Source organism: Pangasianodon hypophthalmus, chromosome 25, assembly GCF_027358585.1.
Source record: "Pangasianodon hypophthalmus isolate fPanHyp1 chromosome 25, fPanHyp1.pri, whole genome shotgun sequence".
Lineage (NCBI taxonomy): Eukaryota > Metazoa > Chordata > Actinopteri > Siluriformes > Pangasiidae > Pangasianodon > Pangasianodon hypophthalmus.
Genome location: NC_069734.1, coordinates 13,860,261 through 13,932,349, shown reverse-complemented (window position 1 = coordinate 13,932,349; position 72,089 = coordinate 13,860,261). Strand labels below are relative to the sequence as shown.

The window sequence follows — 72,089 nt, the reverse complement described above, 5'->3', positions numbered from 1 at the left end:
GTGCTAGTTACTGCTCATCACTGGTGTCACCATTATCCTTATAGTCAGAGTATACATTTCCCCTAGCATTAATGCTAAGGAGGCACTCTGTGAACTGTATGCTCCACCATCGTCCTTGTGCCGAAGAAGTCCTCAGTGTCCTGCCTCAACTACTACTGTCCCATCGCACTCACACTCATCATCATGAAGTACTTTGAGAGGCTCGTCAAGAGGAACTGCAAGACCCTGCTACTCCCCTCACTGGACCCCGTGCAGTTTGCATATCGTTCCGACAAATGATGCTGTCGCCACCACCCTCCATCTGGCCCTCACCCACCTGGACAAAAAGGACACTTCCGTTTGGATCCTGTTCATAGACTTCAGTTCAGCATTCACATTTCTCAATTCAGCATACAATCATTCCTCAGCATTTGACAGGAAAGCTATGCCTGCTGGGACTGAACACTGCGGTCTGCAACTGGATTCTAGACTTCCTGACTGGGAGACCTCAGTCGGCCCGGATCGAGAGTAGCATCTCCAGCACCACCGCACTGAGCACTGCTCAGTCCACTGCAGTTCATTCTGGTGACTCACGACTGTGCAGCAATGCACAGCTCGAATCACATCTTCAAGTTCGCCAATGACATGACGGTGGTAGGTCTCATCAGCAAGAACGACAAATCAGCATGCAGAGAGGAGGTGCAACAACCTGTCCCTGAACGTGGACCAAAAAAAGGGTTGGTGACTTCAGGAGAGCATGGAGCAACCACTCTCTGCTAAACATTGATGACTTCTCCATGGAGATTGTCAAGAGCACCAAATTCCTGACTGAGAACCTCACCTGGTCCCTCAATACCAGCTCCACAGCCAAGAAAGCCAAGCATCGTCTCTACTTCAGGTCGCAAGACCCTGCAAAGGGTAGTGAGGACAGCTGAGAAGATCATCGGGGTCTCTTTTCCCTCCATCACAGACATTTACACCACACGCTACATCCACAAAGCCACCAGCATTGTGGATGACCCCACACACCCCTCACACAAACTATTGACACTCCTGCCATCTGGCAAAAGGTACCCAAGCATTCGGGCCCTTACGGCCAGACTGTTTCTTCTCTCAAGCCATCAGACTCCTCAATATCCAGAGACTGGACTTACACCAACCCAGGCACATACACACGCGCACACACACACACACACACACACACTCAACACCATTGCTAGTAGTTTTTTATACCTTAATGTTGTTTTTAACGTAAATGTTTGCGTTAATGTTGAAACAGTACAACAATCTATAGATTACAATATAAACGCATTTATCAATAACCTGTTTTTTAAATGTGGACTACCTGCTTAAAGCTGTTGCTCTGCCTGACTGCCATCAATCTCACTGCCTGACCTGTCTAAAATAAACAAAAGGAATGGAAACAAATCAATAGTACTTGATTACAAAATGAAGAAACATAAATGGACAACTTTTCTTTTAATTGCATAAAAGCTATTTGTCTAAACATGACAGTTTGGCTGTTCTCATAATATTGTTGCGCATTTCCATAAATGAGCAAGATTGTAACCATTTAGGCTAAGCCTTTAACAGCGTAGTTGTATAGACGTTTAATTCTGGCCTGGTTGCCAATGTTTAGCATGGCCTATTACAAGGACATCAACTTATTTCTTTTAATAAGGCTGAAATGATACAATGTCCTAAATATGTGAAAACGCATATGTAAATGCATTTACATGTGAAAAAGCAAAATTTATAGATTTACACACGAAAAGGTGGAATAAGCACTACTACGTTTTTTTGGGGGGGACGGGGCCCTCTGGAAATAAATGGATAATAACGTAAAGCTGGAGTTATGCATGACATAACTATAATTTTCTTGAACTGCTTGTAATCTATCCCTAGCTTGCATATAAAGTGCAGATTACTGCCCCATTAATTCCATACAATAATTTCAACACATTACGTTTCACACAAAAATTACATATGATGGGTAATCATGGCTAATTACAATGAATGTAAGCTGTTGACCAGAAATGATAAACTTGAATTTTACAAATACTGCCTAGATAGCACTACCTATTCTACAATTACTTATCATACTAGCTAGAAATGCAATTCTATCAGTCTAAAATACAAGCTATAGCTGATGTGAAATCATATAGCACCAGTACACTGGTGCTGTGGGGACAAAGTTTTGACAATTAGAATGAAAACAGGTCAAAATAGCACAATATAGCACAATAAGATGGTATGAGAGCACTTCTTACCACCTCACGTGCACAACAAATCTGTTTTACAATGCCAAATCTGAAGCCACAGAGTTAAAAATTTGATCAATTGAATAAACAAAGTCTATGAACTGGGGATTCGATTAAATTTAAATGAACGATTGAAATAATGAGCTCTGTGGCAAGTGTCATTTTAAAATAAATAGGGCTCTACAGTTGGCTAAAGTGCCCAAATGCTGTGGCCTCTTTCTTGGACATCATAGAGCATGTAGCTGATTTCGTTTGAAAGCTACTGAAGGGCTCTTTTTAACGTGCATGGCATGTTTTGGTTGTTGGCACGTGGAGCTATCAGGATACTTCACAAGTGCAGATGATTCCCTTTTTGGTAATGGCGCATGCTCTCAGAACCTGTTCATGTGACCAGTGCACCCTCTATATCTTGTAACTGTATGTCTGATGTCTGAAGTAATGTAACACATGACCAGGGAGAGCTTGGGGGGCTTAAGCCCCTGATGTTTTGCGTCAAGCCCCTGTTTTTTGTGAATATTATTTATGTTAATATTATCTTGATCTGTTATTTAAAATGCCTTTCTTTCCAAGGCAGCTAATAACCTTTTAACCGTCATATTTTTTGTTGCTGTTAGTGAGACCTCAATTAACGGTGCACCCCAGGAACAATGCACTGGTCACTTCGTCACATTCTTTCATGCACCTTTACCAAAACTGGAATCATCTGCACTTGTCGTGACCAATAGCTCTGGATTGCTATGACTGAAACATGCTACAATATAATGGCCTATAAGAGCCTTTCAGCAGGTTTCAAATGACACCAGCCCATGCCTCTGTGTTCTGTGCTGCCTGAGAAAGAGCTCACGGAAATCTGTCATTTTAGCCGATGTTGGAGCTCTATTTCTGGTTTAAAACGACACATCTGGTGCTGCTACAAAGCCCACTATGTTTCAGTGGCAATTTAATGAAATGTTTAACTCTTGTTTAACTATGGCTTAAGATCAGAAAGGCAGAGCAAATTTGTTGTGCACATTGAGGTGGTGAGGAGTGCTCTCATACTGTCTTATGAGAATGTTGTTTTTTTTTTATCTCTGTTTTCATTCTAATTGTCAAAATGCTGTCCTCACTACACCACTTTACAGTTGCTGTATGATTTCACGTCAGTTAAATGCGACAGTAAATAGCTTGTATTTTAGACTAATATGGTTGCCTATCTAGCTAGTATGGTAGGTAGCTGAAAAGTAGGTAGTGCTAGCTAGCTGGCATTTGTAAAATTCATATTGTTTCTGTTCAACAGCTTACATTCATTGTAATTAGCCATGATTAGCAATCATATATACAAAATTTGTGTTATATGGAAGCTAGAGATAGACGATAAGCAAATAAGCAATTCAAGAAACTTGTAGTTACATCATGCATGAAGAAACTCCACCTTTAAGTTATTGAAACTTATACAATTATATAATTTACATTATATAAAACTTTCAGCAATGTTTAGATAAAATATGAATAAAGATGTACAACCCTCAATGAAATGTAGGTTACCTATATAAACAAATAAAACCTTCCTTAAAACATACAGTCCCCTCTGAAAGTATTGCAACAGCAAGGCCAATTCTTTTTTCACTGAAGACATTTTGGTTTGAGATCAAAAGATGACTGTAAGACAATAGATCAGAATTTCAGCTTTCATTTCCTGATATTTACATGTAGATGTGTTAAACAACTTACAACGTAGCACCTTCAGTTGCAGAGCACTCAATTTTTAGGTGAGCAAAAGTATAGGAACACATAATCTTAAAGTAAATAATACTTAATATTTGGCTGCATATCCCTTATTGGAATAACTGCATTAATTCAGCAACCAACTGACATCACCAAACTGTTGAATTCTTCTTTTGTGATGCTTTTCCAGTCTTGTACCACAACATTTTTCAGTTGTTGTTTGGTTTTGGGGAGTTTCTCCCTTCAGTCTCCTCTTCAGGAGGTGAAATGCATGCTCAGTTGGATTAAGGGTCTGGTGATTTAGTTGGCCAGTCTAAAAACTTCCACTTTCCACTTCTCATGATGAAGTCCTTTGTTTTGTTGGCAGTATGTTTTGGGGCATTGTCTTGCTGCATGATGAAGTTCCTCTCAATTAGAAGGCAGACAGAATGTTTCCGTAGACTTCTTGATTCATTCTGCTGCTAGCATCTTAAGTTACATCATCAAGAAAGATTAGTGAGCCCATTCCTGAAGCAGCTATACTAGCCCAAGACATGATACTACCTCCACTGTGCTTGACCAGTGAGCTCATATGTTTTGGATCAGGAGCAGATCCTATCTTTCTCTACACTTTGGCCTTTCCCTTACTTTGGTAGAGGTTACACTTGGTTCCAGAACTGTCGTGGCTCATCTCTGTGTTTCTTTGTGAATTTCAATCTGGCCTTCCAATTCTTACTGCTGATGAGTGTTTTGCATTTTGTGGTATGGCCTCATTGTTTCTGCTCTTAAAGTCTTCTTCAAAAAATGGTTTGTGATACTTTCACATGTGCCCTGTGGAGGTTGTTTGTGATGTCACTGATTGTTGTTTTGGGGTTTTCTTCACAGCTCTCACAATGTTTCTGTCATCAGCTGCTGTTGTTTTGCTTGGCGGACTGTTTTGATGTCTGGTTCTTAGTACATCAGTGGTTTCTTTCTTTTTCAGAACATTCCAAATTGTTGTATTGGCTATACCCAATACAATGTTGTGCAATGTTTCTGATGGATTTTCCCTCTTTTCCCAGCTTCAAAATGGCTTGCTCTTTTCTCATAGACAGCTCTCTGGTCGTAATGTTGATTTATCCTTTTTAACAACAAATGCAGTCTTCACAGGCAAATCCTGGGGCTCAAACCAAGCGTGGACATTCTGAGCTATTAATTGTTCAAACACCAATCTATTAGGGCACACCTGGGCAACAAGTAACCCCTTTCAGTTATATGTTCCAATATTTTTGATCACTTGAAAAATGGGTGGGTTCAAACAAAAGGGTTAGGGTTAGGTGTTAATATCAGGAAATGAAAGCTAAAATTCTGATCTATCGTCTCATATTCGTCTTTTCATCTCAAATCCAAATGTTTTCAGTGTATAGAAAAAAAAGATTTGGCCTTGCCATTCCAGTACTTCCAGAGGGGACTGTGTGTATTTGTATCTTAGGTCTTTCTTTTTGTTGCTCATTTTAGACAGGTCGAGCAGTAAAGCTGACAGCAGTTAGGCAAGACAGCAGCTTTCCACAGGTACTGTAGTCTGCATTTAAAACCAGGTTATTAGTAAATATGTTTATGTGGCCTGTGGAAGGAAAAACAAGAATATGTCATCTAATATGCAGTCAATTGTATAGTTTCAGCCTTATTAAAGGAAATAAATTGATTAATGTCCTTGTAATCATGCTAAACATAGGCGACCAGCTTTTAATGGCTTAAATGGTTACAGTCTCGCCCATTTATGGAAGCGTGCCAAAATATGCACTTCCATAAGAGAATAGCAAAGTATCATGTTTAGACAACATAGCTTTTATGTACTCAAAACAAGAGCTGGCCATTTATGTTTCCTCATTTTGTAATGAAGTATTATTGATTTGTCTTTCCATTCCTTTTGTTTATTTTAGACAGGTTGGAACCTTCAAGGAACTCTAGAAACAAGAATCTTGATCTGCTGAAGTTTCTCCCGATTAGACTAGATGTATTTCTCTATAAATTGGCAGACAGAATGCATGATGAAGTTCCTCTCAATTAGAAGGCAGACAGAATGTTTTCGTAGACTCCTGAATTCATTCTGCTGCTACCGTCATAAATTACATCATCAGGAAGGATTTGTGGGCCCATTCCTGAAGCAGCAATGCAAGCCCAAGACAAAAAGTGAATTATGATACTTTCACCCCTGCCCTGTGGATGTTGTTAGTGATGTCACTGACTGTTGCTTTTGGGGGTTTCCTCATAGCTCTCACAAAGTTTCTGTCATCAACTGCAGTTGTTTTCCTTGGTAAATTGAATAGAAATATTTTACATAATAGAGGTAAACAGAGGTTGGGAAATTCAACTAAGCTTACAGCTCTCAGACCATTGCCAAAACTCCCCCGCCAGAAAAGACCATCTTCACTGCGTAACTGAGGGAATACAGGGAAAGACTCATAGAGAATAACAGAGTTTCCCTGTAGGTCAATTTATTCTTTTGTGAATATTTGCAACAAGACGAAAAAGGGGGTTTTGGGTAAGCATAGCTCTCAGAAGCACTTATGCGCATACAACGAATATGTCACTGCGGCATGCAATCCTACATGCGTCAAGTAAACACAGATTGGTTGAGCAGGGGAGCATATGGGTTGATGACATGACACATTTTCTGCCTAATGAGGTTTTTTTAAAAAAATATTTTTGTACATGATAAGACATAATACATATCTGGTAAGGCAGCATGATGGTGCATCAGGTAAAGTTTCTGCCTCACAGATCCAGTGTCCTGAGTTCTACCCTGAGCTCAGAATACCCTTAAACTCAGGGTAGAACTTAGGTTACTGTCTGTGTGTTTAATGTGTTGGGTTACCCCAGGTTCTCCGGTTTCTGCCCAGTGTCAGAAAACATGCAGGTAGGCGGATTGGCTATGCTAAATTGTCCCTAGGTGTGAATTAGTGCGTGAAAGTGTTTTGCGTGGTGCGCTATGATGGACTGGCTGCCAATCTGGGTTGAATTTTCCTGTCTTGCGCCTACTGTTGCCGGGATAGCCTCTGGATTCCCTGTGGTCCTAACCAGGATTAAGGTATGGAAGTATTGCGATTGCATTTGAATTTTGGCAGGCTGCATACGCGACGCCAAGGAAGTGAAATGGCAAATGGGGTAATTGCTGCTGCTATTTCAATATGACCGGGTCATAACTCATAAGACATGGGAAATGCAATTGCAAATGGACTTTGCGTTTCTATTTGAACTTTGGCAGACATTGTACGTTTGTGTAAACAAAATGCAAACGGTAATACGTGATTTGCATTTGAATTATGTCACAATTTACGCGTGCACAAATAGAAAATGCAACTGCAAAAGTGCAGTTACTAAAACAGGTACAACTTTGGTACTGTCAGATCTAGTATCTTGGCTTTGTATTTGTATAAATTCATATATTGTCAATATAGTCTTACGACCACAAGTCGACCAATATTGTTGGACACAAGACTCTAATCTGGGTGGTAAGGCTGTGATAAGGCAGGGCAAGGACATGTATTTTTCATTTAATCCTTTTACTTTTCTCGTGTATTTATTGTAATGTCTATTATCCAAGCTAATACACATGAAATAGCAAAATAGGCACATTACATATTCTTTAAATTAAATTAATTATTAAAATAAATTAATTTATTTTTAATGTACATTTTAATGTTTTTATTAGAGTTTACATTAGTCATTTGTACATATTGAACCCGTCTTTTCCATTCAATTAATATACAGAGCAATGGTTGGATTAACAAAAATAAATAACACATAATTGTTTCCCAGCAGTTTATCAATGTCTTGCCCCAAGTCTTTCTGTCATTATCTGTCTTTGATAGTCTTTGTGAGAATTTCCCTCCAAACAGTTTCTGTTGGGGTTTGAGTATTCTTTAGGACAAAATTTCACACTTGGAGAAGAAGTGAAGATGTCACATTTGCTTTTCCTCAGTTTGACAAAGTAGCTTCAATGTAGTTAGCTGCTTTTTCTTATTGTAGCTACCAGCTGTCAGAAGGGAAGTTCGGCTGTAGCTTAGCTACTTAAAACATGAGAATCTAGAGAAACCACTACTCCCTTTATAATATTTTCACTGGATAGTCATGTTATGTTTAACAGCCTTCTGAACTTGCCTTTTATAAATCTTTTTGCTCTGGTTTAATTAACATTGGATTTAGAGGTTCCATCCTCAGAGTTGAAATCTAGGCTAGGATCTTTGCTTTCACATTTATAAGTGAGAATGGTCTATATGATGCAGGGGCTTTTCATAGTCTTTCTTCTTTTTTAACATTAAGCAAATCCATGTAGCTTGACAAGTTATAAATGCGACACTTCTAAGGAGTATATTAATCTTAAGCACCCTAATTCTCCCTAGCCATGTGATGGGCAACTCTTCTTTAATGTTTAATAAAATTGGAATGAGGTTCCGTTCTATCATTTTTCAAAGAGAGAACTTGATTTTCATCCTAAATGAACATTATTTCCTTCAGGGGCCAATGAAATGGAAAACATCGGGTGAAACACAGTTTGCTAGAGCTCCTGTGGGCATTGCTGCAGTTTTAGATAGAGATGTTTTAAAACTTGATGTGTGACCAATTTGTTGTAGGCATTCAAGTAAGTTTGATAATCTGTTGATTAATTTAGTTAGATAAAGTAACACATCTACATAGAGTGAAATTTTGTGTTCTGTACCTTTAATGTTAATGCCTTTTATTGCTGGAATTATAAGCTCAATTAAAGGTACAAAAGCCAGTGGAAAAATAAGTGGGCTTAAAGGGCAGCCCAGGTGTGTGTTCTCTTCCAACAGGAAGAATGATGAACAGTTGGAGATTGTAATAACAATTCCTTTAGGGGATGAATACTATGAATGCCTACTCAGTGAAAGTTTTGCCCACTTTAAAATTTCAAGAGTATATAAGATGAGGAGTGGGTAATGACCCACCGTTACATTAAAGTACATATCTTTATGCTATTTTAGGCATTTTCAAATTTACTTATTTACAAATATACAAATATAAACACTGTGTTCTCTATTGTTGTGAATTCTGAAATCATGTTGTCTGCTACCAATTCCCTGTTGCATGTGGTTCTTTGCCAGTCTGTCATAGCAAAAACAAAGCATTTCCTTAACAGTTGTAATAAAGAACACCACCTATAGGACTGAATGAATTACTTGACTGAAACCCTGCTTTCATAATTATTTTTGGTGACTGAACTTTCTCTAATCATATTCTTCTCCCCATATCTTTAGGTCGTTTATTTACTCTTAAGGGAAAGATGGCTGTATGACAGCAATAGTGCATCATTCAGCACTTTGTTGTAAGGTCTCAACATGCATGCACATGCACATGCACACAAGAAGGCTCTAGCTGTTAGGAGTGGTGTAGGCCCAAAGCGTTTCTGTAGATCAGTGCATGCTCACAATCAAGTTCACGTTATGTGATGGTTTTTCTAGTAGGCCTGGGCAATATAATGTTGCTATTGTGATAACACCATGATACTTTTTTAAAGTTGTGTGTCTTTTGCTTTTATAACTCTTTACGCACTGTAAAAGTAAATGATTGGACATTAAAATGATTTTTGTACCATTTGTTCTTTTTTGGGGGGGGTACCTTATTTTAATATTAAAGGATTTCTGCCTTTGGTGAAATTTCCGTAGGTGCCAATAATCAAACCCATGATATTTATGTGTATTTCTTTCTGCTTCTTCTACCACAGACCTTCCAAGCTTCTCAGATCCCCTCATCCCTCCAGTCGCAAAGGAGATTATGCAGCGAATGATTCAAAAGCTTGCCACGGAATATACCTCAAAAACCAGTTCAGCTCAGGATATACCCCCTTCCCAATCAGTACTTAACAGCACCAAGTACCAAAGCCTGCCACAAGCACCCTTGCTAGACCCAGCTGCCAACACACCCAACTGCCTCTTTGGTTACACAGATTCTGCCACCATTATTGCTGCCTCATCACAGAACCCTGTCCTCTGCAAACTTTTCATGGATGACCAGGATTCTCCACTGGACCTCACTGTTAAGAAGACTGGTGTTGAATCCAGTAACCAAGGTAAATTATTTAATTAAGAGCTAAAATTAAATATAAATGTTAAGCAGTTCCATTAAAACATTGAATTATTAATTGAAAGTATAATAATAACAACACTAAAGAGGTACTAGATGAACATACCGTTCATCTATGAACTGAACTGAAGTGCACTCATGATATTACACTCTTATTTCACTGCTTCACATTTGTGAATACTCTTGTGTGCGGACAGTTCATGACACCTTGCGCTCGTTTTAATTGACTTATTTCTGAATAGTTTGGCTTCTTGCAATATCAGCTTAATATTCAAGACAAGGCAAAAAAAAAGGCAATAAAAACAGATTTATTGAAATACAGTGAAAAGAAGAAAAACACCAATCAGCTACTTAACTAAGAACTCCTAAGGTATAGGAACAGATCAAAGGGATGGTGTGTGTGTGTGTATATGTGTGTGCATGTGCACACGTGCGTGCATGAGAAAGAAAGAGAGATCATGTGAGCATCTGTGTGTGGACACGCTCTTTGCCCTAGAGCTCACGCCTCGAGCATTTTAAGCAATGCAGTGTCTAGATGCTAGTTGCAGTTTGCAGATTGCTTCATTGTGGATGTTCTGAATTAGCATTTTAAAGAGCTTCATGGAAGATGGTGTTGGAAAATAATACCAAGAACATTCCTTTGGAAGATATCAGGGAATGTGGAAAAGATAACTACATGCTTGTGGGTATGTAAAATTACATGTGCCTAAAGTGCGCAACAAGTTTTCATAGAAAAAGTGTACTATAACGCTGCGAATGCCCTCTCATGCAAATCTGCGGACACATGCATGTGCTTTTATAACGTGATACCCTCGTGCAGGTAATCGGCCTAGAGATGCTGCACCTGGCTGCACCTCTTCATAAGCCCTCCAAATGCCTCGCTTAGTGTTTCAGCCAGCGTGCATTTCCTCGTCTGCCCTACCCTAAACCATATAATTTGTCCTTTTAGACAAACGGGCCCTGTACTGTGCTTCAGAACACAGGAAGCGCTGAGCCCCATACCAGAGCAACACTAGTGCAGTGTGTCAGCATAATGAAAAATACTAAAATAACCCTTTCCCTTTTTTATTTAAACGTGTCTAAATGTGTCTCCCAGTAACATTTCAAAATAGCACGAAAATCCATCTTTGATGTTTCTAATATTAATTTGTAAAATAAATAAACGAAACAAAAGAGGAGTTTGTGATATATACTCTCACTACCCCATTTGTAAATTAAGCAATGCTGTATGGAGTCGTGGCTACAAACATGACCAGTGTTGAAACTATTTGTGGGCACAGCCTCTAACTCTCTTACCTGGTGGTGATATAGATGTTTTGTATGTAAACAGGTGCATTACACTTTTATTGTAAATTATATAGTTTGATATCACTCTGGTATCATAAAAGCCAAGTACTATTATTTCTATATTACTCATTATTGCTACTAGTACTACTACAGTACTCGTTAAATCAGTTTCATTTGGTAATCAGTGTAGGTACGTATTAATTAACAATGGCTGTTCGTTTCTTTAAGTAGTCAGTCTCATAAAATTACTTGGATATTAATATTCAAGACTTTGGTTATTAGTAAAATAATTAATGATAATTAAATTATTATTAAATAATTATATTTAATCTATTTATCTAATTAATTTTACCAATATCAGCTGCCATGAATCAATTATTATAACTTAATTATTAGTTAAGGATAATAACAGTGATTTATAGTTATCCGAGTTCTTTTTTAGTAGCTTGGCTTCGGTTTTGATCTAAGAGACAGCAAACACACAGTTGGGTCAATAGAATAACATTTATTGAACACAAATCAGCAAACACAAATTACAACCAAACAGAAATGGTAGTGGAAGCTTTGAATAAGTGGATGTTTCAGTCTGCGTGCATGTGTGTCACGCACGAACAAAGGGCACACTCAAGCTTGGCTTGACAACAAAGGGAGTGTTCTGATGCCTGGGTGTCCACATACAAAGGAGCTATATCTCCAATTAATGACTCCCAGTTTTTGAATGAGTGGATTAAGAGGGAGAATAAGAGTGATGTGATGCACTTACTCTGTTATCCACCAGATAACTACAGAATCAAAATAACGCTGTTCAGGGATGAATGTTATCGGCTCTGAATGTGATAAACTAGGTTTAATGTGGAGATCGAGCAGAGATGTCTCTGAAGGTTTTACAAATGGCTTTTGCACTTCGATGACCGCCACATGGCTCATCATGGGCAAGCTGGTTGGTTGGAACGGCCCACCGTGGTGGCTCATCCGGTGGGTATAGATGTCAAGAAAATCCTATACAGAAACAGCTGATCTTTATTTGGGGTTAATCAATTCTAAGAGTGTGGGTACAGTTATGCCAGGTTATTCTAAGTATTTCTTTTTTTTCCCCAAAACTTTACTTTATTAGGGCCCAAGCACTGAAATCATATATGTATGAAACTCAGTACACGCATTGTTCTCATTGACCCGAACAACTTTCGCCCTGACAATCATTAGCTCTGCCCAACAGGAAGTCGGCCATTTTGGATTTTGTGAAAAGTGCATGCTGTGAACTTTTAAATACTCCTCCTAGGGGATTCACGTGATTGTCACAAAACTTGTTCAACATTATGCCAAGACAATGAAGATGATGTGAGGTGAGGTGTTGCCATGGTAACGCATCAAACTTTAATACTCATTTTGGATGTTTTTGAGGCTCTCAGCATGCTTAAAATTTCATGAAATTCTGCACACACGTCAGAGTTGTCGACCGTTAGGTGTAGGCAAAAGCTAAGACATGGGCGTGGAGGGGAGCTCTGTAGCGCCTCGTTTTGACTAAAGTGGTGGGGTGAGTTTTACCTACAGTCACCAAACTCAGTACATATATTGTTCTCATCAAGCAGGACTTTTTTCAAATGACAGTCGTCAGCTCCGCCCAACAGGAAGTAGGTCATTTTGGATTTTTTTTAAAAGACATCTACTATATAGCTATAATTACACATTACACAAGGCACATAAACAGAGCTATGTTGCACCCCCTTAAATGCATGTGCCCACTACACATTACTTCACTACAACTAATTAATGACTAATAAGGATAACAGCATATATGTCTTATATTCTTCATGCATTATATCACCAAATATGAGCTGTATGTTTGGACATGGAAGCTGTTGTAAAGCCTTAGACCTGGGCTTAACCTAACACATCAGCACAAAACAAGTTACAATACAGCACTCGCTTCACTATGCATTGTTTTCATACACCCACCGGGTGGCAATGGTGCCGTAGTGCTTGGGCCCATCATCGCTGCTTGCAGCTATATTTTCACTTGAATCTTAATGTCTATATCAAATGAAAGTTGGACAAAGAAGACACGATTTATCTTGGTTTCATTTTTTACATCATAAAACCTGCAATTTTAACATGGTTGTGTGGACTTTTTATATCCACTGTTTACAGTCACTGGTATGAACACACTGAGCTGGTACTGTGTAAGATGTGTGGCTGTGCCTCCTGATGTGTGGAACAGGAGAACAATCAGAAGAAAAAATATGGTTGGGACTTTAAACACACCACATGTGGTAGATGGCCAGAGATAGAACTATAAAAATAGTCTTGATGACAGAATAAGTTCCAAAGTACAGTAACATTAATGGGAATAATGCTACAGGGTTTGGGGCTTATTTTTCCTCAACAAAAAATGGAGGTTATTGACTGAGTCACCACATTGATTAGCAGAGTAAAATTGCATGCAAGATAAGAGAGACAGATCAGAGAGAGAAAGGGGAGATTCGCAGCACTGCACGCAGTTTCCTTCATTTAATTGCAGATTGTAAAGTCGCATGAGAGGAATGCAGCTCAAGGCTTTAACGAGCTTACTGAAGATGAATGATGAATGAATGATGTCTGTTGAGCTTATATTTAGAAATATGTAGGATTCTGATGATGCCACAGCCATTTGTGGCTGGGAGTCCCAGAGAGCAAAACTGTTCATTCTCTGTGGGTTATATACTCTCTCTCCTATCAATTACAGTGACAAAAAAAATGCAGCAGTTTGCTGCATCTCTACAAATATTGCTAGCTGAATGTTTGAAAACTGCTACAAAGCCATTTCGGCCCACCAGCTTGATAGCTAACTCACCATCCCCATATGGAATCCCATACAACTGGTACGGGATATTCATCAAAAGATAAAAATAATTTGCAGTCTTATGCATGTGCAAGCTTTGTCTGTCTAAAAGATAAGAAGTTATTTATAGGATGAATTTGAAATCACTGAATTTATTTTAAATCTTAAAAATATACATCCACAGTGATTCACTTAAAATTTAACAAGCACCATGGGATTACTTCACAGATGGTGTCCTGGATCTCTCAACCAAGAAAAAACAAAGCAGAATCTCTCTCATGCCCTCTCATGACATCTCTGCCATACCTGTAGTCAAAAGGTGAGCACAGCAATCTGTATGAAGTTGTGTTTTCTGTTTTTATATCCACCCTTTGAATTCTTTTGTGTTTCCTGTTTACTGCCTAATTTTTCTTCTGGTATTTCTGATGTCATATTCATTCAGGTAATAAGTCAATTTACTGTTAACATGATGATTACTGTTAAAATGATGGATTGTGTTTTTCTTCAGCAACTACTATGTATTACTCCCTATTGACCATAATTTTTTTTTGTTATAATTGTTTATTTAATATGCAGTATACTATAAATTGAAAGTTACTAATAAACCCAGATTAGTTCCTAATGTGTTAAAGAAGTGGTGTCCATAAAATTTATAAAAGTGACAATGAGTGTTTATGGCAAATTCACAAATAGGAATGCAACCTACTGGATGTAAAGCAGATTTAATTGGTTGGGCAATAATGGGAAAGATGACTTACTTTAATTATATTCCTAAATCTAATTAGTAGTGTAGTAAAATAATTTTTTGAGCTATTGATTAAGTACAATTGCACTGCCATACTGCCTGTTATTTTTTTCTAAATGGATTGTAAGGTAATGGATAACTGGTGAATTTTACTTAAATTACTATTTTACTTTACTAACATGCAAAATTACATATTTTTCAGTTATGTAATGAATGTAATGAATTTTATTTTTGTGAAAACCTCATCCTTATTATAAAATGTTAACAATGCATTATGCATTCTGATTACTTTACTAATTTAGAGTTAGCATCTAGGTTCCTTATTGATTTGGCAATTTGCATGATATACACTATATTGCCAGAAGTATGTGCACGCCTGACCAATCACACCCATATGTGTATGTTGAACATCCCATTCCAGATTTACTCTCGTCTTTGCTGTTATAATAACCTCAACTCTTCTGGGAAGGCTTTCCGCTACATTTTGATGTGTGGCTGTGGGGAATTGCCCATTCAACCACAAGAGCATTAGTGAGGTCAGACACCGAGAGGCCTGGCATGCAATCAGCGTTCCAATTCTTCCCAAAGGCGTTTAATGGGTTTGAGGTCAGCATTAATTGAGGTCAGACCACTAGACTTCTTCCGAACCAACCATGGCAAACCATATCTTCATGGGCCGTGCTTTGTGCACAGGGGCATTGTCATACTGGAAAAGGTTTGGGCCCCTTAGTTCCAGTGAAGGGAAAACTTAATGCTAGAGCATACAAAGACATTCTAGACAATTTTGTGCTTCCAAATTTGTGGCAACAGTTTTGGGAAGGCCCACATATGGGTGTGACAGTCAGGTGTCCACATACTTTTGGCCATATAGTGTATTTTTATGGTGTAATGAATTTATTTGTTTTCCTCAAAATACTATGGTTTTTTTTGGTATGTGCATATGTTGATCTAGAGGCAGTTCAATGTACTGTAATTTTATTCCAAAAGCTAAGCATGGAGACCTTTTCCAAATTAAAAAAACTTTAGGAACCATAGTAAGATGTTTGTATATTTTTTGTCTTAATTAGGCAACCCATGATAACTGATCAAAACTACCAAGAAATTGATGATAAGGATGGATTGCCACAACAAGGTTTGCAAGATGGCATTTGGGAGAACCATACTTGCTCTACCCCTTTTAAGCCTCTACTTGCCAAATCACTTCTTGTAAAGGAGGAACTCCAGAGTCAGAAGCATTGCTTTCTTGGACAACCGTCACCTCTTTCTTTGGCCAGCTTAGAGACGGCAGGTTTTCTCAATTCCAGTCAAACACACCCTCTCCTGTCTTCTGATGGCTTCTGGGAGAAACCGCAACTAGATGTACTGGAGTGTAAACCAGCCAGCAGCCATCTTAGTGATCTAAAGAACCTTTCACTTGTCTTAGAAAATCATGGAACCTTCACCAAAGGTACCAGTGCCTGCCATAGCAAGTCCCTTGATATCTTTGCCTTTACAGCAAAGAAAGATGCAAGAAACTCCCCTCCAGTTGACTTGAAGATTCCACAAGTAAAGGGTATGGATCTCTCCTGGAACTCCAATGGCAACATTTCTGATATCTACAATTACAGCTCCGTTACTACGGGCAGTGTGCAGACAGATAATTCTCTCAGCAGGAGGCTTAGGGCCATTTTGCCCAAACAGAGTAGTAGAGCTGGTTTGGGAAGCCTCTTTGATGGAGGTGGGGTGAGTGAGTATTTAGGCACTGATGGCGACCAGTCGACATCTGGACCTCAGTATCCAACCTCAGATCCAGAAGCAGATCCAACAGTCTCCAAGCAGCCACGCAAAAAAAGGGGCCGGTATCGCCAGTATAACAGTGAGATCCTTGAGGAGGCTATTGGTGTGGTGATGAGTGGGAAAATGAGTGTTTCAAAGGCACAGAACATTTATGGTATTCCTCATAGTACCCTGGAGTACAAGGTGAAAGAGAGGATGGGCACACTGAAGAACCCACCAAAAAAGAAGCTTAAAATGATTATGAGGATAGATAGACAAGACTCTGCAATTACTGCAGAAACCGAATCTACATCAGCACCAACTGCCACATCTAGCACAGTGCAAGAGGATGTATTATAGGTGCTGAGAAAAACAAAAAGATTAGTAAATACACCATGTTCGAAAAAAATCAAATGTTATTGGCAGAAGGACAGGGCTTTAACTGTGCCAATTTACTTTGCAGTATCTGGGTGAGCACAACTATCCAATACAATAGATGAAGAACAATATTACAGTGGTCACTCCAAAGCAGTTCTTAGGTTGTATTTTTTTAATCTCACAAAAAGTAACATTACTAAAGCCATGAGGGAGGCAAAAACAGATATTTTGTATAAGAAAATAAGGAATATTATGTTTAACCCCCTACTTGCTCTATCTCCTATGTTCAGCTACATGCAATTTAAAAAAAAAAAAAAACATTTTTGGAGGCAGTAAAAATGGGTTACATTTACAGTAGCAAGTCAAAGGAATGACACAAGCCCCTTCAAGAATGAATCTTTTTCCCTCTTGTCCCACAATTCCCTTTCTCATGCTACAGGTTTATAATATTCTTTGGTAATTAAACTTTTAAGTCTGCAGTGATTATTATCGGGTATCTGATGCTAGTGTGTCTGTCTGTCTGTATGTCTATTTATATAACTGTCTATTTTCCATTTATAGTCTGTTAGATTAAAAAAAATGTTAGCCATGTTATTTTAGAACATGTTGCTTTAGGAAAATAGTAATTCAGGGATGAATGATTTGAATATTTAAAATGGTTAATTAATTAATTAATTTATTTTATTTATTTTTTTCTTTCTTTTGCACTGTACTTTCAGTCTGGGACTTACCAGATACTGGTTATTCTGGCGATAATGTGGTGACCTGATTACCTCAGCGTTATTTGCATTATGCACAGTCTGTGTGGCTCACTTCATGATACTAAAGAAGTGTCCTCCAATGAGAGCCTCATATTTTATTATTATTTTTTTTTTTCATCATTTTAAAGACCAATGCTGGCATTAATCGCTCTAAACGGGTATGAACAGTCCCCTCCGAAAATATTGGAATGGCAAGGCCAATTCTGTTGTTTTTTTTCCATACACTGAAGACATTTGGGTTTGAGATCAAAAGATGAATATGAGATGATAGATCAGAATATCAGCTTTCATATCATATCCTGATATCAACATTTATAGTTCTATGAAAAAATATTTGCCCCAATCCTGATTTCTTCTGTTTTGTGTACATCTCATACTAAATAGTTTTAGATCTTCAAATTAAATACAACATAAAACAAAGGCAACTTGAGTTAACACAGAAATTATTTATTTTTTTATTGAAGCAAAAAAGTTATCCAACACCTATTACCCATGTGAAAAACTAATAACAATCTTTCACAGAACTGTGGTGGACTTTTGGCCCACTCTTCTTTGCAGAACTGCTTTAGTTCAGCCACACTGGATGGTTTTTGAGCATGAACTGCCCGTTTAAGGTCCTGCCACAGCATCTCAATTGGGTTCAAGTCAGTACTTTGACTAGGCCACTCCAAAACTTTAATTTTCCTTTTTTTGAGCCATTCAGAGGTGGACTTACTCCAATGCTTTGGATCATTGTCTGGCTTCATAATCCAGTTGCGCTTGAGTTTCAGCTTACAGACTGAAGACCAGACATTTTCTTTTAGGATTTTCTGGTAGAGAGCAGAATTCATGTTTTCCTCAATTATTCCAAGTTGCCCAGGCCCTGAAGCAGCAAAGAATCCCCACTCCATCACACCACCACCACCATGCTTGACCGTAGGTATGATGTTCTTTTTGTGGAATTCGATGCTTGGTTTACACCAGATGGTAACGTAACGGTACCCCTGTCTTCTAAACAGTTCCACTTTTGACTCATCAGTCCACAGAACATTCTCCCGAAAGGTTTGAGGATCATCAAGGTGTGTTTTGTCAAAATTAAAACAAGCCTTAATGTTCTTCTGGATTAGCAGTGGTTTTCACTTCGCCACTCTTCCATGGATGCCATTTTTGCCCAGTATCTTTCTGATACTGGAGTCATGAACAGTGACCTTTATTGATACAAGGGACGCATGTAGTTCCTTCAGTGTTGTCCTTGGCTCTTTTGTAAGTTCCTGCATGAGCTGTGCTCTTGGTAGAATTTTGGAAGGTCAGCCACTTCAAGCAAGGTTCACTGCTGTGCCGAGTTTTTTTTCATTTAGAGATAATGGCTCTCACTGTGACTCTTCTTTGGAGTCTCAGAGCCTTTGAAATAGCTTTATAACCCTTCCCAGACTGATGTATTACAATCACCTTCTTCGTCATTTCTGGAATTTCTTTCAACTTTGGTACAGTGTTTTACTGGGTAAGACTTTTTAACCAACTTCATGATGTTGAAGAAGTTCTATTTAAGTGTTGATTTGATTGAACAGGGCTGGCAGTAATCAGGCGTGGTTGCGTCTAATCCAGCTGAACCCCATTATGAATGCAGTTTCATAGATTTGGGGAACTAGTAACTATGGGGGCAAATACATTTTCACAGAGGCCCAGTTGGAATTGGATAACTTTTTTTGCTTCAATAAATAACGTTAGCATTTAAAAAATGTATTTTGTGTTTAGTCAGGTTGCCTTAGTTTTATGTTAGATTTTGTTTTAATTTCTGAAACAAGTATGTTGAGCCCCAGGTTTCACCTGTGAAGACTACATTTGTTGTTAAAAATGATAAACCATAACGGCCAGAGAGCTGTCTATGGGAGAAAAGCAAGCCATTCTGAAGCTGAGAAAAGAGGGATAATAATCAGTCAGCATTGGGAGTAGCCAATATAACAATTTGGAATGTTCTGAAAAAGAAAGAAACCACTGATGTATTAAGAACCAGACACTGAACAGGTTGGCCAAGGAAATAGCAGCTGATGACAGAAACATTGTGAGAGCTGTGAAGAAAAACCCAAAAACAACAGTCAATGACATCATCAACAACCTCCACAGGGCACGGGTGTAAGTATCACAATCCACTGTTCGAAGAAGACTTTGAGACCCGAAATATAGAGGCCATACCACAAGATGCAAACCACTCATCAGCAGTAAGAATCGGAAGGCAAGAATAATATTCACAGAGAAATACAGAGATGAGCTACAAATCTGGAACCAAGATTAACCTCTAACAAAGCAATGGAAAGACAAAGTGATGGAAAGTGTGGAGAAAAAAGGATCTGCTCTTGATCCAAAACATACAAGCTCATCGGTCAAGGACAGTGGAGGTTGTATCACGGCTTGGGCTTGCATGGCTGCTTCTGGAATGGGCTCACTAATCTTTATTGATGGTGTAACTCATAATTGTAGCAGCAGAATGAATTTAGAAGTCTACAGAAACTTTCTGTCGGAGAAATGCATCCTCCCCTAATAGGGAAGAACTTGATCATGCAACAAGACAATGACCCAAAACATACTGCCAATACAACAAAGGACTTTATCAGGGGAAACCTGATAACCTGATAACCCAACTGAGCATATATTTCACCTCCTGAAGAGGAGACTAAATAGAGAAACCCCCAAAATAAACAACTGAAAGAAGCTGCAGTACTAGCTTGGAAGAGCATCATCAAAGAAGAATACAACAGTTTGGTGATGTCAGTGGGTTGCCGGCTCGATGCAGTTATTGCAAGCAAGTGATAAGCAACCAAATATTAAGTGTTATTTACTTTAAGACTGTTTGTTCCTATACTTTTGCTCACCTAAAAATTGTGGTCTGCCACCAAAGGTGCCATGTTTTAAGCTTTTTAACACATCTAGATGTAAATATCACGAAATGAAAGTTGAAATTCTGATTCTACTCTCAACCAAGAGTAGACATTTAGAGCTATTAATTGTTTAAACAATAAAAGGGAACAACTGCGCAAAATAAACAAACAAACAAATAACTAACTAACTAACTAACACCTATCAGTTATATGTTCCAATATTTTCAATACTTGAAAAATGGGTGGGTTCAAACAAAAGGTGTCCTGATCTAAGTTGTTTAAAACATTTAGATGTTAATATCAGGAAATGAAAGCTGAGATTCTAATTTATTGTCTCATATTCATCTTTTGGTCTCAAACCCAAAAGTCTTCAGTGTACAGCAAAAACAAAAGAATTGGCCTTGCCATTCAAAATACTTTCGAAGGGGACTGTAGTTGTTACTGACATTTTCATTGAGATTGGCATTGCTTCTAAGGGTGTGCAGTGTGGAGTAAGGGTGTGCCCAGTAAGGAGTAAGTTTAATTTAAGTTTAAATTATTCTAATTATAATAAGAAGAAGCCCGTGTCTGTACACTATTTTTCACTGAATCTCAGGGTAACTGAGACAAATATATATCAATATAATCGAAATATTGATTATATAGTTAAAATAGGACTGTATGTAAGGTGTCTATCAGGTCTAGCTAAGCTATTAATGATATAAACTGGCATAGGGAAATAGATCTTCAAAGGATTAGTTGAAAGTTTGGCAGGAAACCTCTGAGAATAGCACTTTTTGTAAATAACATTTGGAAGCATGTGATGATAGTATCGGTTGCAGTAGCAGGTTACATAATGGTATGTGAAGTCAGAGGGTGGAACATTAGTGTCTTAAAATAACCAAAATACTGCAGCTCTGACCCAAACATATTTACCTTTTTAATGTACACTGGTTGACAACTTGAATTGTGTGTAATGTATTTGTAGACTTAGTTTTCTGGATTCTTTCTATATATATATATATATGACAGCGCAGATTAATGCGTGTGTGTGTGTGTGTATATATATATATATATATATATATATATATATATATATATATATATATATATATATATATATTAATCTGCACTGTCTGTTATTTATTTATCAAAAGTTTGTGTTCTACTTTTGCATTTGTCCTGGTGCTCACCTAGTCTGAAGATTTTTTTCAGAAAATCACTTTGTTAAATTTGTTTTTATGTATTACTCACTGTTATTTATTTAGTCAATTTCATTCTGTAATCAAATGGCATGAACCCAATGTTAAAATATAAAATTAACCTAATTTTAGCTGTCAATCTGCATGTTGGTGCATGCCATTTAGATGTTTTTTATTTTTTATTTTATGTTTTTAACCATTATGTTAATGAATCCTCCTGTCCAAAACAACCTCCTCTGAGAGTCTTCATGCTTTCCTATATTACATGCATATGAATGTAACAGAGCCTTAAAATGGTTTGTAAAAGATGACACCATTTAGGTTGAAAAATCTTTTACTGTTGCATTTTGCTTATTCTTAACACAATACAACTGTAGCCTTCAACATTGTTTATCTCAGGATAAATGGAACTAAAGGGGCTGCAATATTTTCAGTCATAGGACAACAGACTTCTCTGTATTAGTAGTGTGTAGATATACAGGCATAGTCATATGGCTGTCTTTGTGCAACTCCTATACCTCAGCCTTGGAAAACACATTCATGTGTGTGGCTCTTTCACATTCAGCATTGCCTGAAGATTTGAGTCTTTGAATTGTATGACAGATCAGTACTTGCATCCAATTTATTCATCTATTATTTATTAAAGAGACTTTTACATAAATACTATGTAATGGATATTTAGGTATAATACTGTGTTAGAATAGACACATCAGGGTTTTGGTTTTGTTTTTACCAAAATATGAACCATGGTTTAACCATTACATTTTATTTATTGCCTACAATTCAGGACAGAAGTTCAAAATGAAAACTGGAAATGTTAACCTTCGGTTGTATATAGTGTACAGTATATGTTTATATGGTTGATTCAGTGATTGTTTTTGCATATCACACTGGATAACTACAAAAAAATGCTCTGCTCTTACCTCACTTTCTATAGCATATACCATTCATTTTTGCTGTAAACATCTCAGATTGTCATTTTTCTGAGTTTTCCTCTGTGCTGCATATCTAGTTACCTCAGGTCAGACCTCTCCAGAGCTGCTAACTGTACAAATCAGGACTTTACATTACTGTATATTGTGTTTCTGAAACAGTTGTGTTGTATTTCTAATACAAACCTGAATACTGTTTTATGGAAATGTTTTATAAATGTTTTTTTGTCATGTTCATTTAGTGTAGTGTAGAATGTCTTTTAATACCTACTTGACTAAACCCAGGTCTTTTAATGCAACTTTAATGTACTGCATTAGCACACACAGTCACACATTACCATATGGAGGTATAATTCATACTGTACCTTAGGGTTGCATAGATTGGTTGACTAATAAATTCACTAGTTGCCGCAGTGGGGATGTCAACTAGTCGGGTGATTGAAAATACAGTGACAGATGATAAAGAAAGCAGGCTAAGTGACTTTGTTAGTGTACATGAGTGCATTTTATGAATTGGCAGATTCTTAAATAGTGTAATATGATACACAGATTTATTATTTTTATTTTGCACATTTTTGCACCAATTTATTTACTTGTGTAGTGTAGCCTGAAAACTTTGAAGCTGGAAATTTACTTTGTAGCCTGTATGTCTTTGTTAATTGAAGTGCAGTTTGACACACTATTTGCTGCACAAATTAAACAGCCTAATATAGTCGACTAGGACTGGTTGACTAATAACAATTTGTATTGGTCCAACCCCTACTGTACATACATCCTTAAAGACGGATAAAAGCACATATGAACACTACCTGTAGGAAAGTTGCTTATCACAGAGCAATTATTATTGTTATACAAATTTCCACTTTGATATACTTTCAAGACTGTCACTGTTAATCCCTTGAGTTTGTTCACCTTTCAAAAGTATAAATTATTTTACAATTAACAATATTATTCAAGATGGCAAAAAGATCTGAAAAAAGGATATGCACATACTTAAGCTATGATGATAAGTAGAAACTCTTTGCATTTTTTCATATTGGTTATGCTTACAGGGTAGATGCCAGATCACACTGAAAGTATTTTCAGTTGGGGTAGCAATGCACTTAGGAGAATAGTACAGTTATTTACTTTTTGACTTTTGAATTTTGTTTACAATAAAACCTTTATGGTCAAATGGTTCAGAATTTGCTAGATTTTACTAAACCTGTAGGATACACTACAGTTTGGAATTGCTTACATTCTCAGTTAATAAGAACACAGGCTAATTAGACGGAGTCTGTGGTGAATAAAATTCACTTGTTTATCAGCTGTTCAAGGCACTCGGATAATACTTATTAATACATCTAAGTTTACTCTAATTTCAAGTAAGGTCTCAGAATCTAGATAAATTCAACAAACAAACAAAAAAAAAAAAAACTATCTTGGGCTGAAAATCTTATCTTCCACTAGTTCATCATAAACCTATCTTCAGGCAATTAACAATGCAATTATTTGCTTATTGATATGAACTTGCATATTAATAATGTCACAGAATGGTTAGAGATGGATGCAAGTGTGGAGTATTTTATTTAAAATAAAACACTCAAGAACAAAGACTAAGACCATGTAACAAACAAACTAGACAAGCATGAAGTACAAAAGATCATGGCTTGGATACAGCAACATATAATGATGCTACTCACAATAGACACTAGACATAGGGTGTTCTGGCTTCGATATCTCTTGGGAGGCCGCCTGGTCGGCCTTCGGCATGAACGTCCCATGGGAGGCCACCTGGTTGGCCTCTGGCGTTGGCTGAGCTGGTGAGGCCACCCTGTCAGCCTCAGGCATTGGCTGGGATAGTGAGGCGACCCCTTCGGCCTCTAGCATCAGCTGCATTGGGGAGGCCAATTCCTCAGCCTCTGGTATGAGCCCCGCTGTCACCCCGCTGCTTGTGTTTGGCCAACTAGGCTTGGCCAATACATGGGTTGTAGCCTTCCCCCAAAAATTTCTTTGTGGGAGTCTAGCCTGGAGCTGGTCGAGCTGCCATTGGTTCTCCTGGATCTGCTTGCCCTGTTCAGCATTACGTCATGGAATGGTTGGAGACAGATGCAAGTGCACTTTATTTAATATTGCACTTTATTTAAAGAGTACTTTATTTAAAGTGAAACACATGTGAACATAGACTAGGACTGCGTAACATGAAGACAAACAAACTGTAACAAGCATGAAATACACAAGAGCATCGCATGGATACAACAACATGTAATGACACTAGTCACAACAGATGCTAGACAAAGAGTGGTATACAAACGTGACAAATACTACTGCTCATTAACCCAAAATGTGAATCAGATGCAAACAGTCATGTGACATGAGTGTTGTGATCACGTGAGATGCAGTTGCTAATGGGAATCATAGCCCTGCACCGTATTCGGCGCAATCATGACAGACGGGAGGGTCTGCAGCAACTGCATCTCACCTGATCACAACACTGTTTGCATCTGACTTTAAAGCTCAGCTCCTGATGCGTCCAGCTGGACTGACAGGCAAGGTATCCATCGTCTGATGGGCTCCCTTCACGTGAAACACACGTGAACAAAGACTAGGACTATGTAAAATGTGAATCAGGCACAATCATGTGACATGAGTGTTGTGATCAGGTGAGATGCGGTGGCTGATGGCAATCGTAGTCATGCGCCATATTTGTCACAACTATGACAAATAAATAAATAAAAAAGAAGCTTTTTGCCCTTAGTGAAAGCGGGTACAAAAGCAGCCATTTATTTTACAACAAATTTTTATAATTTTCTCTTCTCTTAAGAAGAATTCATCTTAAATACTTATGTTTATGGATAAGTCAAGATACATAAATGATTGATAGTTTTCATTTAATAAACTGCAGAGTACAAGAAAACAGTTGTAAGATGTAAATAAGTCTGTAAAAATCTGATAAAATACTGCCTCGTTTAGAGTGCATAAGCATCAGAGCATTGCAGTGTTATTCCAAGGAAAAAGACAATTAAGACAATTAATCCATATACAATTAAGTATTTTCTGTAGCAAATAGTATCTAACATAAGTAAGGCGGTCAGTTATATCATTACTGTTCTTACAAATGACATGCTTACAAACATGTATAAACTCAAGGGAATGGCAGTTGACAGTGAAAAACAAAGCTTTCTTCATCTAACCTTACTTGCAAAATAGTACTGAGCAGTCCTCTTTGACCACCTATCATTATATATATATATATATATATATATATATATATATATATATATATATATATAATTATTCTCTGCTACCTCAGCTTTGCAGTGGTTTTATTGGTCAAAAGATCAGTGTCCACAATTTGTCAGTTGTTTGTGAAGGAAAATTCATTGCTTTGGCAAATGGATCACTTTGTTTATTGACTGGAAACTGTAGCACATACAGACAGGACATTAAGGACACACCTAGTCACAGACATTAAAAAATAGGTTTGTGAGGCAGAAACGCAGACTCATTTATTATGAGTGTCACTTTGGGGTTGACAGCCTTAACTGAAACTGGACAGGGGAATATTGGAAAAAAAAACAAAATACAAAACCGGTGATAATTTTCCAATATTCCAATGTAGCCTCAGATTCTGGTTCTTGGCTGACAGGAGTGGAACCCAGTGTGGTCTTCTGCACCTTAAGGTTTGACTTGCTGTGCATTTTGTGATTCTTTTCTGCTCTCCGTAGTTGTAAAGTGCGTGAAAATTCCAGATCAGCAGTTACTTAAATCCTCAAACCGGCCTATCTGGCACCCACAACCATGCAACGGTCAAAGTCATATCACGTTTTTTCCCCCCATTCTGTATCTGCATGATTTTATGCATTACGCTGCTACCACATGATTGGCTGATTAGATAATTGCAAAAATAAGCAGGTGTACAGGTGTTTCTAATAAAATGGTCAGTGAGTATGCTGTCCACAAGTCCAGTTTCCATAAACATAGGCAATGGCAAACAGGGAAAGGTTAAGTACAGGCAGTGTGTGTATACAATGTACAGAACAATTTCTGGTTTAAGATTTACTGCAAAGACTGGGAGAGGGAAAGGGGGTTCATGGATTTATGGGTATAGGTGTTAATATCCATGTATTGCATATACTGAAAAATCAGCAGTAGTTTCAAGTCTTCTTCTGTGGTTTTTGAGTTTTGGGGTGGGATTTTTGCTGAGATCTGGCAACCATGCCTGCCAGTCTCTCTCAACTTTTTGGTTTCATTCTGCAGGATTCCAGACCTGTACACACCTAGTCTCATTGTGAGGCTTTCTAGCAAGCTTTCTTTTTATTTAAAAAAAAAAAAAAAAGACAATGAGTAGTGCAGCTCGTATTCGTATCTCTATTTGTATTCATTTAGAACATTAAACACATAATATAATCATATCTGGCTACATTCCTGGTAAGTGATGCTTATCATGTTCATGATGTATTTTTCACAATACAGGTTTTAAGAGGCCATGTAGCATATGATGGTTATCATTTTAGAGCATGGTAGACCATTCTTGCATGCATTCTTATCCTCAATTCTATTATTAAACTACCAAAACTGTGGGTTGTAAAGGGATTATACTGTGGGCAATTAGGGCATGCACTTGTGGGTTTATTTAATTTATTTTCTTTGCATCATTGAAAATCAGTAAGTCTCACAGAATAAAATATGCACATATAAATAATAAAAAAAAGATTGGGGTGTTAATGGATCCCATCATACCACTCTTGGTGGTGTGTGCTATTCAATTATTTCATATTCAGTGTTAGCAAAACTTCATGTAACAAAACGTACATAAAAACCTACATATTTTACAAAAGTAATAGATTATATTAACATGTTCACAAATGTATTTGCTTATTACATTGACTACTATATAATGAATATTCTTGCACATCATCTTCAGGAAAGGGATGCATCTCTTTCTTATTTGATTCAGGGAATAAAGGTTTTAACACAGTATATATAGTCAGAACTCATTTTGCCCCAATATTTTGTATTAAAGTCAGTTTCAGTTTAAAGAAAACAGTTAAAGCCCCTATAAAGACTGCCAGCAGCAAACAGTGGAGTTTAGTACATAATCTTTATAACAATATAAATATATATGGAGTGAAATGCCTAACTGTTTGCATGTAAATAGCACCACATGTATGTTTTCTGTCTGCTTAAAAAACAAACAAACAAAAAAAACCCTATCAACCCCCCTTAAAAAAAAAAAAAAAAAAAAAAAAAATCAGGGTTACAGTGTAATACATATTTGCAGATAGTACTTCTTTTGTAACCATGGATAAGTACTTTTTAATTACTATTATTGCTAGTATTTTGCATGGTACATAAGTGTACACCTTTTAATAATTGAAGAGTCTGATGGGTGCAACAGTTGTAAAATATTGCTATAAGACAAATGTCCTAAATCTTGTTTACACCAACACAGGTGTACCGAAGGTGTCACCTTCTACATTTATTACATATATCTAAACATTTAATTAAAACAGCTTTATACTTTCTGTTGTGGACATGGTTGTGTAATTTTGTATATAAAATTTTAATTTAACAAAATCATGACCGTCAACCCCTCAGGGACTAACATCAAAGTGATATAGCCTGGCAGTCAATATTATTTATCAAATAAACAAATATCTGTAAAAAAAAAAAAAAAAATGGTAAGTTAGACCTTTTTCAAAACAGTGTTTTTGCCATTCATTCAGCTGCCTCTATAAAGTCCTCTGTAAACACTGTGCCTCATAAGCTATACTAATACAATAGAAGGTAACTAAGTGATCCATATCCTCCTGGCACTGATTTTAAATGTACACCATAATAGTGCAAGTGTAGTTTTTGCTTACAGCCAGCTATCATTCACATTGGATCACTGTTCTGTTCGTGTAAGTATTTCAGCTTAGGAAACTGCCTGAAACTTTATAAAATAATAAAAAAAAAGCTTGTAACTATTGTAACAATTTCTGGACAATTTTTCAATAATTAATTGGTCAATATGATTGTCTGTTATTTACTTCGGAATTTTAGCAGATGAAGGGCATTGTAGCAACATTTATTTTTACTGTTAAAAAAAGTTAACATGTATAGGTATGTTTGCATTTTAGTGTTGTTTGCCATATACCTCAGAATCTTTTATTATTATTTCTTATCTATCTATCTATCTATCTTCCTACCTACCTACCTAAATATATAGTTATGTTATGACACTAGTTACACTGTCAACCCAAGCCTCAGACATGAATTTTATGACCAGAATGGACCTCATTTCTAGATTTACTGTTTACAGTTTCACAAAGTATGTAAATTGTATCTTTAAATTTGGTTTTTTTCCCCCTGTAATTTTATTTATGTACATTAATTTTGTTATTTTTTGTTTTGTGGAAGTTTTATTTCTAATGTCTGTTTTCTGGGCACTTGAAAGTATTACAATAATTGCATTGGTTTGATTGCACTATTTGTTTTTCTGTTTGAATGCAGATTGACTACAACTGCTGACTACAAATATTCTAATATGATTTAGAAAAAACAAAAAAACAAAAAAAAAACACCTTTTGTTTTTGTCTGTCATTTGGCATATGTGGTGCTGTGAGTTTTAGAGAGTTTTATTCAGTTCAGATTTTTATTAATTTGCATCATTTAGCATTCCCTGGAAACTTCTTTTCAAAACCACTGTTCTTGTAATAAATTCTGTTGTGCAAACAATTGATGAGCCTTATGTATTAGTTTGCTTTTTATACATCATTGCAGAATTACCTTTTTCCAAAGGTTCACATAGTACAAGTTTCATAAATATGGTTTCCCTGCAATTATTTTTATGGGAATTCTGAATATGTGCATAAAAGCACTGAAAAGTAGCCTGAAATGGCTGAGGTGGAAAAACTAGCATATCTATAAAGAATCATTTAGCAGCTTGGCCATGCCATCTGTATGGAACACTGCATCAAAGTTTACATGCTATCTCAGTCTGAGGTGGAAAGGCCTACGGGGCAGGTTAAATGCTGTTAGTACTTTTATTATGTATAGTAGATTATGTACATATAGTATATTATGTACAGTAGATATAAAAGGTCTACACATCCCTATTAAAATTGTAGGTTTTTGTAATGTAACAATAACCTGGTTGCATAATTCAGTTCAATTTTATTTAAATAGTGCTTTTAACAATAGACAGAACTCTAGATATAAATTTTAAATTTATCCCTAATGAGCAATCCAGAGGTGATGGTGGCTCAGAGATGACATGAAGAAACCTTGAGAGGAACCAGACTCAAAAGGGAACCCATCGTCATCTGCATAAGTGTGCAACCCTTTTGTAAAGGGGCATGTGACTGTACTCTGAATCAATTACATTCAAACTAATTCAGATATCATACATCTGTCATCAATGAAGTCATTCTGATTAAAGATCAAATCAAGATCTCATTGTCGATAGGTATCCATCAGCAGAGGGGTTCAAACCAATTTCCAAAACATTAGTTGTGCCATGGAACACTATGACGGCCACCATTTACAAGTGAAGAAAATGGGGCACCACAGTGACATTACCAAGAACAGGACGTCCCTCCAAAATTGAGGAAAGGACATGACAAAAAAAAAGGCTGCCAAGAGAACTATGGCAAAAAAAAAGCAGCTGCAAGAATATCTGGCAAATACTGGTCACTCCCTGCATATGACAATGTCTGCACATCATCAATATTCTTCACCTACTTTGGTGAACTAGTCTTAAGTTTTTTGGCCTCTCTTTACAAATTTGGTGCCAAACTACTCAGCAGAGTGTGAAACTGTGGAGACATTTGTAAACAGTATGACCACCACAGGACAATCAATTTTATTGAGGTGGAGCCTAATTTACTCCAACAGCTAACTCATGATTGCTTGAATGGATTAGCACAAGACTTGAAAGGCTTAAAGAGGACAAGATTTGGAGGTCACAAGCAAAGTTTGGGGTGTGGTCATTCATAGGGGTGGTGCTATGGTGAGATAATGCTTTCTTGGGAACTATAAATCACATCAAGCTGAAATTTGGTATCCTGCGTCTATGTGTAAGTGGATTTTTGATGATAACAGGGCATTTGACAGGGTCAACACTGAGTTATCATCACAAAACTTGAATGGTAGGTTTGGGTAGGGACCCACTACTACCTGATGCAATCTCACTCAAATTGGTCACTCGGGGGCACTATTCATATTTGCACATAAAACCAAACATATCTCTGGGAAAATAAAGTGTAAAGTGAAAATTTCATAAAGTGATAATTTGCATAATATGCGAAACTTACTTTTACAAAATTTGTCCTAGGATTTTTGGCCAACTTTCACAATCTTGATGTCAAAATATGTAGGTGAGTGTGAACCTCAGTAATGATCAAAAATGTTGCAATCTTGCAAGCTATAGAAATGAACATGCATATCAAATACTTTAAATGTCCATTATTATTTTGTTTCAATTGTTTGTAGTTTCTTTGTTCAGGTGTTTCTCAGATTATGTTTGGGAGTCTAAAAATTTATTGCTTAAACAAAAACCTTTTAGTTCTTCATACCATTGACAATGAATACATTTGTTTAGAAGACCAGTGTTTAAAAATAAAGTGTTTAGTGAATGTAGATTAACAATTTTTACACATTTTTCTAAAGTTAAATGAAAACTCCACTCTGAAACACATTAAATATGTTGAAATATTTGTGAAGTGATTTGCAACTCTGGTGCTAATTTGCCTTTTAGTGCTGTATTGTCATTATTTCTGTAAGAGGTTAGCAGTTGTCTGCCATGCTGACATCACAGGTGAACACTGGTAGTGCAGTTATAGTGGCATTTAATGGGAGAAAAAAAAAACTTCAGAATAACGGCCAAGTTAGCTCAGAAAATCAAAACAGCTTAAGCTTATTTTCTCATATTAATAAGAAATATTATAGAAGTAGAAGTAGTGGAGACAGCAAATGTTGGACTCAACATTTCAGAATGCAGTTCAGATAGATGTGCAAATAAATTAAACTTATTTATGGCAGAGGCTAGGCTAGATGACGGGTCTATGAGATGACAGGCATGATGGTGTTGGTGGTATTTGGATGTTTGAGCAGGCTGTACAGAAGGGGCAAGAGAGCTGGACAAACAAAAGGACATAAGTGCTACTGCATTGGCCTCTTAGAGATGAAGCAATGCCTATTTCACACTGGCACCACTGTCAGCCAGCAGTTGAGTGGTTGTGTGGGCAAGGCATTAACCAAAGTGAAAATAGACCAAAATGTTGATGAAGTAAGTAAGTAAGACCAAAAAGTCATATTAGGCCAGAAAATAATCATTCAGTCATCATGTATGTCTGTAGCCAGCATAATCTGAGTACTTGAAAATCACTGACCAACCCAGGGGGCTGTACCTTCTCAATGTGAATGCACAGATCGACAATCTGTTGCCCAGCGAACTGTTTTTGATAAACTCAGAAAAGCCAACCTGTAGGACCTGCTCCTGCTGCAAACCACAACTATGCAGCTGTTCCTTCTCCAGGTAATTGAGCTTGCTATATAGGTTTGCCCCACACACACTGTTGGTTTTTCTGAGTTTGTCAAAAACATTTCGCCAAACAAAGGTGTTTGATCTGTCCACTCAAATCGAGAGGGTGTAACCCATATTTTGATGTGTTTTTTGCACAAGAGACCTGCAGAGAATACACCCACTGACACAGGTTCATTTTCTCTCATTCTCATCATCTAATAACACCCTTTATTAAAGACAAATGTCACTTTGATGTCCTTTGTCACAAATGTCACAAAGGACATCAGGTAAATTGGGAGTTAAACTTAGTAGCATTTAATTTCTCACCTAAGTGAAAGTTAAAACCTATGTTACTAGGACCTTGCAGTGAAAGAAAGAAATCCTTTATTTGTCACATGTACATTACAGTACAATTCCTTTCTTTGCATATCCCAGCTTCTTAGGAAGTTGGGGTCAGCAGGCAGTGTAAGCCGTAATACAGCGCCCCTGGAGCCTGCCAACAGTAGCAGCTTGGCAGTGCTGTAGCTTGAACCTCTGACCCGCTTGACCCCAAAAATCCCAAGCTAGGAAAAATGACATTCAAGCATTGGCTAGTTTTTGTCATAAGATTATAAAATTGACTGATATATTACACATATTTATGATGCATATATACATATACTCTACAAATATGGTTAAATTATGCATTGTCATCCTCACATGCAAGAGAACAAGGTTGACTGGGAGATATAGAATGTTACTTAGGACTACCACTGAGTGTACCATTTTTACTTAGTGTAGTGTGTACATATTTTAAATATTGATTATTATTATTATTATTTTTTTTGGAAGTCCTGTTATGCTGCTACTGCAATAAATAAATTGCAAAATATTACGTATTAGTGGTGGTTTGTACAGTAATTATTACTTAATCTGTTCAAGTTGAATTTCAAAAAAGATGGATCTGGATATGAATTTGGAAAAAGTGGATTTGAAGAACATTGATTTTCTAAACCATGTTATTTGACACTGTTGTAAATGATGAATTACAGAATGTTACTCAGACCAACATCTTAATATGTAGTCAATTTTACTTAGTCTGCTGTGTTCATACAATATTAGAATATGTTGTTGATGAATTTTGAGAATTTTTCAAGTCCTGTTTTGAATTCCTGAATTGTCCAAGTCCTGAATTTGATTGATTGCTGTCATAAATAATTGTGCTACAAATAAATAATTGTATCCACAATCAGTATCCACAATCCAAAATCATAAATAATAAACATGACGGGGTCAAACGCAGATAAATCTCAGAGCAGACTAGTACAAAGGGCAATTCCGAAAGAGTCAGTGGGCCAGGCAAAGATCAGTACACAGCTCAGAACATAGCCATATTACTAAAAGCAAGAGGGAGAACCAAACAGGAAAAAACCAAGACAAGATGCAAGGGTCATACACAAAGATCAAGACAGAATACAACAGCTCAAAAGTTACACGAGTAATAACAAAGGTTTCCACTCTGCATGTGTGTGCATCCACATTCTATGAGGACAGGAAATGAGCATGACAACCAAAGAAGTTTTCTTAGAATTCAGAGAAAAGTGCCCTCTGTTGGCATGGGGGTGGAATGTTCCAAAACGGGAGTGGAAATGTGAAGCCAAAATGTTTGAGGCCCTCTAGTGGCTGGCCGCAGAACATTGTTTAAACCCCACCCATTCCCATACAAGTGAACGGAACACAAGCCGAACAATTTAAGTTACATCTCTACAAATTATTTGTGGGAATGGCGTTCTGTCGTTTTTACAAGTTCAGTTGACTTTGATATCTCCCTCAATATTTTTTCTTACAATAAATTCATTTTATAGGAGTTACACTATATGGCCAAAAGTATGTGGGCACCCGAGTATGTGGGCACCCATTCCAATTCCATGGGCGTTCATATTGAGTTCTTTGCCCTTTGATGCTGTAACAGCAGCTATAACTTTCTGGGAAGGCTAGAATTTGGTAAATGGCTGTGAGGATTTGTGCTCATTCAGCCATAAGAGAGTAAAAAGGTCGGGCACTGTTGTCGGGCAAGAAGGCCTGGTGCACAGCCATCATTCCAATTCATCCCAAAGGTGTTCAGTGGGGTTGAGGTCAGGGCTCTGTGCAGCCCACTCAAGTGCAGTGAACAGTTTGATAACTTCAACAAAATAGACTTCATGTGAAAACTATAATGAATTTCCTTGTTACACTGGTTTCCTGGTTAATTGCACTTTTGACCATGTAGTACGCAGTTATAGAAGGGAATTATTATAGTTGCACTATCCATTGTCACCCAGATGAGAATGGGTTCCCTTTTGAGTCTGGTTCCTCTCAAAGTTTCTTCCTCATATCACCTCAGGGAGTATTTCCTTGCCACAGTCACCTCTGGCTTGCTCATTAGGGATAAATTTATATATTTAAAATGTTTGTCCTGAATTTATATATTTCTGTAAAGCTGCTTTGTGACAATGTCCAATGTTAAAAGCGCTATACAAATTGAATTGAAAACAAAAATTGAATTGAATGTGTGTGAACATATTGTTACATACATACATATACACCTCACCTTCACCTCCGAGCACCCATTCAAAGCCTCATCTTGAATCAGGCTTTGGTGGATCAAGGTCTGCACACTGCCCAATTCCACCAAGGTCTGATGTATACCCCCCCTTGAGTACCCCCCTGAATGTCGAGTGCACGGCCCGGGGACGCTTCTGCTCCCAGCATTGAAATTTGGCACCCCTACCGACACTGGTAGAGGGGAAGGCATATAATTCTATATTAAGCTCACTAAATCCTTCAGAATAACAGAGGAAAGAAATGCATACTCTACAAACAGAATTAGATGCATTATTTATTGAGAAAAACAAAGATGCATTCATAAAATCCCAAGCCAAATGGTTTGAGCTAGAAGAACTTGACTTAGTATATCTCAACCCTGTGCTAGGTTGTCAAATTCTGAGTTGTTATCAGCCTTGTCATCATTATTAGCTCATTTGTCAGAGGAGCAGAAAGAAGACATTTCTAGATTATTAAAGGATTTTCCGAACTTGTGTGGTGATGTTCTCTCAGAGCTGTGATGAGAAGTAGATTATTCGTTGGAACATGGCTTAGCAAAAAAGTCCTTGGAGTTCACCATGTTTACTTGTTCCAAAAACCTGATTCTACCTATAGATTCGGTACAGACAGGTGATTAATGACAGTTTGTGACCAAATTAGACTTCCTTAAGGGCTATTTGCAAGCTCCATTAACTCCCTGTGCTTCAGAAATCTCATTGGCTTGAAAAATGCCCTAGGTACGTTTCAAAGGTTGATCAGCATAATTTTGGCTGATGTGTCTAATTGTAGTGCATATCTAGATGATTTGGTGGTTTATTCCTTGGACTGGCCCAGTCACGTAGAGTCCTTACGCACAGTCTTTGAGAGACTGATGAAAGCCTCTTTGACTGTAAACCTGGCAAAATGTGAGTTCGCTAAAGCCACAATAACCTACCTAGGAAAAACAAGTAGCTCAGGGACAAGTGTGTCCTGTGAAAAAAAAGCTCCAGGCCATTAAAAGCTTCCCAATTCCTTCCACTAGGCAGGAGCTGAGACATTTTCCTGGTGTGGCAGGGTACTACCACAGTTTTTGTATAAACGTTTTGGCAGTGGTGGCTCCTCTTACATCTCTTCTCATTTCTTCTGTTTCTTTTGTGTGGTCTCAGTCTTGCCAGCATGCCTTCGATAGTGTTAAGACTTTGCTTTGTAATGCACCTATCCTTGGAGCCCCAGACTTTTTAAAACCCTTTAAGCTGGAGGTGGATGTTAGTGCCCTTGGTGCAGGGGCTGTGTTGATTCAAGAGGATAACATGGGAATTGATCATCCAGTATATTATTTCTCCTATAAGTTCAATAAACAGTAGTACTCGACAATTGAGAAAGAAGCCTTAGCTTTGTTGTTAGCCTTACATCAATTTGAAGTTTATGTTGGTTCTAGTACCCTATCTGACCACTGACCATAACCCTTTAGTGTTTTTGTCTCACATGTATAACCAGAACCAAAGACTTATGAGGTGGTCCCGCATAGTGCAGAATTATAATTTAGAAATTCAGCATAAAAAGGGGTCTGAACACAGGCAACACAGGCCTGTCAAAAATAACAATGAATGCATTGCCATAACAGATGGGATTTTCTATTCTTCAGCAAAACCATAAAAAGTACAAATAGTATCCATGTTAGAATCCTTCATCTTTAGTTTCAAATTGACTGGATAAACTGATAAATTAACTTACAGGATATGTATTTAACCTTGTTTCTTTTAAGATATTTATATAGTAGAGCACAAGGCTTATTGTAAGAAACCACCTCCATTAAGACATTAATATATTCAATTCAATTTTATTTGTATAGCACTTTTAACAATGGCCATTGTCACAAAGCAGCTTTACAGAAATATATAAATTCGGGATATAAATTTTAAACTTATAAATGTATCCCTAATGAGCAAGCAAAAGGCCATGGTGGCAAGGAAAAACTCCCTGAGACAATATGAGGTAGAAACCTTGAGAGGAACGAGACTCAAAAGGGAACCCATCCTCATCTGGGTGATAACAAATAGTGTAATTATAAATCATCGGAGAGCAGAAAGGGACGGGCTTACTGGTATATATACTAATCTACTAATAATCTACTAACATATACTAATATATACTAATCTACTAATATATTAAGCTTCATCCATTTCTAACACAGAGTTTGGATGAGAATGAGAAACAAATTTACCCAACTACTATATTTATGGATGTGCAACAGCAAGGAGAGGAATTATGACTTAATAGATCCCTTTAAAATTATATTAACTCTGATAGGAACAGCATAAATAACCACAGCAAATCATATTTTATTAACAAGATTTTTTTTATTTATTGATATGAAGATACATTTTCTAAACGAAAATAAAACATTTGTTTATGGAAATTGGATAGCTTAATTAAAATTTTTATATGCCGTAATTACATTAAAAAAGATTGGAGACCGCCCAGTTTGAATATAAAACCGTATTATTTAAAGGTGCACTCATACTAGGAGATATGTACCGTGCCTGAGTAGCCTAAGTAATAAATCTATTTAGCAATCTATTAGGCATGTGAGAGAACCGTGTTTCACCGCGCCACAAATGACTCCAAATAAGCCACAAATTAAGTAACGTTACAATGATTTAGTCAATTGTGTTGTGCGAGAGCGCTTTTCTTCCTGTTTTCTTCAAAACAAAAAGTCGCATCGTAATAACGTAAGTGTGCTCAGGTCCGGAACGTTAAGTGCAGTGTGAGTGCAGGCCACGTAAAGTACTCTTACATTTTCAAATATGCCTGTTAAATTGCCTGGGTTGAAGATTGGCGAAGTGTATATTGGTCATAAAAAAATGCAACAACAAAGTAATTGGAAATGTTTTAAAATACACGTTATTTTCTTATTTTAATATACAGTACTATCAAAAGTTAAAATTTTTAATAATGAAATGATGTTAAATAAATACTGGAATTATTTCACCAAAAATGAAGGACATGTAGTTTAGAATCATGTTTTTTTTTTTTTTTTACAGCTGGTTAAACACTGGGACTTGCAATCCTATGTTTGATTTATTTCAGGTTTTGATTTATTTGAATAGTCTCTCAAGAAAGATGGTAAACTTAATCATTATTATGGGCAAATGGCATAACAATAAACCCTCCTTAAATGATTGTACAATCATTTTTTTGTTTAAAAAAATTATCCATGATTGTAAAAATTATCATCCATACAAAAATCTATCCAGGGATGGTCATTCTCTTCATGAATTATATGAAGTCATGTCTAAGTCCCCTTCCTTTCAAGTTATAGTACATGCTATTCATTTTTTTTTGAGTTTGTATTGTATTATGTCAACCCCCCTTAAATATTTAAGAATTTAAATGGTTGAATGTTGTTTGGTTTATTGCTTCTTTTATACCGATTTTTCTACAAGGAGCTTATGAGTCTGAGTAATCATAGGTTCACTAACTATAGATATATGACTTGATATATGATATTGATGTGTATATGTGTATATTTCCTAGTGTATATGTTTTCATATGCAAGTTACTGTTCCCTACTTGAGTTTGTAAATTGAAACTGTTAAATTAAAACGCACAGAAGTTACTTTTAAATATCAAAAAAACCGAATTAAAAGATTTAAACACTGTCAAAAAGGAAGGGGGACAATCGCGCTTGGGCACGGTACAAGGCAGCCGGGCCTAGTGTGAGTACGCCCGAAGTTTCATAACCTATAACGTTTTTGCGCATGCGCGGCGGACTGACTCACGCCGTAAACCGTTAATACATGCACGGTAAAAAAAAAACGTGCAGCAGCATCGTCACAGTACCTAACCCGCGTCCGCTGCCTAATTTACACCGCGTATGCGTGTTGCGCATCGGCCGAGGCTGGCTTTTAATGCAAATCTGGCAAGGTACGCGGACTGGGCAACCACAAGCACAACCCCTATATATAGTTGCTGTACTGTATATTTTACAGCAGGTGCCTGGCTACAGGGTTTTGTTGATCCAGGAGATGGCAGTAACGCTCTTAGGGAATGAGCTCTTATTAACAAGAAGAAGAGGAAGAGGAAGAGGAAGAAAAGAAGACTTAGCAATGGGACAGGGTTGCCATGTCCGCGGTTTTCCGCGGTATTGTGTCACTTTATTCTTGCCGGAGTTTGACTTTTTAGTCTACGGGTTGGAGTAGCGTAATGCTGCAGCTGTGGAGACGCCTCCTGAGAGCGTGGCGTCTCCAGCTGTAACCGATAGTCAACGAGGCTGCAGTTGGAGTTTGTTGTCCGAGACATGTGAAGCCAGCTTTTCAAACAGCTGCTCATGCTGCGGCGCAGTGCAGCTGAACACTCGGAGGAAAGTGCAGTGCAATTTTTAACCCCGCTAAAAACGCATGTTAGCCATTTTTAGTTAGACCAGAATTGGCCATTCAATTTACACGTCCATTTTTTTTCATTCACAACGGTAGATGTGTTTTAGACGTTATTGGATGATATCTATAAGCGCGTGTCTGAATAGGTGCGTGACACGTATGACTTGAGTTGACTGACAGCTAAAATATCTCTAACCTTCTGCACGACACTTTACATCACTTGACAGGTATACAGCAGCACATCTATATGGTCCAGGGGGTCCAATCTTATTCGGAAAGGGCCTGTGTGGGTGCAGTCTTTTCATTCCAACCAACTCCCCTGCTATATGATCTATAGAGTGGACGGTTTGCATACATTAAAATATTATCATTGCAAGCTAAATAGATGTCAGTTAGTAAATGCTACGATGTATTTTTTTTACGGAGTTCAATATAGGGTTGGGTGGTGGTACCATATTTGGAGTACTACTGAAATTTTAGGATTGTTCCTGCATTGTTGCGCATTCCTGGCAACCCTGAGCAGAGCCTTGTCCATTGGTTTATAAACCAGGCTTGGGTCTTCACATCATCGGACTCAGGGCAGTAGCTAAGAAATACTACTTATCTCTGGTTGTATATCTTTCTTCTCACGTCTTCTGTATACTTTCAGGAGGCCGCCTATATTGCATGTAAGCTGCGCCTGTGATTACAAACATGAAATCGTGTATTTTTATCATCTTTTCGTTGTTTGTCTTCGGATATTCGGTTGGAGAATGTAAGCTTAGATTGGTCATAATGGTGAGTATGATTCAGCTTAACCCGTGTTACATAGCTATCTGCTTTATAATTACCCAGTGTTGTTTTATAACGCTTAACGAGAAAAAATGCTTAACGTGGCTTAATGTAGCTAACAAATCGGCGACAAAGCAGCACCACATCTCCCTCCTTCATTTTTGGAAATACGAACTTACCACTAACTAAAGGTTTCGTATTTAACTGGCTGGCTTACTTGCTACTTGACAATGAATCGAACATTTAAAAAATAAAAACCTACCAGCTCATTTACTTAGTAATAGGGCGAAAAGTGCTGATGAGATTGTTTGTGTAATCACAAGATCTCACGTGTTAATGCTACAGTATCGACCTGCGGTTTCGCCGTCAGACACTCGGAGTTTCGTGGTCTCGCTGTCAGTCGACGAAATGTACTCTAGGCGGAGCAGAGCGTGTGGAAAGCCAAAAAGGTCATACACCCAAAACGCTTTTTTTTTTTTTTTTTTTTTTTTTTTTTTTTTTTTTTTTTTTTTTTTTTTTTTGTGAAATGAAGACGCGTGCAATCTAACTGATTACTTTATTAATTGAACTTTGATATGCATTACTCATAATTATAGAGTGCATTCATGCATACTGTAGGAATTATTCATTAAATATTCTCTTACACTGAAAAACTGTAGTCAGTGTAATAAAGCTGCTGTCTGATAGTGTCTGGGTTTGTGTATTATTTTTGAAAAATTATGTGGTATAGAAAGTTTAGCAGTGTGAACACATTTTTATTATTCTTTTTTGGTTCACTGGGCCAAATATGAGACTAATATAATGCGCAACTATTTCAGAATTACATGATAAAACTTTCCAGCATATAGCTGCAGGCTCAATAACTTTCTGTACTTTAGAGGTGTAATTAGAACAGTATGATACAGCATATCCAGTCCTGTTCCCAAACTCGATTCAGAACATTTTGTCATCAATATTAGATGTCATCAACATAATATAGTAAAGGATGTCCCAGAGTGAGACCATACTAAATCTGAGGCCGTTTTACTGTCAAGTTTGGGAGAAAACTCACCAAAAAAGTTGCTATATTGTTACATAGTAGACATCAATCACAGGTATTTGGGTGGCTCTAATTACAAATCATTCCATAGTTCATAGATGCAATTAGCGCACTGTAGTTGAGCACCTCTCAGACTGTGACCATACTAAATTTGAGCCGATTTTGCGGTCAATTTTCTTTTTTTTGAGAAAACCCACCTTAAATTTAGCCTTTGTGGTTATATTATAGACATCAATATCTGGTTTTCGTGTGGTTCTAATTATGAAATATTCCATAGTTCACAGATGCAATCAGTAAAGGACTGTCCCTAGTGCGATCTGTACTACATTATAGCCCATATTGCTGTCAATTTTTGGAGAACATTCACCTAAAACTTTGCCTATATTGCTATATTCTAGGTATCTGACATTAAGGTGGCTCTAATTATGAACTGTTCCGTAGTTCACAGATGCAATCAGCGTAATATTGTAGAGAACCCCTCAGGGTTTGTATATATATTACAGACACAATAATCAGTTTAATTAAACAGAAACAAAGTTAACAGAGAAGGGCTATGTGAAATTTGAGTTTATTGAGTTATTCTCAATAATGTAATATTTTTAAACATGTTAAATATTATAAAATATTTTTCTCAGGAATGTGAGGGAATATAACAAATTAATGTTTAACCCTGTGTTTGTCTAAATGTAACATTATATTAAATGTAGGGGAAAAATAATGGAATCAGAACCACTAAGCTGTCAGTATGAACCAAGAGTATTCATATTGGTGCATCACTAGTTGTGTTTAAAAAGCCTCATATATTAAGTAAATAAACTAATTTTAAAGAGCAAATGGATGAACAATAAAACATTAAATTGAGTACAGCAGAAGTGATCTTTGGTTATATGAAAAGATGAATATGAGACTATAGATTAGAATTTCAGTTTCATTATGTGGGATTTACATTTAGATGTGTTAAACAAGTTAGAACATGGTGCCTTTTGTTTGAGTGCACCAAAAAATATTAGAACATGTGACTGACAGGTTTTTCTTGTTGCCCAGGTGTATTCTGTTAGACTGATTGCTTAAACAATTAATAGCTCTGAATGTCTATTCTTGGTATGAGCCCTGAGTGAAAGCTGCATTTGTTGTTAAAAAGAATAAACCAACATGAAGACCAGAGAGCTGTCTATGGGAGAAAAGCCAGCCATTTTGAAGCTGAGAAAGAGGGAAAATCGATCATTTCCCAAACCTTTGGCATAGCCACCAATATAACCATTTGGAATGTCTTGAAAAAGAAAGCAACCACTGATGTACTAACAACCGGACAACTCAAAAACAACAGTTAGTAACCTCCACAGGGTAGGGGTGAAAGTGTCACAATGCACTGTTTGAAGACTTCAAGAGCAGAAATATAGCCATACCATAAGATGCAAACCACTCATCAGCAGTACGAATCAGAAGGCCAGATTGGAATTCACAAAGAAGTACAGAGATGAGCCACAAAAATTCTGGAACCAAGAATAACTTGTACCAAAAGTGATGGAAAGGTCATGATCCAAAACATACCAGCTCATCGGTCAATTAAGGTGGAGGTAGTGTCATGGCTTAGGGTTGCATGGCGGCTTCTGGAATGGGCTCACTAATCTTTATTGATGATGTAAGTCATGATGGTAGCAGCAGAATGAATTCAGACATCTACAGAAACATTTTGTCTGCCAGTTTACAGGGAAATGCATCCAATTTATTTGGGAAGAACTTCATCATGCAGTAAAGCAATGGCCCAAACACACTGCCAACACAACAAAGGACTTCATCAGGGGAAAAAATTTTAAAGTTTTAGATTGGCCAAGTAAATTACCAGACCATAACCCACTTGAGCATGCATTACACCTTCTGAAGAGGAAACTGAAGGGAGAAACCCCCAAAACAAACAACAGCTGAAAGAAGTTGAAGTACAATCCTGGAAAAGTATCACAAAAGAAGAATGCCACAGTTTGCTGATGTCCGTGGGTCGCCGGCAGTTATTGCAAGCAAGGGATAAGCAGTGAAATGAAAGCTGAAATTGTGATCTATCATTTCATTTTTTGATATCAAACTCAAATGTTTTCACTGCATAGCAAAAACAAAAGAATTGGCTTTGCTGTTCCAATACTATTGGAGGGGACTGTAGTCATAGACAATTAAGGGAATCATGAAGTTTCTCTAGGTGCAAATTCTATTAGGTGTTTTATCATAATTAGAAACTTTTGTCCTTGTTTATTTAGTTGTATCGCCATGGAGACCGTTCTCCAGTAAAAGCCTATCCAACAGACCCATACCAGGAGAGTGCATGGCCACAGGGTTTTGGACAGCTTTCTAAGGTACCTTTTACACACACACACGCACTGTACAACTCTGCGTAAATACACAGACACACAATCTTTTGAGAGTCCATTGAACAGACAGCAGTATTTTGTACATTGTTTAGACTTGCTGCAAAACCCATAATAATAAAGTAATTGTACTGCATGTGCTTGGTTGTTTGTGTGGTTGTTGCAGCCTTAACTGATAACCTGTTTGTCTTGTGTGAATGTACAGGAGGGTATGCAGCAACAGTTTGAGCTGGGCCAGTTTCTGAGAAAACGCTACACAGGTTTCCTGAGCGAAAACTATACTCGTTTTGAGGTCTGTGGTAATTAATATAATGAACTCAAAGTGTGCTTTTCTTTAAAGATCTGTTTACCTTTAGGGTTTGAGATATATCTAGACTTGTATACTGATGAGGTCGGATCTGTCAAGACTGTTGGAGTGATTTTTTTTTTTATTTTCCATGATTTTTGAATAGTTTTTTCTTTGCACCTCTAATAAGTATGCAGGCCTCTTTCAGCAGGATAATGCACCCTGCCACACTGTAAAAATTGTTCAGGAATGGTTTGAGAACATAACAAAGAGTTCAAGATGTTGACTTGGTCTCCAAATTCCGCAGATCTCAATCCGATTGAATATCTGTGGGATGTGCTGTAAAGCAAGTCTGATCCATGGAGGCCCACCTTGCAACTTACATGACTTAAAGGATCTACTGTTAACGTCTTGGTGACAGTTACCACAGCACACCTTCAGAGGTCTTGTGGAGTTCATGCCTCGACAGGCTAAAGCGGTTTTGGTGGCACAAGGGGGACCTGGACAATATTAGGCAGGTGGTTTTAATGTTATGGCTGTTCAGTGTGTGTGTGTATACATTATTTATATATATATATATATATATATATATATATATATATTATTTTTTTTTCATCGGTTGAGTTCGCTCGCTGCTGCTGGGGGTGGCCCCATATGGACTGCCTGAAGAACTGTTTGGATTGCTGGGGATGGTGCCACCTGGGGGCTGTGGAGATGGCTTGGGGATCACATATGGGGAGCTGTACTGTAATGGCTTGAGGGGGGGGCTGCGATTGCTGTAGTGGCTTTGGGGCTGCAGTTGCCACGAGCAGCTTCGTACTCAGGACTCCATCAATGGACAGTGGATAGATTTTAACCAGCCGGACTTCTTGCAAAAACTGTGATGAATTTATTGGTTGCACAATTGCACTATTTGTCCATATAGTACACAATAGAAGGGATTTATTTATAATCGCACTATCCGTTGCACCCAGATGAGGATGGGTTCCCTTTTGAGCCTGGTTCCTCTCAAGGTTTCTTCCTCATATCATCTCGGGGAGTTTTTCCTTGCCACCATCGCCACTGGCTTGCTCATTAGGGATAAATTCACATATTTACAATATATTTTTGTGAATCCATTTATTTCTGTAAAGCTGCTTTGTGACAATGTCCATTGTTAAAAGCGCTATACAAATAAAATTGAATTGAATTGTAATATATATATATATATATATATATATATATATATATATATATATATATATATATATATAAAATGTGTGTGTGTGTGTGTGTCTATATATATATATATATATATGACACACACACACACACACACACACACCGATCAGCCATAACATTATTACCACTGACAGGTGAAGTGAATAATATTGATTATCTCGTTACAATAGCACCTGTTAAGGGTTGAAATGTATTAGGCAGCAAGTGACCAGTCGGTTCTCGAAGTTGATGTGTTGGAAACAGGAAAAATGGGCAAGCGTAAGGATTAGAGAGACTTTGACAATGGCCAAATTGTGATGGCTAGATGACTGGGTCAGAGCATCTTTAAAACTGCAGGCCTTGTGGGGTGTTCCTGGTATGCAGTGTTTAGTACCTACCAAAAGTGGTCCAAGGAAGGACAACCGGTGAACTAGCGACAGGGTCATGGGCGCCCAAGGCTCACTAATGCGCGTGGGGAGTGAAGGCTAGTCCGTCTGGTCTGATCCCACAGAAGAACTATTGTAGCACAAATTGCTGAAAAGTTAAAGCTGGCTATGATAGAAAGGTGTCAGAACACACAGTGCATCGCAGCTTGCTGCGTATGGGGCTGTGTAGCCACAGATCTGTCAGAGTGCCCATGCTGACTTCTGTCCACTGCCAAACGCACCTACAATGGACAGGTGAGCATCAGAACTGGACCACGGAGCAATGGAAGAAGGTGGCCTGGTCTGATAAATCACATTTTCTTTTACATCATGTGGAAGGCCAGGTGCGTGTGCATCGTTTACCTGGGGAAGAGATGGCACCAGGTTGCACTATGGTGGCGGAGGCAGTGTGATGCTCTGGGCAATGTTCTGCTGGGAAAATTTTGGGTCCTGGCATTCATATGGATGCTATTTTGACACATACCACCTACCTAAACATTGTTGCAGACCAGGTACGCCCCATCATGGCAACGGTATTCCCTAATGGAAGTGAGCTCTTTCGGCAGGATAATGCACCCTGCCACACTGTAAAAATTGTTCAGGAATGGTTCAAGGAACTTGACAAAGAGTTCAAGGTGTTGACTTGAAATTTCCCAGATCTCAATGTAATCGAACATCTGTGGGATGTGCTGGCCATCAAGTCCAATCCATGGAGGCCCCACCTCGCAACTTACAGGACTTAAAGGATCTGCTGTTAACGTCTTTGTGCCAGATACCACAGCACACCTTCAGGTATCTAGTGGAGTCCATGCCTCGACAGGTCAGGGCTGTTTTAGCAGGAAAAGGGGGACCAACACAATATTAGGCAGGTGGTCATAATGTTATGGCTGATTGGTGTATATACACTCAGGTCCGGAAGTATTTGGACAATGACAAAGTTTTTGTGATTTTGCCTTTATACACCACTACAATGGATTGGAAATAAAACAATCAAGATGTGATCGAAGTGTAGACTTTCAGCTTTATTTTAAGAGGTTCCACAAAAATATGGCATTTACCATTTAGGAATTACAGCCATTTTAAGCAAAGTACTTCCATTTTCAGGGGCTCAAGGGTCCAAATATTTTTACAATTGACTGACAAGAAGTTAATTGACCAGGTGCGGTCCATTCCCTCGTTACTTCAAGACAAATGAAGCAGATAAAAGGTCTGGAGTTGATATCAGGTATTGAGTTGGCATTTGGCAGCTATTCGACTGGACCTACCAATAAAAGTCCAGGGAGATCTCAATGCACGTGAAGGAGGCCATCATTAGGCTGAAAAAACAACATAAATCTATAAGAGATAGCAAAAACCTTAGATGTGGCCAAATCAACAGTTGGGTACATTCTTAAAAAGAAAGAAAGCACTGGTGAGTTGGTCAACAACATCGAAAGGCCTGGAAGACCACGGAAGACAGCTAAAGTGGATGATCGCAGAATCCTTTCCTTGGTGAAGAAAAACCCCTTCACAACATCAGCAGAAGTCAAGAATACTCTGGAGAGGGGGCGCTATTGCGCAAGTGTATGGAGTAGACGTGTGTTGACAGTGCTCCTCTCCGTGATATTAATAATTTAGTATTACATACCAGTTACTCTTATTTTTCTGAGCCAGCCAACTAGTTTTGCCTTTGTGAATCTCTGTTCGACATTAACAAGCCGTGAAGTCATGCCGAAGGCAATTCATTCTAAACTTAATGGTAACCGTCAAACCATGGAGGCTAAAGCTAATTCTCCCTCTGCGGCTAACAAGCTAATGGACTCTACTCCGTCTCGATCTTCAGAGATGTCACTTGATATGTGCAAAAAACTTTTCCAAGAGATATCAGAGGCCAATATCCGCGGCATTAATGAACGCTTCAATGCCTTCGAGGAAAAATTTCGAACTCTTCTGACTTCAGACGCCGACTTAGAGGCTCAGATAGTCACTCAAGAGCAAGTCAGCAGCGATCACAAGGACACCACCACTCACAATGTATGCATAAGCAAGAGATAATTCCTTATCTATCCCTTTTACATGCACAGGTCTTATCAAGGTGTTAGGGTAGGCAGTCGGGATCTCACTTTGGTTTCCTGGAACGTCAGGGGACTGGGTCATGCCATTAAGAGGGACAAGGTTTTTAAACACCTCAAGTCCCTCTCAGCAGATATAATTTTTCTACAGGAAACCCACATTAAAGCCACAGAACAGTGAAGACTTAGATATAATTGGATTTCTCAGGTTTATCAAACACCGTTTACCTCCAAGGCCCGGGGTGTTGCCATTCTTTTTCTGAAAAATGTTCCCTTTCGGCTCACCAATGTGAGCCCAGACATGATTGCGTCTGGCAGTATCAACTCAATCTGCATTACTTTTCTCAACATATATTATTTTTTAAAAAAGTGTTCAATCTGCTTCCTGCAAACAAACATTATAATCGGAGAGGACTTTAATTGCTTTTTGGATCCTTATTTTTGACAGGCTGTCCTCTTGTTCCCCACCTAATATAACAACCCCTTAAGTTTTAAATCATTTCACTAAATCCTGGAACCTTGTTGACATATGGAGACTTCAATATCCCACAGATAAAGATTACTCCTACTATTCTTATGTCCATAAGTCCCACAGTAGAATCGACTATATCCTGGTGGACTCTAATTTAATTCCAAATGTGGTCAGCACCAAATATCACAGTATACTTATTTCCGACCATAGCCCTCTACTAATGACCATTGACTTAGCCCTTCCAAAGCAGCATTATCCATGGAGTTTTACTGCCTTATTATTGGCTGATAAAAAGTTTTGTGAGGGCATGAATGCTTGGATAAGGGAGTTTATTGAAATCAATGACACAGGCGAGGTCTCAGATTCTGTTCTCTGGGAATCTCTTAAGGTGGTAATGCACGGTCACATCATCTCCTATTCTGTCAAAAAGGAAAGGGACAAGTGTCTAAGAGAAATTGAGAGCATCCTTCCCACGTTCGAATCGGCATATCAAATTTCAGATATCGAAATATCAAAATCCCCAGTAGAGTTTAATAAAATCATGAAGCTTAATTACAACTGCATTCTGGGAAGTCAGGTTAATAACTCCCTTTTGAAACTGAAACAAAAACAGTTTGAACTAGGAGATAAGCCAGAGAAGTTGGTAGCACAGCAGCTTAAAAGCTATTAGAGGATACCATTGCCATGAAGGTCTGTACTAGGTCTGCAACAATGTTTAGGTAGGTGGTACATGTCAAAGTAACATCCACATGAATGCCAGGACCCAAGGTTTCCCAGTAGAACATTGCGCAGAGCATCACACTGCCTCTGTCGGCCTGCCTTCTACCCATAGTGCAACCTGGTGCCATCTCTTCCCTAGGTAAGCAATGCACATGCACCCGGCCATCCACATGATGTAAAAGAAAACAGTATTCATCAGATCAGGCCACCTTCTTGCATTGCTCCATGGTCCTGTTCTGATGCTCACATGCCAACTGTAGGTGCTTTTGGCAGTGGACTGGGGTCAGCATGGGCACTCTGATTGATCTGCAGCTATGCAGCCCTGCACGCAGCAAGCTGCAATGCACTGTGTGTTCTGACACCTTTCTATCATAGCCAGCATTAACTTTTTCAGCAGTTTGTGCTACAGTAGCTCTTCTGTGGGATCAGCCCAGACGGAGCATCAGTAAGCCTTGGGCACCCATGACCCTGTTGCCAGTTCATCGGTTGTCCTTCCTTGGACCACTTTTGGTAGGTACTAATCAGTGCATACCGGGAACACTCCACAAGACCTACCATTCTGGAGATGCTTTTACCCAGTCGTCTAGCCATCACAATTTGGCCATTGTCAAAGTCGCTCAGATCCTTAGCTTGCCCATTTTTCCTGCTTCCAGCACATCAACTTTGAGAACTGACTGTTCACTTGCCACCTAATATATTCCACCCCTTGACTGGTGCCCCTGTTAAAAGATAATCACTGTTACTAACTTAACATGTCATTGGTTTTAATATTATGGCGGATCGGTTTATATTTTTATATATATATATATATATATATATATATATGGGTACTGTATAAAAGTCTTAGACACCCTATTTTTTTAGTGCAAACTTTGTTATAGATTTTTATTTTATCACTTCTACATTATTGATTCAGTGCAAAAACATTTTAGATTTCCAAACATTAGTTTTCTAGCACAAAATTAAATGTTACAGAAAAATGTTTGTCAGTAAAGAAAGCAGCATATTACATAAGAGACCACGTTTCAGACAAAAAACACATAATGAATGCTGCTGGGTTTCGCTGCAAAAATAAGAAGCAAGTGTGACAGTCAAAGATTCCAGAAGAACTGTGGCTAGTTCTGCAAGATGCTCAGTAAAACTTACAGCTAATTTCCTCATAAAAGTACCTTTAGAGTAGAGGTCTTCTCGGGTCCTAAAATCCATACCTGACCCAAATCGACCCGAATCACTTCTTACCCGAACCCGACATGCATAAATAAATTTTTTAAAAGATAAACCCGTCCCGGGACAGACCCGATGAAATTAGACCCAAGTCTGATCCGACCCAATGGCATTTATTTTCGAGCCCGACTGGACCCGAACGTAAACAGCATTGACGTGTGCACAGCCTGCAGCCCTGCAATCAGTCAGGATAAAAATTCTGCTGTTTTGCTGACTGATTTGGCCACTGCTCCATTAGTTTCATTTATTTATTTACTTATCTATTATTATTATTATTATTAAATTTGGACCCGTGAAGACCCGTTAGAGTCTCGGACTTGTAACCCGAAGGTGAACCTGAAGGTCGTGGGTTCGAGTCTCAGGTCCGGCAGGGATTGTAGATGGGGGGAGTGAATGACCAGCGCTCTCTCCCACCCTCAATACCACGACTGAGGTGAGACCCTTGAGCAAGGTACCGAACCCCCAACTGCTCCCCGGGCGAAGCAGCAGAATAGGCTGCCCACTGCTCCGGGTGTGTGTTCACAGTGTGTTTGTTCACTACTGTGTGTGCACTTGGATGGGTTAAATGCAGAGCACAAATTCCGGGTATGGGTCACCATACTTGGCCACACGTCACTTCACTTCACTTTAGTTTCTTATTGGCTAATTGTTTCTTCATTCTTTCTGCTTTGATTGTTGACCTTTTAATCATCAAACTTTGCAGAATTAATACTTACAGATAATAGTAGGACCTATGAAATATTATATCAAATTAGGCTGAAAATTGACACTATCAGGCCTTCTCCCTTTCTCTGATTACAACCACACCCCCAAATACAGCTTAAGACTATGATTAACGATTAATTGCATTTTAGTCACGAAATTATGTCATGATTCCCGTGTGCTCATGAACGTGAAATACAGTGCAACAGGGAATTGAATTCACTTCAGACAGTTAGCATTTAATTCTTTACAACGAACTCCCCTGCTTTTCACGTGACGTAAGAGTAATACAGACTTTGTTCAGTTTGGTATGTTTTAATGTCACAAATGAAAAGCAGTACGGTTTGTTTTCAGCATGTTAAAAGTAACGGCTATATGACCACCTCCAAGCAGCAGTTCCTGTAACAGTTACAAATATTATTAAGAAATTTAAGGTCCATGGGACTGTAGCCAACCTCCCTGGACGTGGCTGCAAGAGGAAATTCGACCCCAGATTGAACAGAAGGATAGTGCAAATGATAGACAACGAGCCAAGGAAAACTTCCAAGGAGATACAAGCAGAACTCCAAGGTCAAGGTACATCAGTGTCTGATCACACCATCCATCGCTTTTTGAGCAACAGTGGGCTCAATGGAAGAAGGGCCAGGAAAAACATAAAAAAGCCAGACTGGAATTTGCTAAAATGCATATTGACAAGCCACAATGCTTCTGGGAGAAATGTCCTTTGGAGAGATGAGACAAAACTGGAGCTTTTTGGCTAGTCACTTCAGCTATAGGTTCACAGACAAAAAAAATAAAGCTTTTAAAGAAAAGAACACCATACCTACTGTGAAACGTGGAGGAGGCTCGTTTATGTTTTGGGGCTGCTTTGCTGCATCTGGCATGGGGTGCCTTGAATCTGTGCAGGGCATAATGAAATATCAAGACTATCAAGGCATTCTGGAGCGAAACATCTGCAGAATGTCAGAAAGCTCTGCCTCAGGGCATGGGTCCTCCAACAGGATAATGACCCAAAACCCACAGCTAAAAGCACCCAAGAATGGCTAAGGACAAAACATTGGACTTTTTTGTAGTGGCCTTCTATGAGCCCTGATCTGAATCCTATCGATGGATCTTATGGAAAAAGCTGAAACATGCAGTGTGGAGAAGGACCCGTCAAACCTGAGACAGCTGGAGCAGTTTACTTAGGAAGAGTGGGCCAAACTACCTGCTGGCAGGTGCAGAATTCTCATTGAGAGCTACAGAAATGGTTTGTTTGCAGTGATTGCTTGTAAAGGATGTGCAAAAAAAAAAAATTGTTTAAGGATTCCATCATTTCTGTCCATGCCATTTTCATTTTTTATTATTATTTAAAATATTCTGTTGAATCAAAAATCAAAGCAAAGTCAGATTTTTTTTTTTTATTAAATATGGAATAAACAATGATGGATACCAATTACTTTTGTCAGTTTCAGGTTATTTCAGAGAAAATTGTGGGCTCTTCTTTTTTCATGGAAGGGTAACAGCAAATTTGTCCACGTCTGTGGTAGTTGTTGCTTGTTAACCTACAGTCACAGCTTTATCTATGGTAACCAGTGTGTTGGACCTATTTTCAGACTCTCTAAAAAGTCAGTATATTGCAGGTGTTTACAAGTACCTGTGGCTAATTCATTTAAAACTCTTGCTCTTGGTGTGTCTATGCTGTGACTTCTGGGTAATGTGTATCATATATATAGGTACATTTGAGCAACACCCTCCCCATGCATCCCTTTACATTCCCTTTAGATGAATATATACAGTTGCAGAATCTAACTGAATCTACTGTCAATATTCTATTGCCACAAATGATCTTGAGTTTGTATAATCATAACAACTCAACAAGTTTCCAAGTTTGTACAAAAAGATAATAAAGGTCAGGTTGGGGATAAGTGTGAGTTTATTCTTACCTTTACTTACAATATTTTAATTCACTGAAATCCATCAACATTGCTCTCACTTAAATTTTTTATTAATGTGATCAGGTTTGTCACCACAATGACAATTTTCTAAGGAGTAATGTTAGTTTGAATACTGCCTTGCTCCACAGGGTTACTGGTAATAAAATATATAAATAAGTAAATAATATAATGTTATAAATAATATAAAATAAATAAATAAAAAATAAAATAAAATATATAAACCTTGACACTGTTCTGTACCTGTGTGACCCTAATTTAAAGTCAGTATTTATTGTAGGTGCTGATTGCCGTTCTCAATCTACTTCCTTTATCACAGATTGCTGTACGAAGCACAGATTATGATCGCACTCTGATGAGTGCCGCCTCAAATCTTGCTGGTCTTTACCCACCCAATGGCTCACAGGTGTTTCACCCTGGTTTGGACTGGCAGCCTATACCAATACACACAGTTCCCCAGGATGAGGAGAAGGTAGGAATATGCACCTTCTTCCATCTGTTCAGCACACTGCACATAGTTCACCAGTCCCTAAACTGAGATAAAAAATTGAGAAGTTAGATCAAGTATCCATTTGAATTTTTTTTTTTTTTAAACAAATTTTCCCTAACATATGTTACTGCAGTAACAAGTTATTTTGAATGGAAACTAACAGTGTGTGATCACTAGTGGCTGTGACAGGTTTTTTTGTTTCCCAGCTGCTGTCGTTTCCTATAGCTAACTGCCCACGCTACCAATTGCTCATGAACGAGACAGAAAGAACAGAGATCTACCTCAATATGACCAAGACTTACAAAGTGAGTCTGAAGCTCTCTCCACATTACCTACTCAAAACAATACTCCCTTTAACACCTGCATTCTTCTCCAAATTTGCTATTTTACATTTACAAAATGGAACAATTCTGAAATTGATTTTTCCAACAGGGAACTTTGCCTACAAATTTAATTTACAGAGATTAGGTCATTTGGATCTGAGAGTAAAATAAGTTTAAATCAAAGTCTTATAGAATAATTGACCTATGTATAAAGAAGAAAGTATTTATTTTATTCTTTCACATTGACTTACTGTGACCTGTGCACACGCACCTGCAATCTGGAGGACACATGTGAATAGGGGTTTTATTTGTCTACTTCTGTTAATATTGTTTGAGAGTAAGTCCTGGTGAACAATATGACCACTGCTTCTTTTCTTAAATATATGTGTGTGGAGGAGATGGTGGCATTGCATTGCAGTATGGCAGTTTTGCAATGTAGTGAATGCTGTGCTGTTTAATGAGTAGGATTTCCTGGAGATGGTGCGGAATAAAACTGGGCTGAAGTCAGCTTCCATTGAGACGGTGTGGAGTGTCTACGATACACTTTTCTGTGAGGTGAGGTTCTGTGAGAGCATTAGACATCGCTGCTAAAAATAATTATACAAAAGCTGCTAAATTTGTAAAAATTGCACCAATAACTGTATCAGTAATTTGAGTAGATGTAGTTAGCCTAGAGTCGATGCCAAATCCCATGTTAGTTTGATTTCGTTTTGTTCTGCATTTTGTCATACTTTTTGGTGCATTATCTAATGTTGGCATCTAATGATGCCAAGAAACAAAAATTATGAAGACTCTCTTTAAACTGTTCCACAAGCTTAAATAGCTGAAAATGTTTGTACCAACCAAATAGACTATGCATTATTTTAAAATCTCTATTTTTAAATCTCATAATGCTTTAGAAAAAAAAGGTATGTATAATAAAGCATGTAAAAAAAAAATAAAAATAAAGCAAATACATGTCTTGGGCACATGCAAAGAAATGCTTTTAAAAAAAATAATGAAATTAAATGTTTTTACATAAAAAATAAACAGTAATAAATAATAAGCCATATACAGTAATAAAATAAGCAAAGCCAATATTTGGTGTGACAACTCTTTGCTTTAAAAAAAAAAAAACCAAAAAAAAAACCAGTAGTCTCCTACAGTTTTATAAGCAAATTGGCTGGTAGGTTTTACCTACCTGAGCATGTTGGAGAATCTGCCCCAGTTCGTCTGGAGACTTTGACTGTCACACAATTTTGTTCTTTTTATTGCATGTAAAACTCAGCATTATGTTTGCTCACTTAAAAGTGGTCTGTTATATTTTACTTTCTTTACTGACATACAACCAGTATTTTTCTGTAACATTGAATTTTTGTTTGGAAAAATAATGTTTGAAAATCTAAAATGTTTTGTACTGACTCAACAATGCAGAAGTCATAAAATATACAGCTATAACAAAATTTGTGATGAATATGAGACAATAGATCAGTATTTTAGCTTTCATTTTCTGATATTTACATCTAGATGTGTTAAACAAATTAGAACATGGCAACTTTTGTTTGAACCTATCCATTTTTCAAGTGATCACAAATATTGGAACAGGCGACTGTCAGGTGTTTCTTGTTGCCCAGGTGTTCCATGTTAGATTTATTGTTTAAACAATTAATAACTGTCTACTCTTGGTTGGAGCTATGGTTTTGCCTGTGAAGACAGCATTTGTTGTTGAACCAACATGAAGGCCAGAGAGCTGTCTATGGGAGAAAAGCAAGCCATTTTGAAGCTGAGAAAAGAGGAAAAATCGACCAGAGCTATTGCACAAGCAGTGGGCATAGCCAATATAAAAATTTGGAATGTCATGAAAAAGAAAGAAACCACTGGTGTACTAACAACCAGACATCGAACAGGTTAGCCAAGGAAAACAACAGCAGTAGATGACAGAAACATTGTGAGAGCTGTGAAGAAAAACCCCAAAATAACAGTCAGTGACAACACCAACAACCTCCACAGGGCAGGGGTGAAGGTATCACAATCCACCGTTTGAAGAAGACTTTGAGAGCTGAAATATAGTGGCCATACCACAAGATACAAAACACTCATCAGCAGTAAGAATTGGAGGGTCAGATTGACATTCGTAAAGAAATACAGAGATGAGGCACAAAGGTTCTGGAACCAAGATTGATTTTTACATCACTCTGGTAGAGGTTAAAGTATGGAGAAAGAAATGATCTGCTCAGGATCCAAAACATACAAGCTCATCTGTGAAGCATGGTGGAGGTAGTTTCATGGCTTGGGCTTGCATGGCTGCTTCTAGAATGGGCTTACTAATCTTTATTGTTGATGTAACTCATGATGGTAAAAGCAGAATGAATTCAGAAGTCTACATAACATGATGTCTGCCAATTTACAGAGAAATGCATCCAATCTAATTGGGAGAAACTTTATCATACAGCAAGACAATGACCCAAAACACACTGCCGACACAACAAAGGACTTCATCAGGGGGAAAAAGTGAAAGGTTTTAGACCGCACAGGTAAATCACCAAACCCTAAACCAATTGAGCCTGCATTTCACCTCCTGAAGAGGAGACGGGAGATGGGAGAAACCCTTCAAAACAAACAACAACTGAAAGAAGCTGCGGTACAAACCTGGAAAAGCATCAAAAAAGAAGAATGCAACAGTTTGGTGATGTCAGTAGGTCAACAGCTTTATTGCAAGCAAGGGGTATGCACCCAAATATTAAGTGTTATTTACTTTAATTTACTATAAGTCTATCTGTTCCTGTAATTTTTGCTCACCAAAAAAAAAAACTGGATGGTCTTTCACGAAAGGTGCCATGTTCTAAATTGTTTAACACATCTAAATGTAAGGAAATGAAAGCTGGATTTCTGATCTCATATTATTATACTTTTATTTATCGCTTCATATTCATATACTCGTATATTTTGATCTCAAACCCAAATGGCTTCAGTGTATAGCAAAAAGAAAAAAGATTTGGCTTTGCCTTTCCAATACTTTTGGCGGGGACTGTGTCTCTGTGTCCACTTTATTAGGAACACCTGTACAACTGCATATTCCTGCAGTTTTCTAATCTGCCAATCATTTGGCAGCACAGTGCAAAAAATCATGCAGATACAGGTCAAGAGCTTCAGTTAATGTTCACCCCAAACATTAGAAAGTGTGATCTCTGTGACTTTGATCATGGCATGTTTGTTGGTGCCAGATGGGCTGGTTTGAGTATTTCAGAAACTGCTGATCTCTTGGGAATTTCACACATAACAGTCTCGAGTTTACACAGAATGGTGCAAAAAACAAAAACGTCCTGTGTGCAGAGGGTCTTCAGGCTGAAACACCTTGTTGAAGTGAGAGATCACAGGAGAATGACCAGACTGGTCTGAGCTGACAGGAAGTAGTAACTCAAATAAGTACTCTTTATAACTATATATGGCCAAAGGTGCTGTAATTCCTACACTATTCATCCATATTCATTATTCAATTTCATCTCCGATATACTGTGGTAAACAGCCAAAATAATAATAATTTTTTCAATGTCCAAATATTTATGGACCTCACTATAAATGAGGTGGCTTCTATTTGTAGTGCGCTCTCTCTGTTGCACTCTAACTATCACTTTCCTGCACGCAGAAGAAGCATGGCCTGTCCCCTCCAGCCTGGGTGACTCCTGATGTGATGAAGACACTGAAGCTGCTGAAGAATTTTGGTTTCCAGATCATGTTTGGCGTCTATAAAAGAGAGGAGAAGTGTCGGCTACAGGGAGGTCAGACCTGGGCATTTTCATTATCCAACAATTTTAGAACTTTAAAAAAAATATTTACTCATGAGCCTGTAATGTGATTCCATAAATTCTGATAATAAGAAGCAGAAAGGCAAATATGCATGCATTGGTATAAATCAAAGTGGAGATATCATTGCCTCGTGAGTATGGTAGATATGTAGTTTTATCTTTTGATATGCGCAGTTTTGTCTCCACTATGCTTTGAAATTGTAATCTGTTAAAAAATATTAAAAATGCAGTCATGATATTGTTACATATGTGAATATAAAATGAGGTTTTAAACCAGCTATAGCTGTCAGTTTAATCAATCTGTAGGATTCTCTATTCCTCTCTTAATTTAAACTGGTTAACTCAGTGCCCTGAGGCCATTAAGAACTGGATGTTTCTTAATTTCCTTAGGCTCAATGAAGACAAAACAGAGGTTGTTGTCATTCATCCTAAAAATGTTTCAGATGAGTTGCACCCTGTTTTAGGTTCCTTAGCAGCTAATGTGAAAGCTTCCACTAGGAACCATTTTTGACACCTGCCTCAATTTCTCTGTCAATACAAAAGCTCTAGTCAAAACGTTTTTTTTTCTTTTCTTTCCCTATTTACATAATGTTGCTGAAGTCAGGCACTTATTATCAGGACACTGAGACTTTAATCCATGCTCTTGTGTAATCAGGGTAGGACTATTGCAACTCCTTGTTTACCTGCTGTAATCAAGGGCTAGTATCTCGTCTTTAACTTGTTCAAAATGCAGCTGCACGTCTGCTCACCAAAATCCAGCGCAATGAACACATCGCACTGGTGCTGGCTTCTCTTCATTGGTTACCAGTGAGATTGATCCTGGTCCTCACTTACATGGCACTATATGGCGAGACCTCAGAGTACCTATCTGAACTGGTTTCCTTGCACAGCTGTGAAAGGTCTTTGAGGTCATCTGATCAAGGTTTACTATCTCTGTCTAGGACTAGGCTGAAAGTAAAAGGCATGTTTTTTCAGCCTATACTACAAATTTATGGAACAGTCTTCCATTATACAATGGATATAAAAACTAACACACCACTGTTAACATGGCAAGTTTTTGTGCTGAAAAAATTAAACTAAGATAAATCATGTCAGATCTTTTCCCACCCTTGATGCAGAATTACAACATATAAAAATTAAGTGGAAAAACAATCAGAACCATTTTAGAGAAAATTAGAAAAAATAAAAAAGTTACAATAACCTTGTTGCATAAGTGTGCACACATGAACAAGTGGAGAAAATGGAGCACCACAGTGACATTACCGAGAACAGGAAGGCCCTCCAAAATTTAAATCTAAAAGGACAAGACAAAAACTTACCAGGGAGGCTGCCACGAGACCAACGGCAACATTGAAGGAGCTGCAGGAATATCTGACAAGTACTGATTACTCTCTGCATGTGACAACAATCTCTTGTATTCTTCACATGTCTGGGCTATGGGGTAGGGTGGCTAGATGGACACTCTTTCTCTCAAAAAACATCCAAGCCCAACTAAATCACCCCAAACCATGTGGCAAATGTGTTATAGTCTGATGAGATCAATTCTGAAAGGTATAATAATTCCATAATTCCAATAGGTATGTTTGGCACAAAAAAGCACATCACCAAAAGAACATCATACCCACGGTGAAGCATGGTGGTGACAGCATCATGCTTTAGGGCTGCTTTTCTTCAGTACGACAGTGACCCAAACTTGCATCCAAATCAAAAAAGGAATGGCTTTACCAAAAGAAGATCAATGTTTTTGAATGGCCTAGCCAGAGCCCAGGCCTGAATCCAACTAAAAATCTGTGGGGTGACCTGAAGTGGGCTGTGCACTGAAGATGCCCTCACAATTTGAAAGATCTAGATTGTTTTTGCAAGAAAAATGGAAAATATTGCCAAGACAAGATGCGCCATGCTGATAGACACTTACCCAAAGAGAATGAGTGGTGTAATAAAATCAAAAGGTGCTTCAACAAAGTATTAGTTTATGGGTGTTCCCACTTATGCAACTGGTTTATTGTAACTTTTTCTTTTTTCCATATAAAAGTTTCTGATTGTTTTTCACTTTCTTTGTATACTTTGTATACTAAAGGGGGAGAAAGTGTCATTCTTTAACTTAAGAAAAACCTGCCATTTTAACACTGGTTTGCAGACTTTTTATATCCATTGTATATTAGACTTGTCAGCTCAACTGAAGTGTTTAAACAGAAAATTAAAACTCTGTGGACTGTGACGGTGGGCCTGCAGCCACCCCCATTCAAGCACTTCATGCTCCTTGTGCAACTGCTGCCTGGGTGCTGAAAGTACAGCACCATTTCAGCACCCCCATTGTTGTGGATAGTGCAGGACCACATGACGGCACAACTCTACACGGCTGGCCTCCAATGAGTGCAGCGGAGGCTCCTCACCCACCTCACCTCCACTTCAGTAAAGACTTAAATAAAAGAGCACTTGTTTTCCACTACCCCAGCCTCCTGTGTGTCTGTGTTCAGCCTGTTGCAGCCTCGAGTTAGTACAGTGGTGGAGAATGTAGGTGTGAGCACAGACCCAAGCCACAAGCCACCCATGGATCCTATGCTCAAACACCTACTTGAAACCAACCTCCAGCAGCAGACGGTAACCGAAGAGCTGGCACGGGGGCTCCACACCACTGAAGAGTTTATATTTATGTTTAACTTGTATGTAGCACCGTGGTCCTGCGAGACACGACATTTCATTCAACTATATGTCCACACATGTAGCAGAATGACAATAAAGTTCAACTTGAACTTGAAGAGTTGCTGTCCCTGTGCAAGCGCAACACTGCTGCTGCTACTCCTCTGCCAGACTCCTGCCGAGATGCTCAGTGGCTCAAGATGACCTCCAAAGATGATGCTGAAGCCTTCCTGAGCACCTTTGAGTAAGTCGCTGCTTACAAGGGCTGGCCGGAAGGACAATGGGCCCACAGTCTCACCCCATTCCTCTCCTGGGAGGGTCAGCTCACTTACTATGCTGTCTCTCTGGCGGAGCAGGCAACTATGAGCTGGTGAAGGAAGAAATCTTAGTGCGCTGTGGACTGTCCTCTGGCAGTGTGGTGGCAGGGTTTCATCAGTGGACTTACAAACCTGGTGCCACACCCTGGGCCCAAATGGATACTCTGCTGCGCACCACTAAGCGATCGCTACAGCCCAAAAAGCACTCCACAATGGAGGTCGTCAACAAGGTAGCCGCGGACAAGTTCCCGAGAGCTCTGCCGCCAGAAGAGCGCAAAGCAGTTGGCACGCGAGCCCCTGACAGCCCGAGAGAGATGGTAGAGGCCCTTGAGTGCACCCTAGCCACCTTGGCAATTGGCAGGGGAGAAAAGTGAGAACCCATCCCAGCCGGCTGCAGGGACTGTTTGCCCCAATGCCTTGCTGAGCAGAGGAAAGCTGTCACCACCCACCCCGCCTATGCCTCTCCACTGGATGAAGGAGAGACTGGAAAGGAATTCTCTGTGCCTCCCAGCACCCCTGCCAAAGCCACAAATTCCAGACAGCATTGGAGGACTCCCCAGCAGAGCCTGCCCCAGGTCCAGCCGGCCTACCTGGCCCAAGAAGACGCTGCGGAAGGTGAGTCACACAATCCCACTAGCCCAGTCTCTTGTGTATTCCATCAGGTGACTCACGAGGGCAATTTCAGGTGCGAGCAGAAGGAAGACGACCATCTGAAGCACTGTTGGGGCCAGGTGCTTTCTGGCATCCTCTTTTCTGGTAAAAGAGGAAGTCCTCTATCACTGCACTGAATGGCAGGGCACCCGGACTTCCTCAACACCAGGTGAGACAACTTAAGACCCCACCAGGAGTTGTGGTACACTAGTGGCGTGGCTCTACCGTGTCGCAGAAGCCCGGCATCACGCTATTGAGGGGGAAGTTAGCTGGATGCTGTGAGATGGCATCATTGAGGAGTCCGCCAGCCCCTGGTCCAACCCCATCGTTGTGGTTCCGAAGCCCGTCGGGAGTCTCAGGCTGTGTAATGATTTCCGGAAGCTCAACCAGGTATCAATAGCTACCCCCTCCTCTGAGTAAACAACCTGCTGGAGTGACTGGGGAGAGCCTGGTTCATCTCCACCCTGACAGGTAGCCTTAGCCCCAGATGCCAAACCCAAGACGGCATTCAGCACTGCCAGTGGCCACTGGCTGTACCAGTTTCTCCCCTTTGGGCTGCAGGGAGTACCCACAACCTTCTAACATCTTATGGACATCGTCCTACGGCCCCACAGAAAACTTGCTGCCACTTACCTGGGCGATGTAATCATCCACTCCTCCACCTGGTCGGACCACCTGTACCATCTCAGGGACGTCGTGGGAGAGCTCCAGAAGGCAGGGCTGATGGCCAATCCACATAAGGTTACTCCAGGAGATTCATCCCTAACCTCTCCTCTTCAGCCTCTATTTTTTCAGACCTGACCAAGAAAGGCCAACCAGACTGAGTGTGCTGGACCGTCAAAGCAGAGCAGGCATTCCAGGCCCTGAAGAGTGACTGAGCTAGTGAGTGCCAGCTCCCCAGTGCTCAGGAAACCGGACTTCGAACAGCCTTTCACCATTCACACGGACGCTTCTGAGACTGGGCTGGGTGCCATGCTCTCGCAGATGTTCGCGGAAGAGCACCTGAGCACCTGGTCCTGTATGTCAGCAGGAAGTTGACCCCCGCTGAAAAGAATTACACCGCAGTAGAGAGAGAAGCTCTCACCATCACTTGGGCAATTGAGGAACTAAAAGGACTTCTCTTTTACGGTGGGCCTACAGCCGCTGCCATTCAAGCTCCTCATGCAACTGCCACCCGGGTGCTGAAAGGACAGCACCACTTCAGCACCCTCATTGTTGTAGACAGTGCAGGAGCACATGGCTGCAGGGTGGGGCGGTACAACTCTACATGGCTGACTTCCAGTGAGTGGAGTGGCGGCTTCTCACCCTTGAGAGACCAGGAGAGTATAAAAGGGTGCATCAGGAACAAGAAGGTGAACCAATTTGGTCTGGATGGAAATGCTGATCCCTTTCTCTCCCTTTCACACACAGACTGCAGACAGCAACGAAAGACCACACTCCCGACCAGTGCCGTGCCGAACACCTCCACGGCCGAAGCCTCACGGTGACTCTGCTGGCCCCTCCTTGCCACGCCTAAAGCTAGGATCTGCACGTGAAAACTGAATGGTGATAGTAAACAGCTGTGACCTTGAACCAAGAAATCTAAAATACTGTGGACACTGTGGTGACATGGATTACTAAAGATGTGTGGGATGATTGGTCTTTGAGGAAGCTAATAGACCTACATACTTTAGCTAGCTTGTGAAGATGACCATGACACGAGCAGAGTATCAAGCATGCTAAGTAAGCATGGTGCTTTTCATCAATGACAACGTGTAGTTTGAACTGTGCAAATGTACAATATAATATAAAAATAAATGTCAAAATAAGTCTTTCTAGTCTTTTTACAAGTTGCATCTCAGTTAAGATTTTGGACAGTTGCCATTCATCTGTTTCTCTTTCTCTTAGGTGTCTTGCTGGATCAGATTATTAAGAATCTATCGGCTGCTGCCACTTTAAACTCAAATCAGCAGCTGAAGATGATCATGTATTCTGCGGTGAGTCAGTACCTTTTTCCCTTTATTTCCATTTATTCACACACTTTGTAATGCAACACTTGTCAATACAGTTGTCACAGTTTCATGCCAAGAAATCACCTTAAACTGTCAGTACCAACATTGTACATGGCAAAATTATTCATTGGGGTTCTGATCAGTATGAATCATACTGTCCTAATTGCATTTGGTTATTGGACATGAAATATAATTATGTAGAACCTTTACCTACTTGGTAAAAAAAAGATAAAATACAGTACAGTTTGCAAACATTGAAAACAATTTGCAAAACAACCATATACTTCCGAGAACATTTTAGAATTGCTAACGAGTTCACAATCCTGCATTAATTATGATTAACATGAGACATACACTATGACAATATTTATTGTTGTGTGTTTATTTCTTCTTCAGCATGACACAACCATTGTAGCTCTTCAGGAGGCACTTAATGTGTATAATGGATTACAGCCACCATATGCTTCCTGCCACATATTCGAACTGCACCAGGATCACAATGGGTGATGCAGACTTTCACTGCACACACACACACACACACACACACACACACACACACACACAAACACACACACACACTCATCAACCACCTTAATGGAAACATCTGTAGCCCTTCTCATTCATGCAATTATCTAATAAGCCATCATTTGGCAATAGCGCAATGCATAGAATCATACATATACAGGTTAAGAGCTTCAGGTAATGTTCACATCAAAACAGTAATCATCTGTATCGTAATTCATATCATTCTGTGTAAACTTTAGAGACTGTTGTTGAAAAGTCCAGGAAATCAGCAGCGTCCTCAAGCATGTCACAGTCAAAGTCACTGAGATCACATTTTTCTGCATTCTGATGTTTGATGTGAACATTAACTCTTATCTCTTGGCCCGTAAGTGAATGATTTCATGAATGAGCAAGTGAACAGGTACTCCTATTAAAGTGGCCAGTGAGTGTATATCAGCTTACACATGCACATTATATGTATACAAGTCCACACACTTATTTGTTTTCTATACTTGCTGCACTTACTGCAGTTGAAGCACCAACTGGAGTAAGTGTTACTTATACATTTATGCTCTCTGGCCTTCTCCCTCAGATCATTCTCTGTGGCAATATTTTATCGTAATGATAGCTCTGTGACTGAGCCGCACTATTTAACTTTACCTGGCTGTGCCCAGCCGTGCCCCCTGCAGGACTTCATTAGACTCACACATTCAGTCATTCCAACAGATTGGCACAAGGAGTGCCAGATCAGCTCATCTGCAACTGATAAAGGTATAAACATAGACAAATTAGACACACACTTTAATATTCTGCTGGTCACTACCATACTATGACTAGCATTCCCTACGACCTGAGATCAATAATTGTTCTTCATTTTCTCTTTTGTATGTTGGTGTAGATGTGATTGTTGGACTGGTTGTCTGTGGCTTCGTTCTTCTGCTCCTCGTTGTAGTGTTGTTTGTCGTGTTGTGCCGTCAAAGTGAGCCGGTCATTGGTTACAGCCACATTATCAACCAGAGTGATGATCACTCCTGACAGTCATACCAGCGCCTATGCAACACAGAGTCTTCGGATGGTGAGGGCCTGTAAAAGACCAATCACACACCAGCAGGTACCAGCAGGTACAATCGACGATACAAGCAACTGGGCTATTATGGATCATTTTTAGTCCTGACATTTTTTTAATATGAAAAGTATGATCTTTCTTTTATATTGCAGTTTAAGAAAGAAGAAAGACCATTCTTTTTTACCCTTGTTTCCCAATTTTTCCACGGTTTTATCCCTAATTTAATCTTGGCCAGTTCCCACTGTCCAGCTAGCTGTCACCTATCACCTGACAGCTACCAACCATGGAGGGCGAAGGCTATGCTTCTTTGTGAAGCCAGCTGACTACATCTTTTCAAACTGCTGCTCTTGCAGTGTCAGGGGCGGCCTCAGCATATGCTTATGTTGGGTGAAAACACTTTTGTGGTTTATGTACTCACCAGCCACTTTATTAGGAACAACTGTACACCTGCTCTTTCATGCAATTATCCAATTGGACAATCATGTGGTAGCAGCACAATGCATAAAATCAAGCAGCTGCATGTCAGGAGTTTCAGTTAATGTTCACCAATCATAAGAATGGGGAAAAATGTGATCTCTGTGACTGTGGCATGGTTGTTGGTGCCAGAAGGGCTGACTGAGTGTTTCAGAAACCGTTGATCTCCTGGGATTTTCACTCACAACAGTCTCTAGAGTACACAGAACAGTGCAGAAAAAAAAAACAGTGAGCAGCAGTTCTGCTGGCGGAAACATGTTGTTGATGAGAGAGGTCAGAGGGGAATGGCCAGACTGGTTTGAGCTGACAGGAAGGCTACAGTACCCACTCTTTACAACTGTGCTGAGCAGAAAAGTCACAATGGGTTGAACATGAATCTGAGGCTACAGTGGGCACAGGTGCACCGAAACTGGATAGTTGAAGATTGGAAAAGAAAAAACGTTACTTGAAGGTCCAATAAAACTTTGTGTCTGCAGGTTTAAGCCCTCATCTTTTCTATTCTTGCTGTATTGTGTTAATAATATTTTACTGTTTAACCAAATTTAATCAGGGAAAAACTGTCCTTGAATCAGGAAAAGACAAAAAAATCTGTCTGACCAAATGTACCAGCATGTAAATTTCTTAACAGGAAGTTGCTAAAGAGGTTGTAAACATGTTTCTAGATTAATAAATATTTTTTGTTCAGGCATTTAAAAGATATTTTTGGTAGATTTTGCATGTTAAAAACGAAGCCCTGACGGTATTATGTCCCCACATACAATACCTAAAAGATATGCCCTCTCCAAGATTGGAACGTCATTACATAATCTGATGCTTTGTCTCGTTTTAGTGTATTTTCAAGCACAACTTCATTGTAATTACAAAATATAGATGATTTTATTTGTATGTTAATAAATGTTTGGTGATTTAGTATGTGAATTTGACTGATTCAATGACTGTCAGAAATGGTACGTTTTATTGAATATGAATGGTAGGTCAGTGGAATATCAAGCTCTGACAGAAGAAAATGTTATTGCAACAATATACCAGATCTATAACAATCTGTAGAGTTGTGATTGTTGTGGTGTCCCCCTTTGATTTTCATGCCCTTTGATTTTTATGTTTTAAATGTTTTAAATGCCATGTTGCCTTTGCAAAATAATCCAGGTAAATAAAAAGTTGAAATGAAAGACTTGAGCCTTTCAATAATTCCCTCTGCTTGTCGTGGTCAAATCTGAACTGATACAAACTTATGGTTTTGGTAAAGTAGAAGAAATGACACGTCACAGAATATTTTTTAATCATGTCGCGTCAGAATCACACATTTCCACACAATTTACAGATTCATCAGCATTTTCATTTACAAAATCAAAAAACCTGGTAAACATTTCATTGGGATAGGAACAAAATGTTTCATATTAGAGTGCATTGCAGAGATCATTAAGATGCAGCTGCACTTATACAGTCAGGTCCATAAGTATTTGGACAGTGACAATTTGGTAATTTTGCCGCTGTATACCACCACAATGGATTTGAAATGAAGCAATGAAGATGTGATTGAAGTATAGACTTTTAGCTTTAATTCAAGGGGTTTAACAAAACTGTTGCATTAGTAGTTTAGGAATTACAGCCATTTTTTTTACATAGTGCCTCAATTTTCACAGGCTCAAAAGTAATTGGACAGTTGACTGATAAGCAGTTGAATGGACAGCCGTGGCCTGTTTCCTCCTTATTTCATGACAACTTAAGGAGCTAAAAGGTCTGGAGTTGATTCCAAGTGTTGAATTTGCATTTGCTGTTCATGTGAGCTCTCACTATGCGGTCCAAAGAGGTGTCGATGCAAGTGAAGAAGGCCATCATAAGGCTGAAAAAAACAAAACAGACCTATCAGAGAGATAGCAGAAACTTTAGAAGTGGCCAAATCAACAATTTGGTCAATTCTTAAAAGAAGGAATGCACTGGCGAGCTCAGCAACACCAAAAGGCCTTGCAGACCACAGAAAACAGCTAAAGTGGATGATCATAGAATTCTTTCCTTGGTGAAGAAATACCCCTCCACAATATCATTGTCAAAGTCTACACTCAAGAGACGCATGAATGTAAATACAGACAGTTTACCTCAAGATGCAAACCACTAGTAACACTCACGAACAGAAAGGCCAGATTAGACTTTGCTAAAAAGTCTAAAGCGGAGGCTTTTCTCTAAAAAAAAAAGCCTGACCAGTTCTGATGCAAGAGTGACTTGTACCAGAATGAAGGGAAGAGAATGGTGAAGGTATGCGTATGGCCCACAGCATACCACATCATCTGTCAAACATGAGGAGGCATGGGCTTGTCATAATGCATGGGCAATGGGCAAACATGAGGAGGCATAGCTGCCAATGGAACCGAGTCACTGATGTTTATTGATGATGTGACTGCTGATAGAAATAGCAGGATGAATTCTGAAATGTATAGCACTATACTTTCTGCTCAGATTCAGTCAAATCCTGCAAAACTGATTGGGCAGCACTTCACAGTACAGATGGATAATGACATACGTACCGTGAAAGCAACCCAAGAGCTTGGAAATGGAATGTTTTTAAATGGCCAAGTCAGTCACCTAACCTTCACCCAATTGAGCATGCTTTTCACTTACTGAAGAAAAAACTGGAGGCAGAAACACCCACAAACAAGCAGCAACTGAAGGCGACTGCAGTAAAGGCCTGGCAAAGCATCTCAGGAGAGGAAACTGAGCATTTGGTAATGTCCATGGGTTTCAGACTTCAAGCAGTCATTGACTGCAGAGGATTTAAAATAATACCAAGTATTAAAAATAATACTAATATGATTATGATTGTTAGTTTGTCCAATTACCTTTGAGCCTGTGAAAACGAGGGACTATGTAAAAAATGGCTGTAATTCCTATACAGTTAATGCAGTATTTTTTTTAAACCCCTTGAATTAAAGCTGAAAGCCTACACTTCAATCATATCCTGATTGCATCATTTCAAATCCATTGTGGTGCTGTACAAAGGCAAAATTATGAAAATTGTGTCACTGTCCAATTACTAATGGACCTGCCTGTATTTGCAGTTGATTTTGTACATTGAACAAAGCCTTTAAATTGTACATTGCACAAAGCCTTAAAACTAAGTGCATATGTATATGCCTAAATGTAGGCCTTGTTGCATCCAAGGCTGTGTATTTTACATAAGAATGCTTTTACATTAATTTCTGAGTTGAATTTAGGATTTAGTTCTAAAAAAACGAATGGTTTTTCAGTAAAGTGTCACTTAAGACCAATGGATTCAAGGTTTTGTTTTTCAGTGTAGTTTGTTTTCCACATGTCTCTAATGAAAATCACTACCCCAATACCCTGTGCATTTCATGTTTTTCTTTTCACCATTACGATTGCTTTTCTGCCATGGAATCTTATCCTTAGTAATGATCAGGCTAAAGTCACATGATGGCTTCTGCCTCTTGCAGGAAGGCCTCCCAGCATTTCACAATCTAAAAGAAAGCACGAAGAAGTTGATTAAATCAAATACACCATACACCACAATGCAAACACCAAAGCACTCACCTGATGCTGCAAACGAAGAAGAGACTCCAGGTACTGCACTATGTGGTGTTTGAAATCTCTGCACTTATTTTTCTGTAGTGAGAAGAAATTGCATGTTTTATCATGATAAAATAGAATAAAAATGCACTAGCTGAGAGATTTTAATCAGAACACAAGACAGATGCCCTTCCCTGTAAAGTCTGAGATTCTTATCAAAAAACCCTCTCCATTAACCATAATTTGGAATCTAAACACCCTACAAGACTAGTACTGCTATACCAAACACTATAAACCTTCTTTCACCTTCCAAATGTTTCTGTTCTCACATCAAACCTATGCACTTACTTCTGCAAGGTGGAGCTTATTTGCTCAAAATCTCTCTCGCATCGATTGACTCTTTCCTCCCACTATACAGAAAAAAATACATACAGAGTGACTGGAAGATGTAACTGGAAATCTGACATAAATGCCAGTATAACTACAATATAAAAATATAACCACAAGCCTTCAGCAAATATCGCCCCCAGGGGCCAATTCTTACCAAACTACATGGGATAATAGAGTTCATAGATGAACACATATCCAGTTTTGTGAAGATTGCTCGATATTAATTGTATGAAATATCTGCTGAAAGCCGACTGACTGAAGGCACCCATGTTTTTGAAGTGACTCAATGGTAATTACAGTTACAGATTAGTAGAAGGATGGCAGCACACAAACTTTCGGCTCAACTGGACTTTCTTTCCTAAAAAACAGCTATTTTAACTTTACTCCACCCCTGTTCGATGACCACGCCCCAACCTTTGAAGATGTCCTCAGAAACATGTCCTGAACTGGTCTTTTAATTTTGGTTCAAATCAATAAAACTAATAATGAGCTACAGCTATTTGAGTAAACCCAGTTATGCTGCACTTGGATTGATTGGAAGGTGGCAGCCATATTGTTAACAGATCTCAAGGTGTATATCTTAATAATTATTTAATTATAGATCTCAATAATTATTTATAATAATAATAATAATAATAATAATAATAATAATAATAAACTTTATTTAAATTTAAATTATTTAAATCTTTTAAATTAGCATCTCAAAGCACTTTACATAAATTAAGATACAGTGAAATACAAATTAAAACAAGACAATAAAATAAAATACAAACAGATAAAATACAAAATAAGATAGAAATAAGAATCATTCTTAACAGAGCCAGTATAAATAACAGCAAATTAATCACATGGAAAAGCTACCCCAAAAAAGTATGTTTTAAGAGAAGATTTAAAAACACTAAGAGATGCTGCACTTCTAATCTCAGAGGGCAGGGAATTCCACAGTTTTGGAGCCAATGAAGAGAAAGCCCTATCACCCATAGTTTTAAGACGGGTTGATGGAACAGTTAAAAGACCGGCTTTGGAAGAGCGGAGATCACGTGCTGGTATGTAGGGGGTTAACAGCTCAGACAAATATTGAGGAACCATTCAAGGCCTTAAAAGTGAGCATCAGAATTTTAAAATCAATACGAAACCAAACAGGAAGCCAGTGCAAGGCTTCCAGAATAGGTGTGATGTGATCCCTTGCACTGGTCCTAGTCAGGATTCTAGAGTTTTGTACCAACTGTAACTTACTTAGGGTAGCTTTTGACACTCCAGCCAGCAAAGCATTACAATAGTCAATGCGGGTAAAAACAAAAGTATTGATTAACTTTTCAGCCACCGAGAATGTCAGCGTAGGGCGTAATCTAGCAATGTTTCTGAGATGAAAAAAAGATGTTTTGACAGTGTTTCGATCATTAGGATCAAATATCACCCCCAAATTTTTTTATTTAGTTTGAAATTGTAAAACAGAGCTGTCCACACTTAAGGTTAAAGGCTCAGCTTTGCGTAACTGGTGAGGTGAACCAATAAGCATCACTTCAGTCTTGTCACTGTTTAGACGAAGGAAATTTTCCAACATCCATCTTTTAATCTCAGAGATACATTGAGAGAGAAAAGGCACAGCTGCATTAACATCAGGTTTTGAATGTATATAAATCTGAGTGTCGTCTGTATAAAAGTGAAAGTTAAGACCAAGTGTTCTTAGAAGTTGACCAAGTGGAAAAATGTATATGCTAAAAAGTAAAGGGCCCAAAACTGCTCCCTGGGGAACACCAGACCGCACCACACCAACCTCAGACCTGCAACCACCCATAAAAACAAACTGCTTGCGATTTAAAAGATAAGACTAAAACCAGTTTAATGCACAATCAGAGACACCAAAGACAGTCTCTAAACGATTGATTAAAATAGAGTGATCTACAGTGTCAAAAGCAGCACTGAGCTCAAGAAGAATTAGTATTGATAGACACCCAGAGTCAGAGGCAATTAACAAGTCATTAGTGACCTTAACTAAAGCAGTTTCAGTGCTGTGGAGTTTACGGAAACCAGATTGGAGAGGCTCAAAAAGGTCATTGTCAGTAAGATGTGACAGCAGTTGAGAGGCAACAATTTGTTCTAAAATTTTGGCAAAGAAGGGAAGATTGGAAATGGGATGGAAATTATTTAGGTTATCAAAATCAGCAGCAATTTTAAGTGCTGCTGGCACAACACCAGTGCACAGGGAGTCATTTATGATACTCAGAACAACGGAACGTAAGGAATCAAAACATGATTGGAAAAGACAAGTTGGTAGAGGATCAACAATGGAAGTGGTAGCCTTCATTTTTGAAACCACATTACAGAGAGACTGGGAGTCCAGAGTTGAAAAATTTGAGAAAGCAGTACTAGAAAATTCAGAAAGGTTTAAGGGAGAAGCAGACGAAGTATGAGTAGTGATAATGTGCTTACGTATATTATCAATCTTGGTGCTGAAAAACTCAAGAAACCTATTACAAAGGTGAGTTGAAGCAGGAACATTAGAGGGGCTGTGACTTTTAAGCAGTTTGTTGATTGAGTTAAACAATTGTTTAGGGTTACTCTGATTGCTGACAATTAACTGTGAAAAATAGACAGACCTAGCTGACACAATTTCAGCCTTGTATTCAAGTAAGCTGTCTTTCCAGGCCTGGTGATGAACAGTTAAACCTGACATATGCCATCTACGTTCCATTTTACGACACACTGCCTTCATCACACGCAGATCCTCATTATACCAAGGAGCTGAGCGTACAAAAGACACAGATCGTGATTTCAAGGGAGCGAGCGTGTCCATGCCAGACATGAGGATAGAATTCAGCATAGAAATTCTGTCATCCAGTGCGTCAGATAAAGACACACAGCTTAAGGAAGAGGCAATAAAATCAGATAAATCCCCGGATGTTAAAATCCCCCAAAATAAGGATTCTGTCAAATTTAAAACACAGCAAAGACAACATATCTGCAAATTCTGATAAGAAATCTTATGGGTAATCGAATAATCCATAGCCATCGGGAGTCAGTTCATTAAAAAGAAGACCATCAGAGTCTTTGTGCCATGTTTCTGTCAAGCACACGATATCCAGTTTTTGTTCTGTAATGATGTCCGATAAAATCACAGCTTTGTTGTTGACAGAGCATGCATTAAACAGTGCCGATTTCAGCAGACGCGAGGGAGCAGGTGAATCCGAAACAACCTCCACGCGCTTGAATGCTGACAAATTGTTAAAATTGATCCCTGCAGGTCTACACAGCAGTCTCTGAGGTTTTCGCAGAAATGTCGGATAAGCGACAGGTTTAGATGGCGAGCATACAAAACTACGCCTTGACGAGCGATGTATATAATGCTTAGGTCGGAAAATTCCAACATGACTGCAAAGAGCACGTATGTCATTCGCCAAGACGAAGTTTTCCTTTAGGTTCAACAACTGGCGAGCGGAGTACCTGAGAGCCATGCAGGGGGAATCTACACCAACAGCAGCCTCACAGCGGTGTAAGTCCTGGACCAGGTAGCAGGGGAGGAAACAGAGTGCGTGCAGAAATAAAAGCAGTAATCCAGCGAGTGTAACGTGATTCCACATCACATTGGAATAAAAACGCATAGACAGGTTTAAAGCCATTTAAAG

The 72,089-nt window shown here is 38.6% G+C and overlaps 2 protein-coding genes across 7 annotated transcripts in view; both read left to right on the top strand.

Moving 5' to 3' along the window:
• lcor (ligand dependent nuclear receptor corepressor) overlaps positions 1-21,659 on the top strand; it is a 26,285-nt gene extending 4,626 nt beyond the window's left edge. For both annotated transcript variants that reach the window (XM_026946678.3, XM_026946679.3), the window contains exons 2-4: positions 9,652-9,996; positions 14,344-14,434; positions 15,928-21,659. In XM_026946678.3, the coding sequence (XP_026802479.1) occupies positions 9,652-9,996; positions 14,344-14,434; positions 15,928-16,975 (1,484 nt within the window). In that variant the 3' untranslated portion in view covers positions 16,976-21,659. The remainder of the gene's footprint in view (positions 1-9,651; positions 9,997-14,343; positions 14,435-15,927) is intronic.
• Positions 21,660-38,847: 17,188 nt separating this feature from the next.
• acp2 (acid phosphatase 2, lysosomal) lies at positions 38,848-65,723 on the top strand. Of its 5 annotated transcripts, none has more exons than XM_026946687.3 (11): positions 38,850-39,909; positions 43,192-43,287; positions 43,505-43,591; positions 52,633-52,785; positions 53,010-53,108; positions 53,592-53,681; positions 56,752-56,884; positions 62,407-62,495; positions 62,907-63,013; positions 63,607-63,785; positions 63,913-65,723. In XM_026946687.3, the coding sequence occupies exons 1-11, from the start codon at positions 39,826-39,828 to the stop codon at positions 64,047-64,049; spliced, it is 1,254 nt and encodes a 417-aa protein (XP_026802488.1). In that variant the 5' UTR covers positions 38,850-39,825; the 3' UTR covers positions 64,050-65,723. The 5 variants fall into 5 exon arrangements, with proteins under 5 accessions (XP_026802489.1, XP_026802488.1, XP_034155474.1 ...); XM_034299583.2 differs by having other exon boundaries at positions 38,851-39,800; XM_026946688.3 differs by lacking the exon at positions 53,010-53,108 and having other exon boundaries at positions 38,848-39,909.
• The last annotated feature ends 6,366 nt before the right edge of the window (positions 65,724-72,089 follow it).

Bases quoted from the DNA above. Each gene is read 5' to 3' on its own strand.
- acp2 (XM_026946687.3), top strand. From the start codon at position 39,826: ATGAAATCGTGTATTTTTATCATCTTTTCGTTGTTTGTCTTCGGATAT. The intron at 53,109-53,591 runs GTGAGTCTGAAG...TTTAATGAGTAG, and splicing joins ATATGACCAAGACTTACAAA to GATTTCCTGGAGATGGTGCG. The intron at 53,682-56,751 runs GTGAGGTTCTGT...TCCTGCACGCAG, and splicing joins ACGATACACTTTTCTGTGAG to AAGAAGCATGGCCTGTCCCC.